General features: G+C 41.4%; 4 protein-coding genes across 7 annotated transcripts in view; 3 read left to right on the top strand and 1 right to left on the bottom strand.

The window, feature by feature from the left end:
• LOC102791866 (serine hydrolase-like protein) overlaps positions 1 to 1,953 on the top strand; it is a 9,442-nt gene extending 7,489 nt beyond the window's left edge. The window contains exon 12 of the mRNA XM_006787367.3: positions 920 to 1,953. Coding sequence (XP_006787430.1) covers positions 920 to 1,063 — 144 coding nt within the window. The 3' untranslated portion in view covers positions 1,064 to 1,953. The remainder of the gene's footprint in view (positions 1 to 919) is intronic.
• Positions 1,954 to 21,940: 19,987 nt separating this feature from the next.
• LOC102791584 (serine hydrolase-like protein) lies at positions 21,941 to 30,403 on the top strand. Its single transcript, XM_006787366.3, has 12 exons — positions 21,941 to 22,056; positions 22,228 to 22,371; positions 24,108 to 24,221; positions 24,334 to 24,375; positions 25,374 to 25,393; positions 25,500 to 25,574; positions 25,720 to 25,826; positions 26,171 to 26,250; positions 26,345 to 26,379; positions 26,484 to 26,560; positions 26,713 to 26,797; positions 30,076 to 30,403. Exons 1-12 carry the CDS (start codon positions 22,035 to 22,037, stop codon positions 30,193 to 30,195), a joined length of 921 nt encoding a protein of 306 aa, XP_006787429.2. The 5' UTR covers positions 21,941 to 22,034; the 3' UTR covers positions 30,196 to 30,403.
• Positions 30,404 to 34,653: 4,250 nt separating this feature from the next.
• On the top strand, positions 34,654 to 54,604 carry septin3 (septin 3). Of its 4 annotated transcripts, XM_087841814.1 has the most exons (12): positions 34,654 to 34,683; positions 35,608 to 35,814; positions 35,900 to 37,767; positions 44,300 to 44,701; positions 44,787 to 44,915; positions 49,308 to 49,389; positions 49,574 to 49,711; positions 50,398 to 50,515; positions 51,477 to 51,572; positions 51,805 to 51,901; positions 52,000 to 52,051; positions 53,384 to 54,604. In XM_087841814.1, the coding sequence occupies exons 2-12, from the start codon at positions 35,609 to 35,611 to the stop codon at positions 53,511 to 53,513; spliced, it is 3,318 nt and encodes a 1,105-aa protein (XP_087697940.1). In that variant the 5' UTR covers positions 34,654 to 34,683; position 35,608; the 3' UTR covers positions 53,514 to 54,604. The 4 variants fall into 4 exon arrangements, with proteins under 4 accessions (XP_087697940.1, XP_035762181.1, XP_006787427.2 ...); XM_035906288.2 differs by lacking the exons at positions 34,654 to 34,683; positions 35,608 to 35,814; positions 35,900 to 37,767 and adding an exon at positions 37,956 to 38,118; XM_006787364.3 differs by lacking the exons at positions 34,654 to 34,683; positions 35,608 to 35,814; positions 35,900 to 37,767 and adding an exon at positions 40,064 to 40,163.
• Positions 54,605 to 56,386: 1,782 nt separating this feature from the next.
• LOC148102535 (uncharacterized) lies at positions 56,387 to 58,508 on the bottom strand. The gene is made up of 4 exons (XM_087842417.1): positions 58,467 to 58,508; positions 57,232 to 57,810; positions 56,826 to 57,002; positions 56,387 to 56,485 (listed from the first exon to the last, which is right to left on the bottom strand). Exons 1-4 carry the CDS (start codon positions 58,506 to 58,508, stop codon positions 56,387 to 56,389), a joined length of 897 nt encoding a protein of 298 aa, XP_087698543.1.
• Between the last annotated feature and the right edge of the window lie 3,732 nt (positions 58,509 to 62,240).

The following is a 62,240-nucleotide window of genomic DNA, read 5'->3' as shown; positions in this document are numbered from 1 at the left end:
GCATCTCGGACTTAGTTAGCATGTTAAATGTTAAACTTTGTGATGGCACAATAAGAAAAAAAGACTGAACAAGTATGGATACCTCTTCTCAGTAAAATGGCAGCACATTTAGGTTTGCGGAGGTGCTGAACAAATCACATGACTTCCGGAACTAAAGTGGAGATGTTTGACCACAACTCTAAACACAACACACCAGCACAAATGTTTCATACCAACAGTGAAGCACGGATGAGGAAGACTAATGATTTGGGCTTGTTTTGCAGTCACTGGTCCCAAGCACCTCGCAGTCATTGAGTCAACCGCAAACTTCTCTGTATACTAGAGAATTCTGGAGTCGGATATGAGGCGATCTGTCAAACAGTTAAAGCTCGGCTAAAATAATACCATGAAATGGGACAATCATCCCAAGCACAGCAGAAAACAGAATGACTGAAAAAAAAGAAAAGAATCAAGTTGTTGCAATCGGCCAGTCAAAGTCCAGACGTCAGTCCGACTGTAATGTGATCTAAGGAGAGCTGTGCATAAATAAATATCTACAAACTGCACTGAACTAAACTAACGTTGAAAGACTTTTCAGATTTAGTCTAAGTTCATGACCTAAACTGCATAAAAAGATGGATGTAGCCATTATGTCATTGGTTTCCATTTTGAATTTTTTACTTGTGTGATTGAGACCTTAAACTCACCATGAAAATGTTTAGTGATTTCAGAAATAAAAAGAGAACTAGGGTCAGTTTTTGCGATCGGAGAACTCGCCCCCTGCTGGGCAGTAACAGGAATGACAGTTTAGTCCATTTTACTTCCTTATTCGATCTTTCTGTGCTTCGCAGTCTGCGGCTCAAGTGGCCGGAAAGTCCTTTATTCCATGTCGAAAGCCTGCTTTATTCACCATGGTGACTGGTCTCATCTGTGTTTTCAGCATGCCGTGGTGACTGTTCCAGGTGATCATCACATCCACCTGAATAAGCCTGACATCGTCGCTCCAGTTGTGTCGGACTTCCTGCAGACCAAAGTCCTCTCACGTTCTGCTACACCAACTAATGGCCAGACCTCTAAGTTATAACAGACCAGCTACTCCTCGAGTCACGTCACACTGACTCTACTGCTAATCCTGTCTTTATACTGTACTATTTACACAGGTTTAACTTTGGTGCTTAAAACTCACTCGGCTGGTCGTCTTAGCGGACTCATGAATTATTTAAAGCCTTTTAAAAGGTAGTGATGCTGTTGATTTAAATGAGAAAACATAATTGTGCCATCGCTGCCATCTCTATCTGTTAACTCAGGCTTTCTGCCGCAGGCTCTGCACTCACTAACATGAGGGCATCAGAGGTTTGAGTTCTTCTATTGCGCTGCCTGGAGCATGCACCACATACTCCAAGCAGAGGCAGTTTCGAACACATTATACCACATTGGAGCTCTCAAACTTAAACTATTATTAAACTATTCCATAGCTTGATAATTGTCCCAAACACAGCAATAGTCTGTGGCCATATTAAAGTCACACAGGTGAAACTGGATGAAGGGGTTTGTCATTATCTGTGAATTCCTCCCACACAATCACTTGAGCCACCAAACTTGGCACAAAGGTACATCTTGAAGGCTTCTGAAGGTTCTCATCTATGTCAGGTATTATTAGGTCCTGGTATTGCCTAGCAACCACCTAGCAACAGGCTCAAATGACTGTTTTTTTAGCCTTTACATTCCTATAACACCTTATGTCTGTGAAGGTTCTCAGTCATCCAGGTCATCGTAGTCAAAGGAGCTTGCAAAGAAAAGCGTCTGGACTTCTTTAAGTTACTTGAAGATGTTTCACCTCTCATCCGAGAGGCTTCTTCAGTTCTAAGGTCAAATGGTGGAGAGTCCCAGATATAAACCTGGTGGGAGTGTCCCCCCACAGAGGGACAAAAGGACCCCCTGATGATCCTCTAATCGCCTGAGCCAAGGTGTGGAACTGGGTGTGGGTCCCAATCAGCCAGAGTTTCAGGTGAGCTCATTGTGAAACCTGGCCCCACCTTATCATGCGAATTCCTGAGGTCAGATGGCACCCTGGGCCTCAGGAATTCCTGAGGCCCAGGGTGCCATCTGACCTCAGGAATTCCTGAGGCCCAGGGTGCCATCTGACCTCAGGAATTCCTGAGGCCCAGGGTGCCATCTGACCTCAGGAATTCCTGAGGCCCAGGGTGCCATCTGACCTCAGGAATTCGCATGATAAGGTGGGGCCAGGTTTCACAATGAGCTCACCTGAAACTCTGGCTGATTGGGACCCACACCCAGTTCCACACCTTGGCTCAGGCGATTAGAGGATCATCAGGGGGTCCTTTTGTCCCTCTGTGGGGGGATACTCCCACCAGGTTTATATCTGGGACTCTCCACCATTTGACCTTAGAACTGAAGAAGCCTCTCGGATGAGAGGTGAAACGTCTTCAAGTAACTTAAAGAAGTCCAGACGCTTTTCTTTGCAAGCTCCTTTGACTATAACACCTTATAAAATTAGCTTTAATTTCATAACTTCTTATTTATATCCACAAAAGCTGAATTATGCATGTTGAGCAACCACCTAGCAACAGGCTAAAATCCATTTTTAGCATATGAACAACATCGCTTATTGTTTTACTGTTCTCCCTGTGATTAAGTATATCAGTTTGTCCACAGCACCAACATGCCAAGCAATACTGTAGCATGGGCACGTATGTGTTTCTCTGATGCATTACTCCTCGTCTCCTCTGTCCTCCCCGGAAATCCTGTCTCAAGTGTGCCGTGTTTAAAGATGTCTCATTCCTAAAATGCATCTGGAGGAGAGAGGAGGCTGCACAGGTATGGCTTTGTGGTAGTTCTTTAAGCTCTAGCTTAGGCCATAAGAGCTAGGATATACAAACTGTGCTGGACTCTTTAAACAACTGCTCGTTTCATCCTCTAAGTGTTTCAGTTTTTTTTAAGATGATCAGACTTTCTACTCTTCAGTGAAAAGTAATATCTATTCACATTGTGGAATGTTGTGAATGTAAGTGTTTCGTTTTGGGGGTTTTTAAATGCTGTGATATCCTAAAATACAGTAGTAGCCTTTAACAGAACCATGGGCAAATGATGTGGCTGTGCTACATGTCATGTTTCAGCTCATCCTGCAGACCCAGTGACACCATCAGCTGAATCGCCCCGTGCCGGCTGCCTTTGAGGAATGATTGGGATTCTTTGTGGCGGCTCAGAAGTCTCACCAGTGTGCTGTGTGTCATTAATATTTTAGCAAGTGTACAGTTTCTCAGATGTGCGACCACATGTTTAATCTCAAAGGTTAAGTAAGCAGTGGAGAGGAAAGTGTGTACCAACACAGAGAGCAGAGGACGACTCGTGACTTGAATAACAACTATGATTTTCCATACAGGGTGTCTTTTTAGTAAATCTCAAGTACTGAAAAGCTTTTATTTTGAAGAAACATCAATTGACCCATTAAAACAATTTCTGTGCCTGATGCACCTTTTTTTTCTTATATTAAACTGATGGCATTAATTGTAACTGCCTTACAGTGTCTTTGTTCTTCATGAAATTATAAAATCTTGAAAATTCAATTAAAGTTTTTTGACTTTCTGACGGCTGTTGAAGCACTTGTGAGCTTGGCAACATCAATTTTAAAACAAGGTCAAGAAAAGGGGAAAAACGGTCTTATTATAGATGTCTCATAACTTTCTATAATGTGTCCTGATTGTTGGTAAACCTTTGTTTTGTCTTATTGTTTTATTCTACTGCAGTATTTCAGGGACACCAATGCTTAAGATATAGTATTTATAATAATTAAAATTTAATGGTGCATACATTTTTTGCTTTTGTTTTTTATTAGATTGATGCCATATAGGTTGAACCGTGGGCGGCCACTGTGGCTGTTGCAAATTATCCGGGCGTCTTGTTTTGGCCTCTAAATTGAAAAACAACAATAATATTAACAGTAAAGTTTATTTATAAAGCACTTCTCAAAAGGATCTTTACAAAGTCTCTCCCAGAATAAAAGTAGAATAAAATAAAAGAGACTAAGAGGAATAAATTACAAATCAATTAAAATAAAGATTCAAGAGGAATGTCAAAATAAGAACGAGATGTTATTCCAATTTTAATGCAAAACATAGCTTAGAAATCTAGACATTGCTCCTTTAAATGTATCATATTTGATAAATGTGATTCTGAGACTACTAACATAAAGTGCACAACTGTTTTTAAGCAACAAATTGTACAAAAATGTCATATGTAGCAAAAATTCTACATAATAAAACTCATATGCAAACTTATATTAAACTTCTTTCTGTTTATGTTCAAAATACACTCCAGTATTAATGTTTCAGGCTTTATGAATAAGCATGGTAAAACATATAAACTCTAGAATAAAAGGTATGAAAAGCCTTACAATACAAATGAGTTTCCAGCAGTGATTTAAAAGATGACACTGATGACGTGAGCCAGTTTTCCTCAGGCAGGTCATTCCGAAATCAAGGAGCCCTTAACAGCAAATGCTCGATTGCCTTTTGTCTCTCAGCGTGAGTTAACAGGTTTCTGCCTGAAGATCTGAGGCTGCACACTGGTTCAGGAGTAGCAGTTTGAACGTGTAATGTAGTGCCAGGTCAAGAAGGGCTTTAAAATCAATTCTAAAAGTAATGGGCAGCCAGTGCAGAGTCATTAGGAGTGGTGTAATATGTCCAGTTTCTTGTAAGAAGTCTGGCTGCTGCATTTTGCACCATCTGAAGTCAGTTGAATGCTCTCTGATTAATACTTGTTAAAAGACCACTGCAACAATCTAGGCGAGAGGAAATGAAAGCATGAACGGAGGCATATGCTTACATGTTTGTTTGGTGTTCTGCGGTTATCCATCCTGCTGCACTAAGGAGCCAGGTGAGAGGAATGTCTGTCTCTCTTCTGTTTGTCAAATTCAAAGTTAAAGGAAGGATTTTTCAGAAGTTTTTACTACAGAAAAGCGAGCCTGAGAGTTCAGTTGAAGTAGGGCTCAGGTTGCTTCCTCCTCAACCTGACTCTGACCTTCAAACAAAAACCTGTCATTTTATGTAAAGAGGAGCAAAAGTCCATCGCATTGCAGTGAAGGTTTGACATACTGATCTGCTACTTTTTGAATGAGTTCTTTGAATTAATTCAGCAGTTTCTTTGACTCTCTGCTTGTTAGCAAACAAATCTTTGAGGCTTTTATTGGGCGTTTTAAGTTTCTGTGCTTAAGGAAGTATCCAGAATCCTTTCTTAAATAAAAGTACCACAAATACCTCAGTGTGGAAATAAATGAATGTTTGAACAAAGCGTGATCTACTCAAAACATCACCTCCAAGATGTTTTAGTGGACACCAACTCATATTCGACAGGGCACCACTCTGTAGACCTCCTTCCTAAATCAAGACAAATCTGTGTGCAGCCACCGCCCCTCTCATAAATAAACTTGACAGTAATCTGATTCTGCAAAAATAATAAAAATAAACTCACTTGTGTATCTGTGTTATATTAAAATTAACTTCTGTTGTTGATCTTTCACAGTTTCAGCCTTAACGTTGTGTAAGAACTTTGTGTCTGAGCTGCTTACTGAGGTTGTCTGGTGTCCATGCTCAGAGCTCACTGTAGGGTCCCAGGGGGAGGGATCATAGACTGTATATGAAAGAGGGAGAGATCAAAGGTAAAATCTGGAGTCTAGGGTCGTCCTTTGCTTTGGTTAGCTTTCCAGCTGGCCTGACAGCTACATTCAGCACTCTCCTCTTGTACCCAAAGGTAAACTGTACTTAAAGGTCAGGAGGCTTTCAACAAATAGAACAGGGTTATAGTTGCTCGATCCATAATTTAATAATACACATCCTGGAAATTTCCTTGAAAACAAATTGAAATATTTATATTTTAACTTTGCCTTTCTTTATATTTGATAGGAAATGGTAAATGGGTGCAAAAGCTAATTAAAATATGCAAAGATAAATAAAACCATTGTATAAAAGGTCAAATCTTTGCTTGTACAATTAAAATGTTCATCTTTACTATTTAACACAGTCTGAAATTTATTAGGCAGCTTTATTGTCATTTCTTTAAGTAGTCTTCAGGGAAAGTTCTCCAGGCTTCTTGAAGGACAGTCAAAGCTCTTCTTTGGGTGTTGACTGCCTTTTGTTTTACTCTCTGTCATGATGATCCCACACTCCTTCAATAATGTTGACATTCGGGCTCTGGGGAGGCCGACTCATGACTTGTTGTGCTCCATTGTTTGAATTTTTTTAACGCTTTTATTGTATTGGAAATGTATTTGGGATTATGTGTTGATGCTCAATCATCCAGGTAAGTAAATCCCCAAAAGTTGATTCTGTTCATCTGGATGTAGCATTTTCAGTGGGACATTTTGTCACTTATCCAAGTGACTTCTTCAGTCTCAGCTGACTGCAGTTTAGCAGTCATTATGCAAATGCACTGTTTATACGATTGGGGAAACCTGCAGTCAGCTGAGACTGAAGAAGTCACTTGGGTGAGTGATAAAACATTTCTCCCACTGAAAACGCTACGTCCAGATGAACAGAATCAACTTTTGGATATTTGAGATTCATCTGCTACTTCTTTTGTTCTCCACTTGTATCGACTGAAAATATGTGAAAAAGAAGCTGGAGCTTTAGGAGCCCTGGGGAACTGTTACTGAAGATCACTTGGAAGATTACAAGAAACTCTGGCTGCTTGGAAGTAAAATAGAAATGAAATGAGGGGTGGCTCAAGACTTTTGCACAGTATTTTATTGTATTAGTACATAGAAACCGCTATCCTGATTATCTTTAATTTATCTAATAATAAACGCAAAGTCATCAAATAATAAGACAAATATTTGTTGAAATCTGTTTATACCTGTGATTTTAATGAGTACATGAGTTAGGTTTGGGATTAGAGTTATTCCATTGTGTATGTAGAAAGACTCACGGAGGCTGTGCGAGTTTATGGAGCTGAAGAATAGTTTGCTGGTTTATTTGTTTGTTGCCGCTGAAGGACTTTGGGGAACTAAAATTGATCTCAGTGTTCTTTGAAATCTGCCTTTTGAAGATGTGTGAAAATTCACTCCTGCAGCACTGCAGATGAATTCTCACACACTGGCCTCTGCTCACCACCAAAGACTCGTGTTAAGTAGAGGAGAATTTATTTTAAGCTGTGATTTGTGTTTTTCTCTGTTGTAAATGTAAGCAAAGCATCAATTAGGAAATGGCCTGAAGTCAAGCCAAGCTGCGATGCCTGCAGATCACGTGATCTCAATACCAGCCCACATCATCTACACCTACACATTCAGTTGGGGACGCATGATTTGTGCCATTTGAGCTTACACTTTGTGCACACCTGCAAGCTGCTTTGCAACCCATTTTCACCCTGCTTGCAAATATGAATCCTCCTACTGTCTGTGGTGTTCCTGACCGAGACTGTTTAAAACTGTTTCAAATGCAAGTCTCGTGATTCTATCTATTTACAGGCATCTCTTTAGGTTGATTTGGTTTTATTTCCTCTTTTTTCAAATATTATAGAGGCAAATTTGGTGTGATTTCATTTGTAGTGTCATTATATGAACTGTTGCGTAGTTTTAACAGTTTTACTGCACTTTATGAGGAAGTTCAAGCATTCTGGACTGCAGATTTGGTATTTTAATGACTTTTACATTAAAAGTCACCATGGAGGCCAGGAATTACTACATAAAAAGCAAAGACACTGGGGTTTAGAATTGTTTATATTTTCATCTCTTATGTATTATTTTAATCCAATCTTTCGAGTATCCTCTTGTATCTTGTCAACTCTTTGTCTCTGTTAAATGAGTCCCAGTCTAGTTACTTCCTCGTTTATTTTGTTAGTTATTTGTCTCTTGTGCCTTGCCACTGGTTGGACTTCCCTTGTTATTTTCTTGATTCCTTTCAGCTGTGTCTTGTTACCCTGGAGTTTCTACTTCCTTTGATTACTTAATTTATAACCTTTGTTTCCTCTTTTCCTTTGTCTGATTTGTTTGGCTGTCATACTTGTGTGTTTCTTGTTGTTGAAGTGGCATCACTGTTGGTTTTCTTCATGGGCTTTGTATTCTACTACTTTTCTATCACCATATAAAGTTGTGGTTTGGAGTCAGATTACATGTATTTGTAATATCAAATTCAATCGTTACATTAGTCACAGGTATGTTATTTATTTATGGATATTACTTCTATTTTTATCGTCAAAAGGATACAGTGCTGTGCAGTACCCAGCCCCAAACAAACAAAAAAAATAGTTTCGATGTCATGCTGTCTGAGCTGGTTTTCAGTTTTATGTTAAAATTTGAAGACAAAAAAAGAGAGAGAGAGCTGGTGTTTTTTTTTTGTTTGTTTTTTTTTGGAGGGGTGTTTCCCCGCTAGGACAGGAATCTGTGTCAGTGTGTGGAAATGTAGCCTGAGGTTTATTTATAGTCTTACCTTGTAATCCTGTGACAATGCTTATTGAGCCATTTTACTGCAAAGTTATGTAAGAAGTATTGTAGTAAAAAAGAAGCCACATAAAACAAGAAGCTACATGATAGTAACAAACAACTGAGGGAGCGTTCTCAGTTCATTTTCTTCGTGGTATCCCACAGGTTTTCTCTTGGATTTGGTGCAGGTAAGACCAATGCAGGCTTTTTTTCCCTTTCCTTCCAGAGGCATTGCTTTGGATTATTATCCCACTGAAATGTCTGCTTCTTTATTGATCCCAAAAAGCCCCAGACTTTGACATTTGCTTTATGGGCTTGTTATCCTGTCTTCCTCTGCAAATTTAATCCTGCCTGTCTTTGGCGTCAAGCATATGAATGGTTTCCTCTGTTATCAGTCATCATCCGTACCCATACCTGCTGATCCGATTTCAAATTGCCTGTGAGCTCACTCGCATCTGGTCATTCTCGCCGATCTCTGAAACAGTCCTGCTTCCTGCTTCTCGCCTGTTTTTTTTATTTTACTCACAGTGATGCAGTCCAGTCTGCTGCTGGTCTTTCAGGGTTGGTCTGTGAGCATTTGGTTCATGGTCACAAGCTGCCATCTTTGAGCAAACAGCTCTATTTGATAACTTGAACCTTTTTAAAAAAAAAAAAATAAGCTCATTTTACTTAAGTAACCAACACCAAACTGATGAACAGTGGCTCTACCTGAAGTAAGTAACCAGTCCTTGTAGCTCCACCAATCAGGATTCATCAGAACATGCCACACTTGTTTAAAGTTGTAGTGAATGTAATCAAATATGAGCACATCTAACATTTTATATACGAACCATAATTTAACCCCCAGAAAACTTAGTCCCTGTCGACCTTTGCAGTCAAAAAAAGTTTAGCAGCATATGCACACATTGTTATCATACATTGCCCCTGATTTGTTCAAGGCTTAAGAGGTCAAATACAGAAGACCTCTTTTATTTTAACTTGACAACCTGACTCTTTGGGTGACCTCGAGGCTTCTACTTTAGAGTCTTTAATTTGGGATCTATTCAAATGTGTTGAAGTCTGAAGGAAACAAACTGCTGAATAGTGTAAATACTCCCTGTGAGACGACAGCCTTCAGAACAGAAGCAATAACAAGACTTGTACACACACACAGTCTCTCATATTCTCCTTGTTATCATGAGGGAAAACCTCTCCCCACCACATTTCCAACAACATCTAAGAACAAGAACACACAATAAGTCAAAGAAAAACACATAAAAATTGTGTATAACAACCAGAAGGACGTTAGACTCCACAGATGCGATGCATCTTCATTGAGCTTATAGGCAGTAAAGCTAGAATTCTCTGTGCCAGTTAATGATAGAGAAAAGACAAAGGCTGGAAGATAAAAACCTCTCGAGTGGATCTCTCAGATCACACAGAAGGTCCCAGTTTGGTGCTGGGACTGCTGATGGGTCTGCAGAGATTTGCACACCCACAGCTACATGCTGTAGTTAGTGGGGTTGAAATATGTGGAACAGCCAGTAATTTGGCCTATTGTTTGTTGTGCTGATGGTCCTTTAGCCTAGTCCCTGCTGGAAATGAAACAAAAGTCCAAACAGACAAAGAACGTCTTTGTAGTGGAAAAAAAAAAAGAAAAATTAAACTGTCCACTGGAACTGTCGTCTGTGCTTCCCATAAATGCTTTTTTTTTTAACCTCCCCTTCCTTTTTGTGGTGAAACCAACTTTAAAGCACACTCATCGCTGTTTGGATACTAACACTGGGCTGAATAGAAAAGGAGAGGCAGTGGGTCACACGATAACAGCTCTTAACGAGATATCTGAAGAGCATCATCTGCGGAGCATCTTTAGTCTGATGTGGTGATGTTAGAGCCGTGAATGAAAGGCATTTTCACAGCGTGGGATAGCAGACTTTTCAGAGGAGACTGGAGCAGGGAAAAAAAGTGCAGGAAAATACTTTGACCAAAGATTAATTTGCGTCTGTATGTATGCGTGTGTGTCCTTCATTTTTACTGTGCTCACACAACGGGAGCCTGTTTCTTGTGCACAGTTCAGCACATGAGAGGAGTCAAATAAAATCCTAATGACCCTCTAAATAGTACTTTGTGTCTTTGAGACGTGATCTCGGTTATGTAGGACAAGATGTGTGGTGCGGAGGCTCGTGATAAAAAAGGGCATAATCATGCAAAATGCTAAAATTAGCCTCAAAAACAGACTTTGGAGCTTTGAGGGTTTGTGGTGTTCAGTGGAGGGCAGTAGGATGCTCGTTCCTCCTAGTGCATCACACCAAGGCTGCTAAAACAAAAACAAAAAAATCTCAGTATTTCTATTAAATGATTCACAACTCTCAAAATGACGGGGCTGAATGGCTAAATGATGATTTACTGGAATGACAGGGGTTGTGATCACGGCATGGAACTAATGTGAGGTCTTTTAGTTTGGCTGCAGCTCTGGTTAAATGTTAATGCTTATAAAATAACTATTTTTAATGTGTCTGCATCTTAATGACTAATCTGTCACTTCATCCAGTAATAAAGATGAGTCTTATAGTGTTTGTGCTCCAATAGTGTGAATTTTTATCGATTAAAATATGGCATATTATTTAAAAAAAATCAGCTTTACTTTCCAATACTATCAGATGTTTTCGTTTCATCATTTCATTTTCTTTTCTGGCATAAAAAAATAAATAAATGCATTTTACATACAGGAGAATCATAAAGAGGTCTGCATGGTTGGCCTTTGACCCAAATGCTTTATTTCTCTTCAGGCTGTTGTTTTAAAGTGAGGTCTAATTCAGGTTATATGAGGTTTGTCTTTAGCTCCTCTTCTCCTGTCACTGAGAAATAATCTCTCTGCCGAATGTGTTTCTCCTGAGCAGGATTTATGTTCGCCAGAGCTGCATAAATTAATTTTCTAAGTTGCTTCTAACTTTTTCAAACAATTCAACATATCCACCACCTCCTCTCTCTTAATCTACTTATTTCCTTTATTGAGATGCTGGAGCAACACAAACATGTGCAGCTGAGGCTACAAGTTACTGTTTCGTTGTTTTGCATGATCTCTGTACTGTAACTAATGGCACACCTATTCGGCTGCTCGTTAATACAAATATCTAACCAGCTAATCACCTGGCAGGACCTCAGGCATGTCGACATAATCAAGACGACCTACTGAAGTTCAAACAGGGCATCAGAATGCATGAGAAAGCTGATTTCAGTGACCTTGAACATGGCATGGTTGTTGGTGAAGAAGGGCTGGAATTGCAGAAACTGCTGATCTGCTGCAATTCTGCTGGGATTCTCGGATTTATGGAGAATGGTCTAAAAAAGAGAAACCATCCAGTGAGCAGCAGCTTTCTGGGTAAAAATGCCTTGTGGTGCCACTTCTGTCAGCTAATAACATAAAAGTGAGGCTGCAGTTCAACAAGGCTCACCATACCTGGACATCAGAAGATCAGAAAAACGTGTTTCAACATTTGGATTGTAAGATCAGAATTTGGCGCAAACAACGTGAAAACATCAATCCATTCGGCCTTGTATCAGCAGTTCAGGCTGCCAGTGGTGTAATGGTGTGGGTGACATGTTTTTGGCATTCTTTGGGCCCCACCTACTAAACCACAGACTGAGTATTGTATCTGATCACTGCATCCCTAATATGGTATATCAACATGAACTAAAATATCTGAGGAATATGGGTTTTTACATGGCCAATTTGAAAGTCATCAGAGGGCAAAGTAAAAATACAAAATAAAACGTTTTGTTTCTTCTTTACAGAAAACATATCGGTGAAAAATAACCCCGAAGCAAACAAGCAATTTTAATAAACACTCTAAAATGTCCGCTTTCTAACAGAGTCTGGAAACAGAAGTTAATTACAGCTCTGTCTCTCTAAGCAAAGCCATGGTTATCAGCTGATTTGGATGTGGCACCACCAGGATAAAAGCACCTGAGCTTAGAGCTCAGCCTCGCTTTCTCCCCTGTTCTCATTTCCAAGATTACAAATGAATTCTCAGTCCATCCCACCAGGAATGCAAGTGGGGGAGGTGAGGAAGGGATACGAGTAAAGAATGACAAAGCTGCATCGTGAATCGTTTTGAGCGTCTGAGCTCATGACCTCAGACGCTCGTGATGTTTTTGCAGAGTCACGAGACGAGACCTCCAGTGTTTTGAAAAACACCTGAGAGCAGAAAAGTTTGTTAAAAAAGTAATGTACAAGATGTGAATTCCAGCTTTCATGTGTCTCCCAAAAAAAGCCTCCTCTCTCCCCACGATGCCTTTTGAGTCACCCTCCAAGATGGTGCATTGAAATTGATTTCCGTGTCTCAGCCAGGAGGACGGAGGAGACAAGGAGGCACAAATTAGAGCAAGAAAAGAGCCTCCTCTTTGTGCACTCTTTGTGAGTTTGGTGAAGCTCTGGCAATGCGCCTCACTTTTCACACACACCTGCATCCAGCACCACTGATGAGCGCACTTCATGGTTCAGTTGGCTCTCTTTCTTTCTGTTAATTAGCCACAATAAAAGTCGGTAATAACCGTCAGCTGTCGTGCTCTTTCTATTTTTGCCTGGGCTCGGGAGCCGAGCTGTGACAACACTTCCACATCTTGTATTGCGCTGTGTGAGCTTGCATCAGCAGCAGAATTAAGCAGCCTTTGTCTGTTTGTGCTTCTGCCAGCGACACATTTGGAGCTGATAAAAGATGTGTTCCTGTTACAAATTACCGCGAAACTCCGCCTCCGTATTCGAGCCATTTAACCGTCAAGTCAGATGCTTTCGCTGCTGTTGTCGCCGCCTGTTTCTGGCCACAGTGTTGATGCAGGACAAAGCAATAAAAGTCCAACATAAAGCTCTTTTTCTGTGAACATGACAAATGTTTGGTGTTTTTTCCAGCTCTTGCAGGTCAAAATCTTTTCTTGTAACTGGTTGAAAATAAAAAAAAAAAACAACACTTTTTTATCCACAAGGGGTAATTAAAATTTTGCCACGTGATCCAAAATGACCGCTCACAGTTCAGGTACAGAAGTACTGACTGTGGGGGAACAAAGGAAGGTCAGAGGTCAGATTGTTTCTGTGTCACCACAGATGGTTAGTGTTAACCTTCATTTTCTCAAAAAAGTATTCCAAGGGTTGAAAGTCAGGGTGTTTTTAGAAGTTTTTCTAGCATCATATTTTTGAAGGGCCATTTAATATTTTCCTTTAACTGGAAAGCTTGAGCCTCAGAAGATCGTTCAGGTTTTTTAGGGTAAATATCTGCTCAGGCTCAAAGCACGATCCTTCATCCTGGATGATGACGGTGCATAAATTGAATTTAAACATCTTGCTCTGCTTCTCAAACAATCTTTGGCTCCCGTACATGAATGACTGTTTCAGAAATTCACATTGAGAAAATCTGAGAGAACTCCATCATGAATTTTGGATGTAATATTAACAAGAGCTTGCTCTTTCTGAAAAAGTTCATTTGGATTAGGTGCATTGTGTCATATCGTTGGAAAATCACACTGAAGTTGGCTGAAAATGTGTTTTCTTTTTCTTAATATTCAAGCTTTAATATCTGTGAAATCATTCCCCTGACCTGCCTTGTGTGTGAGAAACTGTAAATAAAATATCAGCCCCGTACCTGTGAAGCTGGGATTTCTATAGGCCTCCAAACCTGCTGAGCTCGGACATCCAAGTATTCTAGAGATTTCAAGACTTTAACCTGAGGCCACAGTCAATATTCATCTAGTTATAGTACCGGATATTCATCCTCAAACATCAGAAATCTAGCTCAAGTAGATTTGTAGATAATGGAATTTTTAAATGATCAAACACAAAGGTAAATGAAACCAATGACAGTGGGGATCTGAACTGTTGTACAGCTCATATTAAGGAGTGCATTTTTCTCCTGATGCTAGTTTCTCTCCCTCTTTCAGGTAAATCTGTGACAGCCAGATTTTTTTTAATCTGATTAATTGACATGGAACGAGCCTTTGTTGACCCAAAGGTTTCTGTTTCCAGAAAGCTCGAAATAAGTTTGGCATTCTTCACCCCTTTTTGCATAAAACAGTATCCAAAAATCCAAAATCATTTAGTCTTTTAGTCTCGTCTCCTCCTGCTTTCATCTCGTCTTCTAAGTGGATCTCTTGTTAATATACAAATAAAAAAGTCTGTATGAGCAATGCTGTACAGATTATCTTGTAACGAAGTTATTAAGATCCTTTCATCACTATCTAACACCCCAATCTCTCTCATATATTACTTTTAGTGATGTTTCACATCTTAGAGACAACTTTTATGACAACTTTAGCCAATTCACACCAAGTTTTACAGATAAACGACACATTAATTTATATGATTCAATACATTAAACATGAAGCTTTTATGAATTCGGTTATCGTGTAAGCCTCCTGCTTCTCCTCACAGTTCAGGTGCCTTTTGATTCGACTGCGGCGTGTATTCAAATGATCTCCTTTAGCTCACAAATAATATAAAAGATACTGAACAGGTAAAACAACTTCACCTTAAAGAGCTCCAGCATTAAATATGCAGAAAAAACACTCTAATTGGAGTACAGACTAATGAGCTGGCACTTCACGAAGAAATGCAGCGTTTGTACTGCAGTGTTTTTGCATAATTTTATAGTAATGGGCCTCGGTGGTGAAAAGCATAATTTTTCTGCAGTGAGTGAATGAGGAGCTGCTTCTTTAGCCTAAAGGTTAATGTTTTACATCATTAACGACACGTCACTTTGGAGAATGTTAATGCAGGGGATTTGTGTTTGGGGCAACAGTAACGCTGAACTTTATGGGTTCTTTCACAAACTGGATGTGAAAAGAAAAACTTGTCTTAGACTCAACCTCTCTGGGTACATCTCAGGCCCTCCAAAGTACGGAGGCCTATCTCCCCTCACCACACTCCCTGCCGGTGGCTGATGCCCTCAGACGTTGGTGTGTTGGTGGTTCTTGTCGACTGGGGCTGGGCGCTCATGTATGTACTGGCTCACTCCTGGTGGCCGATTGGCGGGGCCTGGCGCCTGTGGCCCGGCTGGGCCCCTTCCGGGGGGTGGGGTGCCCTCAGGCCCCTGACCTCTGGGCCTGAAGCTCGGTCCTCTCTGGCACAGCTGGCTGCCGGCAGAGCCCGCGGGCACCTCACTGCAACCCCCTCTGGCCTCTGCTCCGTAGCTGCTGGGTGACCTCTTGTTTGGGGCTCTACTCAGCTCTTCCCAGGAGGGTGGCACGGTTCCCCCCCTTTTGGTGGTCCTCCTCGGCTCCTCGTACTCTGGGGCCTCTGGATGTCTGGGGCCTGGATCTCCTACATAGCTGCTTCATGCCCTGGGGGACGGGGCTATGGCTCCCCACACTCCCTAGCAGATCGTTACATGGAGAAACCTTTGGAATACAAGCATGCTGATCCACACAGGTTTACACACGGGTGTTCACAGACGCAGACTACACCTTTCTTGGCTGCTGCCTCAAAGCACATTGTGCGCTGTCTATCTTGCGTGCTGCACAATAGCGTTTAATATTTAGTATCTACTGTTATCTACTGCTAGCTAGTTTATTGTGATGGTGCTGTTTTTATTATGTTGCTCTTTTTTTGTTTGCTTTCTCTTCTGTTTTTTTTTCTCCACACAGGTGATCCAGGTGTTTTGTTTGTTTTTCTTTCTTTCTTCCCCCCTTTCTCACCGTCTCTTCTCCCCTCTGTTTTTCTTTCTCTCCCTCTCTTTCTTTCATTCTTTCTCCCTGTCCTATCCCCCAGTCATGTCTGTCCCGTTTGTAGCAACCGAAAATAAAATAAATACATAATTATAATAAAGGTCAATCAAATGGACCAATATGGCAAGGCCATGATGATCCACTTGGTAAAATAAATCCGCTTGGCATCTTTCTTGGCCTTAAGACAACAATTCTGATGGCTAAAGATCCAAACGGGACAACAAAAAAAAGAAAAAAGAAAAAAAAAACTTGTACCTTTGTGGTGACATTTAGTTTACTTGTTTCCAAACTGGCTTGCCCACATTAACAACACTGGGAATAAACAAGAGTTAAAGCCTCATTTCTCCAGGAGCTTAGTCAAAAACGATGGGAGCACCTCACCTTTTTCAAAAGTTAAAGGGGACCTTTGCTTTTCCCAAGTTTCTGTCATATATTTATAATGGCATAAAGGTCAAGGCTTTAAATAATGACGTCACTGTACATAGAAGTAATCCTGTGAGTCGTCAGCGCTGACTTCAGACTGCTTTAGAGGCTGTTCCTTTTACCCATGGCTCTGTATGATGTGAGTGAGAGCAGACGTCTTTAATGTACTCATCTCAGGCATACAGCAAGTAGCAGCCAATCAGAAGAAGACTTGCTAAAGGGGGATGTTGCCATGAGTGTATTTTTTTTTTCATTCTTAATCCTCTTTTTTGTTTTTGTTTGTTTAGTAAAAAATGATATAGATTAAAACTCATGCTTGCAAATTGATATTTAATTTCTTCATATTTTAGGTTTCATTGGGTAAAAGGCAGAAGAGCTAAATCTGCTCTTGTCACCAAGGCTCAGTATAAGATAAATAAGGATTATTTTGAACTGTGAATCATTTGAGGATATTAATAAGGCTTATTCAAATATATCGATGATTACTGTCTCAGACTAACAAAAATCACTATCAATAGTGTCAAAAATCACTTCCTGCTACAAAAGCAGGCAGTGTGTTCAGCCAGTGGTGGCTACATTTCATGTCAGAAAATTATTAAATCAGCTTAAAACAAAGACTACCTTTTAAGGAAGATGGAAGCTGCAGAGATGCATCTAACATGCAACATCTACATGCGTACATCTGTAGGCTGCATCTGTCTACAACCTCCTCTGAAGCTACCTTACTAATCTGCACCTAATGTTATATTTCCTGTGTTTCTTTTTTCCAAAGCATGATCCAGAGAAGGCACAGGATATATGTTTTTTTTTACCCCCCAATTTTCTTTTTCTATGTCAAATATGAATAATTACTTTCAATTTCCCCACACCTTCTAAAATAAATTGAATTTAAAGAACACCAAATTCCTTTTATGCACTCAGACACATCCATCTTCCTTTTTCCATCTTCCCAGGTGTGAAAATCCGCCCGTACTCTGTCACTCCAAAGTGCAGACTTGGTAATGAATGACTGCAGCGTCGTCTCTGAAGCCTGTCGTTTGCTGGAAACATCTCGCATCACCAACTAACGTTCAACTTACAGGATCCATTTCCAGTTTTTTGTGTGAGGCTCTTTTCACTCGGGCTTAGGAGGCTTATCACATCACTGCCTGTAAATTACTCGCTGTCTGCTTTGGACGTTGCACCACATCCTGATGTGATGGTTTCTCATCAGTCTGTCAGAAGCCTTTGATGCAGCTGATACCTCCTTATTTCTATCCAGATTATCTTGTGTTATCAGAGCAGATGCTGCACTGCAATATGTTCACGTGTAAAAGAAGCAAATGTTGGTCTGAAGAATTGCCGCTGTGTTTTTAATTTGAAGCGATTATCCAGCGTGAACTCTGCTGTTTGAAGTGGATGCAGTCTTCATTTACAGCACCAGAGTCGTGCAGAAGCATTGAATCGAGGATGGAAACAGGACGAAGTTGCCGTAGAAACATGATGTGACTGATAATGCAATTCTGTAGTGTTACAGAGGAGGAATAATCCAGAATAATGTCAAACAATAGTGATGATAAATTATCAAATTTGTGCCACATTTTTCAGAACAAGGCTCCAAAGCGCAATCGAGTAAGGGAAACAACATGCCAAAAACAGGAAACTAGATTTCAAATAAGAAGACTCCCATCAATAATTAGATGAAGGAAGGAGAAGCTTCTGTTGTGAAGCAATGAAAGAATAGCTTAAAACTGCTTTTATAAAAGAGGAAACTATTCTAGCTGTTTTAATGTTCACAGAGACATCTGACAGCATGATCAGCTTTAATACAACAAAACTAACCTGCAAAAAATCTGTAGCCTGTTAGAAGCTGAGATTAATCTCTAAATTTTTGTCTTCACTAAGCCTTTATTCTGCTTCATCCCATTGAAATAATAATTATGTAATATATATATGGAATATCATCTTTGTTGAGCTTGAAAATTCAAACTTATTTATGAATTTAAAGTTAGAATTTAAAAAGAAACGGAAGAAGAGAAGTTGCAGAAACACGTGTATGCATGTTTGTGTGAATATGTCTGCAAAAAAGCAACTGCATGTCAGGTTTAGTGATGGAGGACCCCAAATGCAGACTCATAGGCTGATGTCACATGTTATAGATGGAAACCTGGCCCATGAGAAATCACAGGAACTCTAGACAGACACACAGAGAGCTATGAAACGAGACGAGGGGAGCAGTAACAGTACAGGAACAGGATGATACGACAAAAAACTAAGGGGAAATAAGGGCTATAAACACATATAAGGTAATTAGGATGATGGGAAACACCAGGAAACATAGCTGGAACTAATCGGGAAGACTTGGAATGGGAATCAAAACCAAATACAATGTACATGTGATAGCAGAGTACCAAAAATCAACAGGATGTCAGGTCTGCTCTTGCTCTTGACGAAGGCGGTCGCACTTTTCTCCTCTCTTCCTCTCCCTTATCTTCCCTGCTTAGCCTCTTATATCCTTGTCTAGTCTCGTGTTTTTTGTATTACTTTTCTCTGGAACATTCTCTCACAGTCTGTTCTCTAAAACCTAAGAGAGGAATTATGGATTTGATCAACTGGTCCCTAAATGCAATTGACACCCCTTTCTCAACGAGAAGTTTGGGCTTGGGTGAGCCTGAGTGCTGAAGATATCTACCTATTTGGAACCATGGTAACAGGGTTCTGGCTGATCGGAGCTGGCTTGGCCCTGACTTATCGAAGAATTAAGGAAGCGGAACCGGCTGTTCAAACCCCCACAAGGCTGCCCGCTGGGATTGAAACGATGGGAAGAGGCGTGAGTTTCTCAAAATGGGCTCATTGAGTGCAGCATGGATAAGATCTTGGAGAGGCTACGGCTGCCGTGATTACTCAGAATAAGATCTCTGAGTGCAGACTGGATACATCTCCGAAGGGCTAGCCCGGAATAACATCTCTGAGCGCAAATTGGATTACATCTTGGGAGGCTCACTGTGGTCGTGAGTTCTCAGAATCGGCTCTTTGAGCACAAGAATGACAACATCACAGAGGCAAGTTTGATAACATCATGGAGAAGCTCACGGCTCTCCAACGGGAGATTGAGAGACCAGTGTTGGACTGTTAAAACAGCTTTAAAATTCATATGAGTTGTTTGCACTAAAGTAAAAAGCACCATCACTTCATGCAGATACCCTTTCGGTGCCAGCTGCGGTCTCAAGGCTGGAGCCGAACAACAACACCCTGATAACGACTGTGTTTAGTCTGTTCCTTCCCATTCCATGCAAGGCCACCTGGGTTGGCTGGAAGACCGTTTACTTAGCCTGGCAGGGCGAAGGACACTGTCTCAGCTGAACTCTGGACACGCACACACATACATATACACTGATATGCACACACTCATCCCCCCTCCCTTTCCAAACGCCTTCGATGCTTGTTCCCTCCTGGGAACACGGCGGGTCTGAATGGCGCTGGAATGGTAGCGCTGGGCAGGATGGCTGCTGTGTTTGCTTCGGATTACTCCTCACCCCCCACCCGACCCTGTGGCTTGTCACGTGTTCCATAATGTTGTGCTGTGGACATTTATTGTTTGTTTTTTTTGCAGAGGAGTTTTTTTGTTTCCTGTTCTCATGCTGTCCTCCCAGGAGCCCAGCATGAGTAGAGGTCTCTTTTTTTCCTCTTGTACTTTCCCATTGTAGTGTACATTTCAGTGTTTTTTTTTCTGTAACGCTACCGATCTCCAACCTGTATCCCCATGTGATGTCTGTGTTGTGTGTGTAAGGTCGGGGGGAAGGGGGGGGGGGGGGGTCCTATTTCACTGCAGGGCAACCTGCACGTGGCTAATAAAGCCTTCATTGATTGATTGATTGATTGATTAATTGCTGTGTGGCAGTAAGAGTAGGACCCATCTGTAGGACTTGGAGACAAGAGATTACCTAAAAGAGGCAGTTTTGTTGTAGAAACACAGCAAGAAGCAAGAAACTACTTCTGAGATTTCTTTGATCTCTTTGATTTTTTTACAGTTTCTCTGAATATTGCTTAGACATCCACTCCTAGGAAAATTGTGGTGTTGTGTTAATAAACACTCGCTTGGTCGCACTTGCTGATGATCAGTTAATCAGCTACATTTGATTATTAATGCCTGGCTGCTGCTTCCCCTTTAAAATCCCATAGAAGCATTGACCACATTATTTTTATTATCGCACGATACAGGAAAACTTGAAATTCATAGAGGCTGTATTTTCATTTTCCAAGGACTGCAAATGGGATGGAGTGAAAGTGATGCCGGGTCATTAAATCCAGACGTATTCATGTCTGATTGTGCTCGAATGGTTCATTTGAGTAAATGATGCTGAGTAAATGATTTGTTGCTATGATAAGTATGCTTCATTTTAAAACAGTTGTTAATATTTAAAAGTTACTACACTGATGTTTAAATATTTAATCTCTCTTTTTTGAAGTAATGCTCATCTAAGAAAACAAAGTAATTAACTGTGACTGAACACACAAAACAACCTAGAATATGAAATTTCTACTCTTGTCATCAGGCCAGAGTGAGAGCTAAAAAAAACAAATATAGAGAAAAATATGTTTATGCTTAGAGGCTCAGAATAACAACTCGGCGGTGTCGTTTTATTGCACTCGTTCTGCAAATTCAGCTGCAGCTCCACTAAATTTGATGCTATTAAGAGACAAAACCATTTTAGGTAGCAGACACCCTTTTTGCTGAACGTTTCACACTGAGCAGACTGTGAGAAATGGTGATAGGGAGCGGTGTCACAACAGCTGGAAATGGTTAAGAGATGTGTTAAGTTCATTTTTCATGTCCACAATATGATGGCAGTGACTTTGTACTGATTTTGGACAATTCAGTGGCCTCTAATATATTGTTTATTTATTTTGTTTGGTAAAGATGCTTTTTAATGATCCTATATGTTAAAAATTTAGCATTTTTAACATATGGAAGTCTGTCACTAGGACTGAGTCACATTTTTAGAGCCACTAAAGGACCTGCAATTTTTGGCCCTGCAGCCCGTGATGCACGTGTGATCTTTCACTTGACGCTCCAGACACCAAACAGGCTGTTTACTTTAAATGAGTCTGTAAGACAAAACAGGCCACTGGCCAAATTTATTCCTGTGTTTATGACTTAATTGTTTCTAGCTTCCTAAACTTCTGATGGCTTCACCTTATCTGACCTCACAGTGGAACAAACAGAAAGTGCTCTCAGCTGATAGGTCACGCTGTCCTTGTAGAGGGCACTCCGACAGGCCTTACTGACATGAACAAAAGTAGCATGCTTTTACCCAGTGTGTGTAAAGGTGAAACACACCCCTGCGGTGTATGATTGGCCATAGCTGCTGCATGTCATTCTGAACATCCAATAAAATCGCTGGCCAAAGGTCAGGAACGTCCTGCTTTAAAAAAAATTTGAAAGAGTTTGTGTGATTTCTTTACTTGACTGAACTTTGCACATTTGTTTCCCTGAGACAAAAACTGAACATCGTCCAACACTGAAATGTCATCAGTGAAACAAGAAGGTAGTATATCTGCACAAAAAACGAGACCAGATGGTGGTTTGTTTGTTTGGTTTTTTTTACCACTTTCAGCCCTCATTGCTGTTGTGAAATCCTTTGACTGATCATCAAATGTCTGACAGATTGTTGTGTTTGTACTGCCGACTGACTGAAGCTGTGCTGTGTTGTCTCTAGTTTCAGAGCTCTCTATACCGGTCCCATGGGGAGAGATCAGAGGCAAAGCCTGGGGTCCTGAACACGGCCACCCGGTGCTGTGCCTGCATGGCTGGGCAGATAACTGCGGTTCATTCAACACGCTCATTCCCTTCTTACCTCAAGGTAATTCACCACAGACAGGACAAGGGTGAGAAAAACTGTCACCTGTGGGCTGTTGTAGCCGTGGGTAAGTGGCTGTCAGGCCTGTGTGAATCATTATCTTTTGTGCCTTATTGCCCCCTACTCTGTATTCCCAGTACACCAAGGCTAGAGTGCAACCATCCAGTGTGAGCTCAAGAGTAACATCACAACAGTAATCCTGACCACGGACATTATATAAACAATCAAGTGGCAATCATTAGTTTATTAATTAAATACCTCTAGCGGAGGGGGGTCTAAACTATCCACCAGTGGTTTATATCTGCTGCTAAATCATAATAACTTTGGTTTTGTACGCTTGTGGTCATAAACCACAAACATTATTAAATGATAACGGTCACAATGCCGGGAAAAGGTCAGGGGATGTTAAGCCACGTTATTTAAAACCACAAGTGAAAATCCAAAAGAAGAACATCAGTCAAAATACTGCCAGGAAGGACCGTCAAACTCACTTTACATCAGGAGCTACATACAGCTCGCCTTATCTTGACTGTCCCAAACCACTGAAACTCCCCTTTTTGTCAATTGTGAAGATGTTTAACTACACATTTAATGCCATTAGATATAAGAAAAAAGAAGTGCAGTTACAGTAATACGCGTCGGTTTTTCTATATGATTTTAAAAAATGCAGTAATGTGTAAAAATGTGTACAGAAATTACAGAAAATGTTCTGGTAGCTCACTCTAAACACTCTCCTGTAGCTACAATTGCGTTAATTTGTATTTCATGACTTGCATGGCTTTTTTTTATTTGACTGGCATGTTTCATATTCAGCTAAAACAAAACCCAATCCAAACGCTTGTCAAATTTAGGGTTAAGAAGTTAATAGCCATTATCGAGCTGCTTCAGTCTGAACCAAACAGGCAGATGAACACTGCTGTGACCGTCTCCACTCCAGATATGTTTTTTTTTTTAAGATTATGTTTATTTGATTGCTTTTTATTTATGTGTTATTTTATTTTATAAAAAATTTTTCAATTTGTTAAATATTTACAAATTTCATTTTGATATTTTTATGTTCAGCATTTTTTATTTTCAATTTCATTTATTTCATTTTATTTTTTCATTTTTTTAATATTGATGTAATATTTATTAATTTATTTAAATTATTAATATTAATATTATTTAAATTAACTATTTAATTGGTGAATTAATATTATTAATATTTAAACATTTTAAATATTATTGATGCTGCTGGTCTGTTGTGGTGAAGAGAGAGCTGAGTGTAAAAGCGAAATTCTCATTTTACCGGTCGATCTACGTCCCCTCTCTCGTCTATGGTCACGAGCTGCAGGTAGTGACCAAAAGAATGAGATCACGGATACAAGCAGTAGAAATGAGCTTTCTCCAAAGGGTGGCTGGCCTTTTCCATAGAGACAGGTCAAGCAATTCGGCCATCCAGGAGGAGGGGCTCAGAGTAGAGCTGCTGCTCCTCCGAATCAAAAGGAGCCAGTTGAAGGTGTTTGGGCAGATGACAAGGATGCCTCCTGGGCACCCTGCTGGTTGAGGTGTTCCAGGCATGTCCCACTGGGAGGAGGGCCCGGTGCAGACCCACTACACGTTGATCTCTCAGGCGGCCTGGGAACACCTTGGCCTTCCCCCGGACAAGCTGGGAGGTCTGAGCTTCTCTGCTTAGGCTGCTGCCCCCGTGATCCAGCCCAGGATAAGCATTCTGTCTCTCTCTCTCTTCTTCTGCTTAGAGTGCAGATATGTGGCAGTGGACATACCAGGTCACGGTCTGTCATCTCACCGGCCTCCTGGAGTCTTCTATTCATTTCCTGCATATGCAGTAGACGTACGCAGAGTTGCTGAAAGTGAGTGGGACCTGTTCATCTCTCAGTAGTCGGGCTGCACTTCCAATCTCTTGGTTAAAAAAGCCGAGCTAGATTTGATCAGATGAGTTGTCTGTGTCATACCCCCCTGCAGGTCTCAGCTGGACAAAGTTCTCCATCATGGGTCACAGCATGGGTGAGTCACAGGCATGAACACTGACACTGCGCTGTTTTTTGCATTTACTCTTCTGGAAAGTCTGAATTTAAAAGAAGACCTTTTATAGGAACACAGTGGCTATCTAAACTAAGGTCTAACTGATTAAATGTGCTGCTGTGCTGTGTGCGGATCCACCAATCAAAGCGAGGCTGCAACAATTAGTGATTTAATCAACACATCAAGGGAACAGAGAACTCCAAATCTTCTGGCAATTGCCTAAATGGTAAAACGTGTTCTGGTTGGTGCTTCAAAGTAAACCTAAACAAGTTGTTCATGCCGAGCATTTTTTTTTTTTTTTTTTATATGCATAATAGTGACAGTGCTCACATAAACTAGTGTATCCTTTCCTACGGTCCATCACTGCATATCCTAATCTCCCAGACATGCACATAGACATTGAAACAATAGAAAGAAGTATAATGAAATGATACTTTAAACATTTATAAATTACTTTATCAATACTGTCTCCAATAAACAAAACATTTGGAAATTAAATAATTTGAACATTTTGCATATTTCTGCCAATATCTAATCAGCCAATCACATGGCAGCGATTCAGAACATTTAGGCACATAGACATGGTCAAGCCAGTCTGCTAAAGTTCAAACTGACCATCAGAATGGATAAGAAAGTTGATTTAAGTAAACACTAAAAGCCAAATGGGCTGGTCTATTTCAGAAACTGCTGTTCTGTTTGCAATTTCCCACACAGCCATCCCGGTACTAGAAAGGTGTACCAAATAAAGTGGCTGGTGAGGGTTGCAATCCAGTAAAATTGATGCTGTAAAGTTTTTACTGGAATTCCTGAGGGAAAAAAAACCTAGCTGCTGCAGTGCTCAGCTAATGGGAATCCTAATGAACTGAATCACTGTTGCTTTTTTCTGTCATTTTAAAGAAAGTAAACAAAGAGTTTGTTTTGAATTCAAGGTGTCACAAAAATGATCGCGTTAATTTGACGATGTGCTCATTCCCTTACAGGTGGCAACATCGCCGTCATGGTAAATTAAACACATCACGTTCATCTAATTGCTGCTTTTATGAAATACGTGTCATAACTGCATTTTCAAAGTTATCACAGCAGGGACTTCACTGTGTTTCCTACAGTTCAGCACATTGTATCCTGAGATGGTGGATGGCATCATAGTGCTGGACGTTTTTGGATTTGTACCTACAGATCCGGTACTTCAGCACTACTTCTCGTCACTGCTGGAAAAAAACAACAACAATTTAATAGTTGGAAAGATGCAGAACTACTTTATTAAATTATCTTTATGAGCCATTCCTGTCTGTGTTTCTGATTTTCTCACCTCTCATTTTATCGCAGAAAGAAATACCCCGAATCATGAGGCAGGGGATGGAGGAGATGCTCAAGTTTGAAAAAAAGGCAGAAGAGAAGAAGAGGGTTTACACGTACGAGAAGGCGGTGGAGAGGTATCGCTTTATTTTATAGCCAATTCAAGTGGAGTAAGCCTTTTGTTTATGTGTTTGTGCAGAAGTGAAGTGAAGCTCTGCTGCTTTCTTCATGCAACTGAACTGCTGGCAATCACTGTGGGTAATGTTGGCATCAGGTTTTGACAGAGTGAACTGCATTTTGTTGTTAGTTTGTTTTCTTAAAAAAGGGGGGGAGCACCTCTTGTTCTGCCACATCAATTTAGTTTTATTTCAAACAGCAGAAGTCCTCACTGTGTGGAATAAAAATAAACTGCAGAGAGGGATGAAACAGAAGAAAGTAAAACTGAGTTGCAGTTTTGACTAAATTGTTTTGTTTCCTTCAGGCTGTTGGCTGCAAACCCGACTCTGTCTGAACGGTCTATTCAAACGCTTTTAGAGCGAGGTCTGACTCAAGTTGAAGGAGGTATGTCTTTATCGCTTCTCCTCCTGTCAGCGAGGAATAATCTCACTTTGCTTTCTCTCATTTGCTGGCAGCTGAATGTGTTTCTCCTCATCAGGATTTGTGTTCTCCAGAGACCTCCGAGTTAATTTTGTGAGTCACTTTTAACCTCCCCAAACTTCACCACATCCCACTTTGCGTCTCCTCCAACAGAGGTTTGGCATTCAGTTCACATACATTTGCTGTGTTTTATGCAGAAAAACATAGAGCGGATCACTTTGGAGCAGAGCCTGGAGATGCAGTCGCTGATTCAAGCTCCTGTTTTACTTATCCTGTAAGATTTTTACCACTGATGAAATATCTGATATTACAGTATACTTTATTTTACAGCGTGGACATGTCTCTGTTTTGCGGTTTAAATGATTTCGGCCCTTTAAAATAAAGCATGTCAAAAAAAACATGTAACACCAATCTGTGTTTTTCTAGAGCTGACAAAGGTATCGGTCCGGCATCTCGGGAACCGAGCCAGAAACTCACTTCAAAACTCCTCCAAGTCTATCAGGAAAGAAATGTGAGTTGAATTTTATGTAAGAGTAAATCACTCTCTACTAACATCTGTATGATTTTAAAAAAAATGTAAGTTTCACTTTAAAAACCCTACAATAACACAGAGAAACGATCAAACCTCAACAATCAGGTGAGTCTCTAAGACTCAGCAACAGTGGGAAGGAGAAACTCCCTCTTAACAGGAAGAAACCTTCAGCCAGAACCAGGCTCAGGGAAGGGCGGCCATCTGTCACAACTGTTCGTGGGTGAGGGGAGGAGACACTGTCTGACACACTTACTGCCTGATGCATCATCAGTTATTGAATTTTCTGTGCAGCCTAATTAGCCGGAGCCAAATTAGATCAAATATTTAAAATGTTTTTATGTAGCACTTTTTTCACAATCCACTTTATGAAGTGTTTCATGTGAATAGTGCCAAAAAATAAAAATAAATACTGACTACCAGTAAACTGTAGTAAAGTCAGGAAAGGCTTTCCCATGAAAGTTTGTTTTAACCTCCTCAGATCTGAGCTATTGCTGAGGATCCACTTTTAATTTCAGACTGACGAGTGTAAAAGCAGCACATGTTGAACAAAAAGTCATCCTCATTGTCCTCATACGGAAGCAATTATTTAGTTATGCTGTAAAATAAACTAAAGCCACCATTATTTGATCAAGTATAAATCATTTTACTCAGGAAAACGAAGCATAAAGTGCAGAAAAGCCAAACTTTAATGTCCCTGTATGAGGATTCAGGGTCTCGGGAAGTTAAAGGAAGTGATGGATGCCAACCTGTTTTCTCAGGCACACTGTTGAAGAGGCTAACTGCAAAAGACCTTTGCATGAGGATCTATACTGATGTATACATTAGTAAGACAGTGTTCCTGTGTGGAGTTTTCTTCTTCTCCTTGTGTCCCTGTGGGTTCGGTCCAGCTACTTCAGCTTCCTCTCCCAGTCCAAGGACGTGCAGTTAGTGGGATTAGGTTAACTGGTGATTCTAAATTGCCCATAGGTCTAAAGGTTGTCTGTGTGTTAGACCTATTGCAGATCGATGATCTGTGCAAGATCTACTATGCCTCTTGCCCTGTGGCAGCTGGGATAGACTCCAGCTCCTCCACGACCTCAATTGGTAAAGCAGAAGAAACTGGATGGATGGTTAAGACCCGATTTTTATGTTGCATTTGTGAAATTAGAGAACTAAGAAAATGAAAACTATGTATTTTTCTCACTAAGGAAACAGAACAACTGTGAAGTGGAAGTAAAATAAATAAATAAATCTGTTTAGGTTTGAGCAAATAAATCAAAGTAAAAGAAGCCTAGTTTGGTGATAAATAAAACATTTATAAGCCTAATGGCTTTACAAGTGGTTAAAAAAAGGTACGCGCACACAGTCAAATATGCCCACGCACTGTAAAATGTGACTTTGATTTCTCTTATTAGGATAAGAGATTCATGTTTATGCCTCCATACTAATCACCACTACTGAGATTCAGCAAAATTAAGAGGACACTATTCACATGAATCTAGTTTTTTTTTTTTTTTTTTTTTTTTTTTTTTTTATATATCAGAGCCACAGGAAGCCACCGGGGATGGGCAGACGAACCGCATGTGGCTCCTGAGCTGCTGGACCAAGACGTCTGAGCTCAAAGCGAGACCGCAAAGGACCTTAAAATAAAATAACATCCTGAAACATCAAAATACTTAAAAACATGGAGGCAGTATTTATTTCAGATGCAAACAACAAAGTGTCAGGGTGCAACTAATGATCCTTGTGTCATATTTACAAATGTTTTTGTTGGTTTTATTGCTATATTAGAAAAAATAAGAAACTGACTGTAACTGATATGAAGCACTGGGTCCTGCAGACAAATGGTTTGATTAAAAATGACAGCAGGCTGATCTGTATGAGAAACAATCATTTTCTGCTTTCAAAGAGCAGATGCTCTATCGCTGTGTAATTGGAATCCAGCTAATTGGATGGCATATCAGCTAATAGTAAGTAACCCGATTAATATTCATTAAATGATTATTTATGAGGCGTTAACTATCCACATAAAGCCAATTGATTATTTCTTAACAGGATCCGTGACACACCCTGCATATTAGTTCGTGCATTAAGTCGCGTTAGTTAGAAATGTTTTACAACTTTATTAAAAAGTGTACACGTGGATCCGACCTGCTGAAATCCCAAAACAGAGAATCTGCAGCAGTCAGATGCCTCCAATCACAGCTGAATCCGTATTATTATAGTTTTAAAATAAAACATGTGTAGGATTTATAAAGATCTGCTAATAAAAACACAGAAGGGTCCTATTAAACAAATACAAATGACAGCGTGTAAATCTGCACACTTTTTATTGTACTTAACTAAAACTGGATAAAATAAACACTTAGTTCACTATTATAACCTTGGCATCTTCAAATGTAATTGCGGACTTGGAGTCGAGCAAAAAGGAAAGATTTTAATAGCTTGAAGTAATAATCTTGTTCTATGTGACTTTATTATTATCTCACATCATTATTTTTGGTCCACTCTTCTTCACAATGTTCATCAGCATGCATTTGTTTATGCTGAGCTCTCTGAAGTTTGTGGTTTGGACTTTGACAGGAGCATTGCTACACCTAGTCATTCTGCTGTGCTCGGGATCATTGTCCTATTGCATAATTCAATCTGGGCCAAGCCGAGCTACTGGTCTCACATTTGACTCTAGAATACTTTGGCATGCGAGATTTCAAGGCTCACTCAACGGCAGGTGCTGTTGCTGCAAAACAAGCCCAATAATCAACCCTCCATCACTGTGCTTGACAGCTTGCATGAGGTGTATGTGCTGAATGTGACACTTTGCATTGTGGCCACACATCTCCACTTTGGTGGAGACTTCTGTTGCCAAACAATCCATATTTGTTCAGTCTTTCCCTAAATGTATTGTCATGAATGTTCACCGTAACATGCTAACTGAGCCCTGTACCTGTAGCTCTGGGGTTTTCCAGTTTCTCTGAGAATTGCATGGTATGATCTTTGAAAGTGAATTTTCTGGGGCAGCCACTCCTTGGAAGATTGTAGGATTGTGTTAACACACAATGTTCCCGACCAGCAAACTGCCAAATGCTGTGCTTTCAAAGAGGAGATCAAACTTGCCGGTTGATCAACTGCATTTGATTATTGGTTCCTGGCTGCATCATATTCTCTTAATTCCTGTGGAAGCTGTAAGGGTGTGGCATTTTACCGACCTTTCACAGTTCAACACTCTTCTCTTTTACTACTAAATCCTCTTACCCTGTTTGTTTGTCTGTCTCTCTAAGGACTCTGTGGTGAGAGTACCTGGCAGTCATCATGTGCATCTTGATAATCCTGAAGTCGTCGCTCCATTTATTTGTGACTTCCTGCAGACCAAAGTGCTCTCACAGCAGGTGAAAGCCTAGTGGACAAGATGTAACCATCACACACTCACATTCTCCATGTGAAGTTTCACACTTCAAAAGTCTCAGCGCACTGTTTTCGTCTCTCTTAGAGCACACATTACCATAAAATTGTTCCAGTAATTTGTTCTGTTCTGTACAAACCCAACTGGAGAGTCATTTGGAATAATAATACTGAATAATAAAAAAAAACATGATTTATGAAACTAAACTTTTCAATCTTTTGCAATTTTTGTAGAAATGGTGTATCTCATTCATTTTAGCTCATTAGTTATATAAAGGACTAGGACAGAAGTGTTTCTCTTTGTGTCGCTGTAAAGAAGCACTCCTGAAATGTTTCCATGTATTAAACCATCCATTTACAAGACAGATGAAGAACAGCCTGCGATGTCTTCAGAAAAATAACAGCAATTTCAGCAAAATATATCGGTTTTCTCTCATTCAGCAAAGAAAAGATGCGGCTCGGCTCTTTGGCTTAACCACCTCAACTTTGGAGGGGTACTGCAGCCTGTGACTAATGCCATTGTCTGCAAGAAGGCTCTAAATCTGATGGTGATTCAGACCTAACCCTCTCATGATGTGACCCATTATTCCTGCAACATAACTCTTCCTGGTGCAGTGAAAAATCCAAAGAGGATTCCCCCCTCCTCTGTAATTGTCGCACTTTGCAAAGCCATGCAGTGGCTAGGCTGGATTGGATCCTAAAATGAGCCAGTCCAGGTGACACCAACGCTTTGTAAAGTCATTTAACACCTCCTCACGTCAACCTTTTTTTTGATTGTGATTAGTTGTTGTCATATAAAGGCATCTTCTGATTTAATTTTCTGTTTCATGTAAATACTTCGGCAGTAGTTTGTTCTGTTGTCGTATTGCTTCTGTCAGGCACTGAATGCCATCTACATCTCGATGAGCATCAGCCGACTGTGAAAACATGGGGCCGGGAACAAAAAGCCATTTAGACATTTTAACATATTACCATGCATTGTGGTTTTGTGGCAGTCTGCTTGAGTTTTCAGTGCAGTCGCATGTGTGTAAAAAGCCCCGAACTGAATAAAAATCCTCTGCGTGTAACTTATGCAGCGAGGAAGTCACAGTTCATCACTTCTGTTTATGTGAGGCTGATCTGTTTAACGGCTGCTTTTCATGAATCTGGTGGCGGCGCTGAGTGATGCTAAAAATGGCAGTCATTAAAAAAGATGACATCCTCTGACAACTTCTGGATATGTAGGCCACCCTCCTCCCTCTGCTCAGATTTTTTTGACTTTAAAAAAATAAATAAATGAAAACAAAATCTGACTGTCTTCAACACTGCAGCTGCTGTCAGTCAGAGCAGATATGAAAGGAGTCCCTCACACAGAGATGGCTCCCTCTCTCTCAATGTCACATAAACTGTGTGATGGCCTTGGTGTTAAATGGAGTGGAATTGATTTTACGCAGCGCGTAGCAAGGCAGCGAGCATCCACAGACATCTGAAGGGCTTGTCCCCCTCCACCAGCAAAACCCCCACACCTACCCACCCTCCTCAAAAATGATTATAGTTATATAAGTTTCCCTCCCACTCCCGCCGTCGTCATGGCAACCCCCACCCCTCCTTTTTGAACGTCAGAGCCAGGAGCTGGAGGATGAAGCCGCATCCAGCTTCAGCATCTCGTGCCTCTCAGAGAGCACCTGTGATTATTTTGCAGAGGAGGAGCAGCTGCTGCAGCGACGGAGATCGTCTAATGAGAGGTTCGGACTCTGGGCTGCTCTTCGTCGCTTAAAAAATCGCCACCGATCGAGCAGCGTCTGCAGGTAAAAGCGCGGTGCCTCTATTTACTCCCGTGCGCTATTTTTAGAAAGAAAAAAAAAAACACCTGTGCCAGCTAATGATTGTGAAACTGAGAGGAGTAATGATGGAAAGCCCCGCTGCCTGTTTAGTCGCTGTAGTGTCTTTTTTTCTGTCATGAGAAGGGAGCGGGAAAGCTTTCTCGGAGATGCAGTTAGCGGTGCGTATTTGGAAGGTTTAAACAACTCTGCTCATCCACCCTTCCCCACAATCTCGTCTCTTTTGCTTCTCTCCCTGTCCTCTCCTTCTCACCCTCCTTCTCCCTCACCCTTCCCATTCTTTTTTGCCCTGACAGCCGGTATGTCGTGGTTGTTCTTGGACTGGTTCGTCCCACTCTACTTGCTGGTGTCGGTGTTGGTTCTGGCGGGCTTCGGAGCGTGCCTGTACTTCCTAGAGCCCGGGTTGCAGGATGCCCACAAGTGGAGCAACAAAACAGTCCGGCATCACCCGCTGGTGGCCAGTGTGAACTGCAGAGATGACGATAGCAATGCCCTGATATGATCAAGAGGGCGAGGCGAAGCGGGAGGGCGGCTGACCATCTGGACAGGGGTGCTGCCGCCGGGACACCCGTGGGATGGGAGCCAACACCCAAACGACCGTGGAAGAAAAATGGGAGAGAAAGGAGGGGAAGATTATCTGTTGTGTCTGATAATGCAAACCCTGTTCTATATCATTCCAACTTTTCTCTGATCTCTGCTGATTTTCGTTGTAGAGGTGAGAGAAAAGTAAAGCAGAGATGTTTTTAACATTCTTAAAAATAAAAATTAAAAAAGAACAAGAAAAATAAAAATAAAATAAAAAAATCCAGATGCACAATGCGAAGAAGACTGTATCCAGATAGAGATCGTGAGGTGATTGGAGGAAGTGTTGCCCTTTAGAAATGTGTTTGTAAATTTCACGCCATCCTATACTTGTGCCAAGTTTTACACGCATTTTGTAATTTTGACAATCACTTTGCATATCTCATAAAGTTTACTTACATTGTGCATTTAATTAGCTGAAGTGAGCGACATAAGTGCAATGACTTTGCTGCCAGCGGGGAGGGTTTTTAATCCTCTCTCTGATGTCGGCGTGGCAGCTGCTCAGACGCATGTGGATTGTTTAGTGCCGCTGTGCCAAAACGGTGTGTTATTAGTGACTTACTTTAAACTGTTATGTACCCAATAAATGCAACTGATTCATTTAAGGTGCCAAGATTATCCTAGATGGACCAAGACGACTGACAAATAGCCTAGTATTTGGTAAAGTGTTTTTTTTTTTCTTTGCTTTGTTTGTTTTCATTGTTTTTACTTGACAGCATGGTGAGAAACTGTGGGTGTGTAACGACCCTCTTTTAAGAATCATATGCTTCCTTTGTTCATACAAAAATAAAACTGCTCAGTCCTCACTTCTTTGTATTTGCTGTTTCTATGCATGAATATCCACCCTAAATATATAGTCTAAAGATTTATGTGCTTCTAAATAATTCATGTGTATATATATATATATATATATTGTAATATTTTAACTAGCTTGTACTCCAGCAGCTGGGCTTGCTTAATATTTCCCATTAAGGATTTACATTAAGCTTGCATTAAAGTAGTCACTTGATATCCTTTTATCTATAAACTGTCAGCAGTTCCATCAAAATTTCTCAAACTGTTTTAAGTTAGCTGACTTTTTAAGCCCTGACAAGATACAATATTCACAAAAGCAAAGGAGTTTGGATTTTCTGCCCTCCTTATAAATCTCAACCTGGCTCTTTTGTAGGTTGAACCCTTGGTTTGGAAAGCCTTTCAAGTCAAATAATATGACAGCCCAGAGCAGTAAAATACTCTTTGTGCTTTGATTCAGCAATATTAAAACTATGATATCATCTGAGCTTCGGTCAAAGATTGAAATGCATGTTTTCTGTATTTTTGTAAGTAAATTTGAATGCAGGACTTTCATTTATAGCGCAGTCTTTTTATATATACCTTCAGCTTTAAAAAAAAAGCTTACAATACTGCACCTACATTTTTGAAAAGCCCTTTAAACTCTGCTCAGAGTAGATGCTTCGAGTTTGAAGGTCACTTACTCATGGAGTGCGTAGAGTCTGTAAAGAAGAGGCTTTTTCATTTAAGGCAGTTCGAGGATAAAACTAGCTCTGCAACAGTTTGAAATCATGCGTAGATATTCATATTTTCTCTTGTAATGCAGAAAAAAACAAACTCTGAAAGTGTAGTTGTCAGCAGAGTCAGAGGAGGAGCATTCACATTATTATGAAATGCATTTGTAGGTGTGGGGTTGTTTGTCTATAGTACCTTACTATTCTGCCCAGACTCTGCAGCTGAAGACGATGTAGTAGCTTAATCTGGTTTGAAGTACGATGCATCATTTCACCTGTGACATTAATGTTTTCGTGACTAGGCTCTAAAAAAGCATCAAACATAAGTTAATGATCTGAGTGCTTCTGTCACTCATACTTTGCTCTATAATCAGACAAGCTTCACAGTGTCCCACGAACCAAATCAAATGAGACACCAGTGTGGGAGTGCAACAGTGAAGCCTCAGTGTCGAGGTATGGAGAGAATGGCACTCGTGTGCCCACTACTTCCTACTGCTCTGCTCCAAGTCTCACACACTGTGCCTTGTTTACTCTCTCAGTCTGTCAGCAGCAGACACGGGGCATCATCGCCACACGTCAGGTCAGTGTCTTTTTCTCCAGCTCTAATTAAAAAACAAAAAACAGTTGTTTTTTTCATAGTAAACACTGTTTTGTGCTGGTATTTTCAGTGTTGGCGCATACCAGCCATGCTGCCTCAGACTGCAGTGTTTAAAAGTAATTTAATGCACTCATAAAAGTGCTGCACTTTTACATAACTTGAGTGCTACGATTTTATGCAATTATGTGGTACTTAAGCCCTACTACATATTTTCTGTACAGACATAAGTGCTTATTTAATATTTCAATATATATAAAAAAAAAACATAGTCAGTTGATAAAATGGGGTGTATTGGCTTAGACGTCCTAGACGTTTTTATTTTTAAACAGATTAACACTGGATTCGCTTCACCTGTACTTATCGATGACATTAAACCATTAAAGTAAATAAATCTAACACTCCTTTGGAACTACAGTAAGATTTTCAAACTTTTGATAAGTGTAGTTTGCAGATATTCCTGTTCTTTATCTTACCCCTTTAATATTTATTAAAAAGTTTGTCCTGTTTGTCATTTGCAGTCTCTCTATGTTTCTTTTTCCTCCCTTCTCCTTAAGTGGAGAGTTCTTCCTCCCCGCTGTTTCCGTGTTTCTCTCTACATTGATTATCTGATTTTTGGGTCCTACCTCTAACACTGTATGGTCTAAAATTGTGAAGTGCTGCGTGTTAAGTAAAATTCAATAGGAAAAAATCAAATTGAAGCTTGCACTTCAGTTAATTTGAGTATTTTTTTAAGAATGTTATTCCCACATTTTCTATTAATTTGGACAGTGTTTATAGAAATGATGTTTGGCATAAAGTTGAATTCTATTCTATTCTATTCATATAAAACAAGTTATATTTTTTCTTAGTTTCTTCATTCACATCATGTGATTAGTCTTTCTTTGCATCTTTGTCTTGCTAAAACAGAATGAGTGTTTTTAACCGTCTGGCTCCTTTGATCCCACGAGTGCCTGACTCCAGCAGACAAACAAAGGAGCATCCAAAAGTGTGTTTGTCACCTCCTCTGCCTCTTTCTTCTCCCGTCATTAAGAAGAAAGCCATTCACATCCCATCATTTGATGAGAAGGGACTTATCTTTGAAAAACACAACACAAAGCTGTACACGGCGGACAGGTAAATTAATGTGAAGTTTGTTTTTCTGTCTTGGATTTATGTGCAACATAATCTAGTAATTATTGGTACATTTTTTTCTTTCCAGATCATTTGATTCAATTTGGACATCCAAGACACCAAGCCCGCCCTCGAGGAGTAAATCATGTCAGCTTTCACAGAGAAACCATGGAGAAAAAGCTTCAACCCTCCCAAGGACCAAACCTAAAACATGCAGCTCTCAGTCGCTCTCTGCAAAACCCAGCACCTCCATTTCTCCTTCTCTTAAGCCAAATTCCTCTCTCACTCTTCCCGCTGTCAAACCAAAGCCAAGTGATTCTCTTCATCTTCCCACCTCACAGGCAAGTGATCTTTCTCCATTACTGCACCAGCCAGCACCAAAGCCAAGTGTATCTCCAACTCTGACAGTCCCAACACCGAGGCTAAGCCCATCTCCAACGTCCCTTTGCCAAGGGACGAGCTCAGACGGTCCACCAGTAAAACAGCCTTCTCCTATTGCAAAAGAAAGACGTGCTAAATCGATTCCCATCTGTAATGTCAAAGCGGAGACATCAAATGAGATAAAGCATAAAATTCTTGACCAGGATGCTTTACTGGACTTTACTCACCCCGAGATGAGAAAAGGTCGTATGAACAGAGAGTCTCAACATCAGACTTACTCAGAATCCTACAGACGCCCGGTCACATCTTCGAATCCTTGCTTCCTGCAAAGCAAACTTGGACTAAGTAAAAAAGAAAATACTGCCAAAGATGAAGCAAAGGCTCTGCAAAGGAGTACAGACATTACTGCATTACCTAAACCAAAGTGGAACATCAATCAGCACCAGGAATTTCAACCCAGTAGAATGACAGGTACACAAATATCCACTAACTCTAAAGGCATTAAGTCTGCTGACGTTGATCACCGGGAGTCTCCGTCAGTGTTTGATGGACCGGCCACTCTGTCAGGTCCTCAAAGAAAATATAAAAACTACCCTCAGAAGAGCAATTACTCTCAGACTTTACATTTTACCTCAGCTCACCCACCATATGAGCAACTGTATTCTGAGAAAAAAGCAGCTTTACCCGTGACTCCTCAAACATCCTTTTCCACTGAGCCTCTTTTTAATCAGTCAGGCGTTTCGCCAAGCATCGAGGCAAGGAGGAGACGGTTCGACCTGCACAGTGAAACAAGATCAGAAGCAGCGTTTCTATCAGCTTCTCGTCCCAGGAAACAGCAGGAAGAAAACAATAATCAGACAATTACAGGAAACTCTCATAAAATCTTTCATGAAACTGGTGCATCTCAAAACATCAAGTCCCCACAGAGACCCCTCAGGTTCCCGTCGAAGGCACAGAGTCAAACTGTGGATGTAAGGTGTGCAGTGAGTCAGTCTCACTGTTTATCAAAGGATTACAGCTGCCAGTCAAGAGAAGCTGATCAGAAAATGGAGGCTTCCCAGTGCACACACAGGTTAAATCAGCTTAAGACATGTCAGGTGGCACCTCAGACCCAGGAGGCCTCCCACCCTCCCTCTGGTGTGTGCACCACCTCACAAAGGGGATGCCTTTTGAAACCTGACCTTCAGTCACACAGATGTGGCTTAGATCAGGAACAGTCTCCTCCTGACAAACAGATGAAGGTCAGCAGCACAGGACTGAATCACACAGACATGTTAGCACCACCTGACCACCGTGGGGTGCCAGCAAAGCTACCAGAACATCCCTCAGAGAAATATATTGCAAGCTGGCCCCCGTCTGTAGCGCACTGCCCATTCAGCACAGACAGTTTTGGCCTAAGCTCAAAGGGGGTCTTTGACAGAGTATACCAGAGCCTGGAAAAGACAACAACAGCAACAACAGCTTCCAGTCTACTAAATCAGCTGAATGACTCTGAAACAGGCAAAGTATTTTTCTCAGAGGAATCAGAAGACCCCTATTACGTCACGATGTATTACCCAGGCTCAATTTATGTGGGTGAGTACAAATATATCCAAGTCACCTGCAAGATTTTAACAGAACAAACCCAGCGACAGCGCCTCTTTGATGCCCCTGCTTTTATTTGGGAGTTGAATAATTTTCTAACTTCTAGGGGGGGTGGGAACTCTGATGAGGGGGTGGTTAAAGAGGATAGCAGAGGGTCTAAAGGCAGCACTTCTTATCAGTAGAGTAACAGACATGGCGAGGAGAGATGTGACAAAGTTGGTTAGCAGACTGTTTCAAAGTGAATAGCACAGGAAGACGTGCCAAAGCAGTTTTACACTAAAACACGCCGAAAACATGCAGAAAGGAAGGCGGGACGAAAGGAGAGCAGCTCGGAGATAAAGTGTGAGTACGGTGCTGCAGGTATATTTTTCTTCCTCTAACACCTAAAGAGTAATAACAACACAATATCACACAAACACTGGGAAGTACAGACTAACTGATGTGTCAAACTTAAATCATGTCGTAACATAGCAGGGTAGAGAAAAACAGTAAACAAAGCACACATAGTACCTCAGCACAGCCTGGATGTTGTTAGAATGAGAGCTTCTGAGGCCCAACAAGGGAAAAACTACCAGACATATTTGACAGAGCAAAGAAAATTTAAACTAACAGCTTCATCTGGAGTCTTCATTAGTAGATTTCTTGCAGTTAGATCTGTTAATATATTTTCTGTCTTACAAGACCCTCAGATTCAGGGTCTCTCATGGGATCGCAGCCCTCAGAAAGCCCTGTTACACTCGCTGTTAATCATTACACACTGAGCTTCCACCGGTGGCAGGATACATCAGAGCACATTTGCATTAAATTTGAAGTGCTTTAGTTCACGGCATGTCACAGTTGATAGTGTGTCTCTTCACAGAAAAGGAAGCGCGGCACATACAGACAACGTCTACATATTCAGCCATCATTATTTTAATTATTCAGCACTGTAGTATTCCTGCTGTGACAAAATGTATTTGGGGGAAAACTTCTCTATACTGCACATCTTTCTACATTTTAAACAGTGCATTTAGCAGACATGCAGTTGTTACTTTGCAGATAAGACTTGAAACTTTAGGAGCCTGTTTATGTACCAGTGCAAAGCCATTAAAGCTATAAGCTCTTTCTGCTTGAACGATAATGCAGCAGGAATAAATCCCATATAGCACTAATGTTTTTGTTAAGCTTTGCATCTACATTAACCCATACACACTGTTTGGGGTCAAATTTGACTCATTTTGATAGTTGACCGCAACAAAAAAAAAAAATCAAAAAATCCAATATCATTCTTTTAGCTTGAAATTTGATGACTTTTCCTAAAGTGACCAAAAATGAGTATCGTAAAGACTATAAAAAAACAGAGAGCAGAATTCATGGTTGCGTTAATTACTGCAAGTTGTCCAGGTCGTGAAGCAGCAAAGCAGCCCCAGAACATCACACTATCACCACCATGTTTGACTGTTGGCATGTTGTTGGAACTCAGACCTTCCAAAAGTCCACAGTCCACAGAATATTTTGCCAAAAGTCTTGGGGATCATTAAGATGTTTGGGTTTTTGTTTTTTTTAACAAATGTCAAACGAGCCTGTGCGACTTTTTTCTCCTTGGAACTCTCCCATGGATACATATATTTCCCCAGTCCCTTATTGTTGAAGCGCGAACACTGACCTAAACAGAGACAAATGAGCCCTGCAGGTGTTTAGATGTTGTTCTAGGTTCTTTTGTGACCTCGATGAGTCCCCAATGCACTCTTGGAGTAATTTTGGTTGGTCAGTTACTCCTGGGAAGGTTCCAAGTTTTCTCCATTTGTGGATAATGGCTCTCACCATCATTTGCTGGAATCCCAAAGCCCTAGAAATGGCTCTGTAACCATTTCCAGACTGATAGATGTCAATGACTTTGTTTCAAATCTGTTTCTGTAGACTGTCACATTGCGTGTTTCTTTTTGAGATATTTTAGCCTACATCACTTTGTCAGGCAGGTTCTGTTTAAGTGATTTCTCAATTCAGCAGGTCTGGCAGTAATCAGGCCACAGAATTAATAACAGATAATTCACGATTTAAAAGGCAAGTGTGACAAATGTTGCACATATGAAAAAAGAGAGAGAGAGAGAAAATAAATCAGGAATTGGGCAAGTACTTTTTCACAACATTATTAATAAAGAATCTATCTTCTTTATCCACCAACACTGTTAAAGATCGTCTCCCATGTCTGGACTTGACACGGATTATAACACAATTCAAAGTGCTAGCTATAAATACTCTAGCTCTGACAGAAGACACTGTACCCAAAAAAATGTCCCTTTGAGATAAAGTCATATTGCGCATGTGCTCTGCATCTCCCCACTCCCTGTCCTCTTGTCGCCTTGGTAACGGAAAAGGAGGGGGCTCACGGCCAGAGGGAAGGAGAGGTACCCGGACTCCTCTTTACATGAGCGTTCCTGTTATTGTTATCAGTGTGGTGGACAGATATTACTGCTTCTCGAATTCAGAGCGCCTGTAGGTTGCCCGCTGTCTCCACGAGCTCGTTTGGTCAGTTGAACGGGAGCTGGTGAGTGTGACGACCGTTAGCGGGTGCACGCTAGCAGCTAGCCGTTAACGTTATTATCCAGCGTGACTGGTGAGAGAAACAATGAGGGCGACAGGCTTTGGTAGAGCTAACGTTGGGTAGTCACTTAAAACACACAGGAAAGGGCGCTTTTATTCATGTTATATGCTAAAGCACGTTTGCTCTTAACTTTCATGAGCTTGGCCATTTTATTATTTTTTCAAACAGGGATTTAAAAAAAGGGAGTTTTAGCCTAGCCAGAGCATCCTCAGATATCGTACGCTTCAGTTTCCTACATTTGCTGTAGTGTGTAGCTCGAAATAATTGCATTGCAGTGTGGGCTTGTGAGGGCAGGCAGGGAGGGGGCAGAGCTGCATGGCCAGTGAATGAATCAAAGTGACAGCCTCTGCCTCAGTGACCTGTATGTATGATCAGGACTCATGTATCTAGGACTGTGACTTAAAGCATGGCAGCAGGCTGTACACCCTGAAGGACTAAGCTCATCAACATCTTGGCTCGGCCTGCTGCCTGTTACTGTTACCATCTGCCTGCACTGCTTGCTTCACTTAAAGGCTGAGCTCACAAAAACATCTTTTCTTGCTTAGACCCGACTGGTGTCAAAGCCTTGCTCGCAGAGGGGTTTTTTGCATTTCTGGCCAGGCTTTTGAGATTTTTGTGCCCCATGTTTGAAGTTTCTGCTGCCAACCCAAAGACAAGACAGCTGATTGTAATTTCATCTGTGTTTCTCTGCCAGAATTATTATATCTGTTTTTTCCAATTAGTTTCTTGTTTTGCTTTTTTCCAAAGTGCAAATTTTAGTTTTGTTTTCAATCGTTTTTAATGATTAAAACTTGAGGTGGGACTCACCAGACGATATAATTACAATACTCAACCCACGATACAGTATCATTGCGATTTTTAACATCTATGCTGAGCATTGCAATGACAAAAATTGCCAATCATGCCCTCAAAGTTAAACTTTGTCAATATCAGATAGAGTCAGTCTGCTATCAGTTTGGGATCAGTCTGGGATTGAATGGAGTGAAGTTGGCAGTTAATCTGCGATCTGCAATAATACATCATTTAACTGTTGTCTAAATCAGCAGGAATTCACATTTAACTATTACATTTATGCTCAACAACCTTCCAGGTCTATAGGAATAACCAGAACTGGCTGACAGCCAGCTAAGTCGAGTCCCCTTGAGTTGTGCAAATTGACATCGACTCATTCAGACTGATAATAACATGTTGGCAATGTATCTGCATTTATAAATTAGACAGCAAACCTTTGACAATCTCTTTAAGAGTGACTGCAGTCAGTTCAAGTCAGACTGTGACTGTTTGCAGAAAGTTTGCCTCGTATTAGACAACCTGTGCAGTTACCTTGAGAGTAGTTGTGAATGTACAACAGGCTCAAGCTTTGGGAATTTATACAAGGAGGTTGTCTTCCTATTTTTACTTGTGTGACTGAGCCTTTAGCTTCCTCTGAATTAGGGAGTAGCAAGCAAAGCAAAGTGTGTCCATTGTTGGATGGATTTTTGGTTAAATGCAAGTTTGCTAGGCTAGCTAATAAATAAAGCCTTTTTAGACAGGGAAATTTCTATATATGTTTCTGTTTTATGTTAGATTTCTACACTTTTAGGCGTTCTGAATTGCTGTAAATTTGGTAGTTTTATTGAAAAAAAAAAAACGTAATATTAAAAATGCTGGCTATTATCTTTGCCCCTATAGTATCAACTATTTATTAAGTATCACACTGTAAAATATAATAATTTCTTTTATTTTAAAAAAGAAAATAATCTTCAAATCAACATCAGAGTTGCTCTCAGAGGTATTTGTAATTCCACTGTATAAACATTGAAAAAGTGAAAGAAAAGAAGCATTCGTTCAGTTTTGGGGGTTAAAATGAAATGTAAATGATTTTTCATTGTTTTGATTTTTTTTTTTTTTTTTTTTTTTTTTTGGAGTGGAGGACACCTTTATTAAGAAGACCTGAGTTTGTTCAGTCAGGCATTGATTTCTACACTTGGGGGTTGATCAGGGCTGAGACATAGTCTGCTGTGTTGAGCAGATAGAAATAATAGATGGGCAACCTGGGTGTGAAGGCTGGAGGTTAGAGCAGCGCTTTTGTAACTCAGGCCAGGTCAGATGCTGCCCTACCTCTGCAGTCTTTTGGGGTAGTTGTTACTCATTAGTACAAGAACTTCCCAGATTATAAATGCTAGATTTCCAGGAATCAATTAAATTATTCACAGTGCCCTAATTTCAGGTTCTGTCAGGCACTTCTGTACACCGATAGTGGATTTTACTGTTTACACTGTCTGCGTAATATGTGATAACTTAATAAAATAATAACAGCTTAACTCTCCAGTCATTATTCTCAGCTATTCTCATTTGATTTCCTACCTGCTGAGTTAAATGCTTAAGGTCGTGTGGACTCTTGTGGTTAGATGTGAGCATAATGAGTTGATTCAGTTCTGTCTCATATGTTATGTTCAAGCTCAAACTGTGCATGAGTCATCTTTTTATAAATTGATTTATTAACCCCTGGACTTTAACAGCTGATCTGTATTTCATCAAGATTTCTGCTTATGTTCAAAACATTCTGCACACTTAGGAATAAGGTTTATCTCAACCTTTGACGCAAACTCAGAAAGCACAGGCAGTATTAATCTGAAGATGAATCTTATTTTTAAACTAGAACCTATGCTGCTAAACTCAAATACTGTGTCTCTGAGCTATTTTGCTTTCAGACTTGGACCTCCCTCTCAATTTTCCTTCCATCTCCATCATATTCTTCAGCTTTTCTTTTTGTATATGGATGTGTGTGAAATATGAGCGCAGACATAACATCTATCTGTTGGTAAAAAAGAAACAAATGATGTTATAGCAGTTTTTCTCCTCAGTCATCAGCTTTCTTTTGTGCTTTTGCTGTGTGGGGTTTGGGTCGGATGAGGCAGTGGACTGGATCCCTCCTGAAATGTACATCTGTGTCCATGTTGGGACCTTCAGATATCTTGATTTGTTTGATTGAAAACTCAAAGGTATTTACTTTATTACATAACTGACAAAGAAAAAAAAATGTTAGCCACATTTAAGTCTCTTCAACTTCTCTTTACTTTTATTTTAATCAGCTTGTGCATTCATTCATTCATTAATACAGTTCACATGGTTATGAAATTTGAAAGTGACAGTTATGCATTAATTACATTTTTCATACCTAAACTCCATGTGTCTGCTAGCCTTGAGTACCACAGCTCCAGTCAGTACCAGATTTTTTTAGGAAGGAGGAAGGGGAGGAGTTAACTGTTATCACATAAACTGTGATCATAACGTATTCTCCTTTTCAGTCCTTTTTCAATTCCTCTGTATAATGTCAAAAACAGAAGATGTTCCTAATATGCTCATCTCAGACATGAGAACAGAAATCCCTTTTGTTTACAAGGGGCAGCCAATGAGAAGAAGACTTTATGGGAGAGAATAGGGCTAAAATAGTATTTCAGACAGTGGATGAAATAAGAGGTAATTGAGACTCACTTTAAAGTAAAGAAACATTATTCCGAACCATGAATCATGCAAAGCTACTCTAGTAGAGTCTAAGAATAACAGCATGGAGTTGGAAATGAGCACAGTAGGCGCTCTTCAAGGAAAACTTTATTTTAAACATCTGATTTTGCTCACCTCATAATGTTTGTATAGCACCAGCTTTATATTTTTAAAATAAACAGATAAAGTGTTTGTTTTACAAGCACCTTTCATCATAACCTTCAAAATCTGGGAGGAAAATTATACAACTACACAAATTATACAAAGCAGTGTTTGCCTGACTAGATGAATGTGAGGATTTTTCTGTTGTTTGGGTGATCGAAGCCTGCTGCAATAACCCATTTCTTCAATGTAGAACGAGTAACTAGAGGAGAGGCCTCGGCTGATCCACTGACCTACTTCCTCGTCATTTTTTCAGTGTGACTTATTTTCATCTTCCTTCCTTTTCTGTAGACATGTCAGACATCGTTCCTCCAGAGGTTAGACCCAAACCAGCTGTCCCTGCCAAACCCCCAAACGTGGGGGCTCCTTCTCCTTCTAGCCCCTTCCCACCCCAGGGCCTGGGTGTCGGAGGAGGCGGCATCTCTGCTCCCCCACCGAGCGCCATTCCAGTTCCCATTGGAAGTCATGGTCCGAGCCACGGTGGCAGTCATAACGTGGGTCATGGCATAGGACACAGCGTTAGTCACGCTGGAAGTCACGCTGCACCACACAGCGGCGGTCATGGTCACGGTGGCTCCCACAGCTCCAGCGGGGGATCCACTCTGCTGGGATACATTGGTATCGACACCATCATTGAGCAGATGAGGAAGAAGACCATGAAGACGGGTTTTGACTTCAATATCATGGTAGTAGGTACGTCACAGTAGACTTGCTTTATGCCTGGACACTTTCTGCCTCTATGGTGCTCCAACCTTAATTCTTCTGCCTTTCACTTCAGGTCACAGTGGTCTGGGGAAGTCAACCCTGGTGAACACCTTATTCAAGTCCCAAGTGAGCAGGAGGAGTGCAGGATGGGCTCGTGATGAGAAGATCCCCAAAACTGTGGAGATCAAGGCAGTGTCTCACGGTGAGTGCAAGGACAGAGATGCTGCTCTTTCTTTAGAGCCAGGCATTTATATAGCACTTAATTAAAGAGAGAAAATTAACAATCTTTGGCCATGTTCTTAAAAGTCCCACATAGCCTACTTATAGTTCATCAGTGCACCCTGGAAGCTGCCAAGAAATCTAAGCAGCTGAAGGATGGCCAACTTCCACCTCTCCTGCAGGCACTTTTAATCACTTGTTGTTTTCGACTGTCCGTGTGCTGGGAATTTAATTGTCATGAATTAATTTTTCAAGCTGCTCTGTAATAACTCTCTTATGTGTCATATAAATAAATCAATGCTGAGACCTACCTTATTTGCGTTCTGTAGCTGTACAGACAAAGTCGAAAGAAGGTTAGGTTTTCATCGCTGTCTGTTGGTGAAATCTCTAAAAATGAACAGATGCTGAAATTCAGTTCAGAGATGGCTGAAAAACAGCAAACAGATCTCTGCTCAGTTTTCTGCTGTCATGTGCCAGTGCACAGTTGGGCACACTGTGGGTTTCCAGGCAATGTATACAATGTAGAAAAGTTTTTCATTAAAGACAGGCACAAAATCAAGGGCAGGGATTGCTCAGTAGGTAGAGTATTCGCCCCATGATCGGGAAGCTTGGGGGTTCAAATCCACTGAACGGCTACCCTGAGGTACCCTTGAGCAAGGGTCTCTACAAACTGCTCCCTAGGCGCTGGATTGGTAGTTGCGTATTGCTTCACTGAATGAATGGGTTAAGTGCAGAGGACTAAGCAATCCCCTATGGTATTAATAAAGTATACATTATTATTATAAAGGTACAATATCCAAAAATAAATAATAATAAATAATAAATAGATAATAATAACATTTAAAAAACAAGCTGACAGAAACATGTAGCAAGAAATATGATGGAAAACCAAGGCTAAAGATCTGATAGTAGCTGATTGGCAGCAGAGGTGTAGCGGTCAGGTGGTGCTGAATGATCCTGGCATGGTACTTGAGTAGTCGATGTTCAATGCAGAGATTTGCACACATGTCTACATGTTGTTGCTGCATGCTGTCACCAGGAGGCAGTGTTAAAAGCACGTGGAAGAACCTCTAATGTGGTCACTGCTGTTTGTGCTTGTTTGTCCTTTAGCTTAGCCTCTGCAACAAAGACAATAGTAAGAATATACAAAACAAACTGTTTTATCTTTATTGTTATTTTATGCTTCCTCTCCTGTTTGTGGTTGACTTTGATGTTCAAGCCAACTTAAAAAAAGAAAACTAAAACTGTTTGTTTGTTTGGATATTTTGTGTTCTGTTGCAAAAAAGAAAATAGTTTGCCTTGTGGATATCCATTGGATTTGTCAATCTCAAGCTGCTGGAGTTTCATGCACACTTAAGATAATCCTTTGAATATGTTTTTGCTTATACTAAAGACTGCAGATTTCTGCTGCCGCCCTGTTTACTTTGAAAGTACAGTGATAGTGGTGGAATAATTTCAGCAAAACAAAATAGCTATAGTGTTTTAGGATAGACTTGGGAAGTTGTGAGCTTACCTTTTAAGTTTTTACATCTCGTTTATGATGGACTGTTTGGAGTTTGACAGATTAAAAAGGAGCTTCAACTTTGTATTAAAACGTTTTTGTGTTATTTTCTTATCCGACGTTTAGATTGTATGGCAGATTTGTTTGGTCTGCTGTGGGCGATCGTGGCTCAAGAGTTGGGAGTTCGCCTTGTAATCGGAAGGTTGCTGGTTCGAGCCCCAGCTTGGACAGTCTCGGTTGTTGTGTCCTTGGGTAAGACACTTCACCTGTTGCCTACTGGTGGTGGTCAGAGGGCCCGGTGGCGCCAGTGTCCGGCAGCCTCGCCTCTGTCAGTGCGCCCCAGGGTGGCTGTGGTTACATTGTAGCTTACCATCACCAGTGTGTGAATGGGTGGATGACTGGATATGTAAAGCGCTTTGGGGTCCTTAGGGACTAGTAAAGCACTATATAAATACAGGCCATGCCATTTACCAGATATAGTTTATTCTGTCTTTCTGTCTGTAATTGTTTCTCCAATACACAGATTCATTAAGAAGAAATCTTTTGGAAGAATTAAACATGATTTTTTGAGATACAGAATCAGTTATAATATTTGGCAGTTAGAGCCATCATAGCAGGACAGAATGCCAGCATCCAGAGTCCAGACACTGGTGCTGGTGAGGATGAAGACGAAGGCTTGGATGGAGCTCTGAGATGGTGAGGAAGTGGGTTGTCAAGATTTAAAGTATGCAGAATGCAGGCTTATTGGTTCGCTGAAGGCAAGCAAGAAGATGATTGGGCAAGAGCAATGATATCAGTATTGAGTTTGACAGCATGGAAAAGTGTATGTGTTGAAAAGTATAGATCATAGCAGCTGAACACCCAGGATAGCAAGCAGATGAGTGATAACAGTGTTTTTTTAAGCTCCAGTGCATTTGACCTCACAGGGCCAACATATTGCAGGATGTTGCTCACTATCATTTTAAGATCTCCTGGCGTGCTGCGTGTGCTTTCATTTCACTGTTGTTTGACTGACTGGGGGTTTAAAAGGGTCTTACTTAACCTCAGTGAAGTTTCTGAGAGTGCGGGCAGTCGGTCATATTTCACAGGAGTCACAAAGCACCACATCGCTGAGCTCAGTTTGTGGAGCCTGATCAAAGCTAGGACCAACCATGACCCAATTTAAAGCCCAAAGTATTTGTGAGTAAAATGCGAGACAGCCTCAGAGCTCAGAGTTATGTCTCCATGGTAACAACCGTAGATGAGCCTGACAGCTGATGCAAAGATGTAAACATAGCTCAATTTGTGGCTCACTTTCAAAGTTACAGGATGAGGAATCAGAAAGCTGTTCTTGTAGAACATCTGTGTAACTGAGAAGCTTTCCACTCAGGTAACAGGGGCAAGCAGCGACAGTCAGCCAGTCAGCCGTGTGCTTGATTTGAATAAAGTTTTAAATTATCCACAGCGCAGCCCAAACGAATCGCTGTTTACAGCCACTTTGTATAACATTTGAAAATGTCGTATTTTGGTGCCCCTCCCCCACTATTAGTATCAAATCCTCACTGTGGCAGACAGCTCAGTATGTAGCATTCAAGCCTGTGCTCATTATGTCTTCTGGGACCTAGCTGCCATTTGCACATGTCCTTGACGACTTATGAGCTCCCGAGGAAACTGTAGGGACATGTCAAGCCCGTGGGCTGCTACAGTTTACGTGATCATGCTCCCATTGCCTGCGGATGACAGTGGCCTGATATTATTATACCAGGAGACGAAGCATAAAAAATTCTGGCCATACTATTAATATTGTATTTGCTGTTTGTGTGATTATGGCAAACACGAACATTCAGTCATTATGTTGAATATTCAAGTTTTTATTTATTTTTAAATAAAAACATTAAATGTGTTCTTCTTCTGTGGTAAAGGTAAGTACATCCTTGGTTTAGACACTACCTTTGCCCCCTTCAGCATAAATAACTTCTTGTAGGTGTGTAATTGCCCAAGAGACTCTGGGATCAGCTTTCTGCGACTTTCTATGTGAAATTCCTTCAGTTATTGGATGTTAGAGGATGTTGGCTGTGCAGGAATTGGTAGTTGCACAGACTGCGTCACATCCTGAAGAACACTATGAAATGATTCAGATGCTGCCCAGACCCCCTACATCTCCTAAACTGCTTTTGCCACTGTCTTGTTTATCTAAAAGAGCTGGCCTTTGCCTTTATTGCCGCTGGTAAACAGTCAGTTTTCTCTGATGCTCTCTTTGAAAAGCAGAAGCTATTTCCTGGCAGGCATTTCATGGAGGTGCATGCACTATCTTACCTGCAAATCCTGTGATGAAATTTTGCAGCTCTGTGAGATTTTAAATTATGGGCAGCATAGTGGTTAGTGAAATCATCTCACTGATTGGCTTGGGCCTCTGTATGTGGAGTTTTTGGGTCGGTTTTGACTCTGGCTTCAGGCGATAGATTGATTGATCCTGGACAAACTAATTTCTTGTAGCCACTTGTAGATTTTTTTATTTTTATAGTAGAACATCCTAAATCTCTGAGGTTTAGTTCCACTACTTGGTACATAATCTGGAAAATTTCAAGGTGAAAATCATGTACCTTATTTTTCCAAATAATTTGTTTATTATATAATTAAGTTTTAAAATGACTTCTAAATATGATGTTTATCTCTCACTGTATCACTTGTATCTATGGCCATTGTTCAAAAAAGAAGAGAAAGATTTGCATGTCAAGTGCACTGCCTCACAAATGTGTTTCTGGAAGAATGGTTACATATTCCCATAAACACAGGCCTATACCTTCTGCAAAACCTTCCCAGAAGACTTGAAGCTGTTATTATTTATTTTGCTGATTTCTTTGTGTGAACATGTTTTTTTGTTGTTTTTTTTAGTTATTGAAGAGGGTGGTGTGAAGATGAAGCTGACAGTTGTCGACACTCCGGGCTTCGGAGACCAAATCAATAATGACAACTGGTGAGATTTCCAGCTCCGGCACTGTTAAAGCATCAAAAATGTCATAATAACTGCCTTATATCACCGAGGACAAATCTCCACCTTTCATCTTTAAAAACTGTATTCAAAGTTTAGGAGTGAATCAGTGCTCCCTCACACATGTTTTTTCTTGCCTCCGTGATGTTTTGCTTCATTGTATCCACAGCTGGGAGCCCATCTCCAAATACATCAATGAGCAGTATGAGAAGTTCCTGAAGGAGGAGGTCAACATCACCAGAAAGAAGCGAATCCCGGACACCAGGGTGCACTGCTGTCTCTATTTTATCTCCCCAACCGGACACTCGTAAGTTAAGCTTTGGCTGTATGGAAGTAAATCGCTCAGACCATCTTTAAGGGATGTTGGTTTTTTTTAAGTAATCTGTAAATGGTAAATGGCCTGTATTTGTATAGCGCTTTATTTGGTCCCTAAGGACCCCAAAGCACTTTACACATTCAGTTATTCACCCATTCACACACTGTATGCTGGTGAGACACACACACACACAAAGCTCACAGTGTTAATGTCTCTTTATTCAAAAAACATTTAATTTCACATTATCAAAGCCTTAAATTGAGTGTGCTACTTTATATTGCAGACAGCACACACCTCTCTCTCCTTTTCACAATTAGCTCCTGCTGACAAGTGTGAAATTGCTTTCTAATGAATAAGTGGATACAGTCTTTTGTGTATTACTGCCAGCGTATCTCATCTTTCTTAGCCAGGGTAATTGAGACCGACAGGATGTCTTATGTGCAGGCAAACAAGAGCTGGGACACAACCTTTGTTCAATGATAAGCCCACTTGAAAAAAAAAAGATTCTCACTGTAAGTCTTTTGTAATCGCTGCAAGGCCAAGGAAAGGTAATGAGACGTATGAGAAATGACAAATGAATTCCAGACGCCTCCTTCTTTTATTCAATGTTTATGAGCTTCCACATCTCCTATATCTGCCCTCATGACTCACTGTAATTATTTGTCCTTCTGCTTCAGTCTTCGACAGCTAGATACTGAGTTCATGAAGCGCCTGAGTCACTCGGTCAACATTATTCCCGTCATCGCCAAAGCAGATACACTGACCATTGAGGAGAGACAGGAGTTCAAGCAGAGGGTGAGTTTCACCAATAATCTGACTTCAAAATGTCTTTCTTCATAGATATTTACTGATGAGTGTGCAAAGCTATTGTAATAAACATTTTATACCAGCAGTGGATCCCAGTTACTAAACTCTACAGCTAAAAAGTGTATTACACCTGCATACTGGGTAATTGCCAGCAGAGAGCGACTCTTTTGGTTGCAAAAAGAAGTCAATTTTCTCAGTGATTTGACTTCTCATCCAGAACCTCAGTGAACTTCAGTAAACTTTTTTCTGATCACTTCATGGTCTCAGGCACTAATTTTTAAGTCTTATTCAATGATCCCAAGGCCAGTAAACACAGTATGTTGGGCAAACTGTTTGCCAGCCACTAGCAATTTGGCCCAGAGACAGTGATTTACCTGTCAAGTCATACACCTGAAAATACCAACAAACGTCAATCATCAAACCGACTGTTCAGATAGTTTTAAATGTGAAGAAATGCAGTATTTTTACCTGTTCCTGTCCATCCAACGCAACAGAATTAAGAAGGAGCTAAAAGAACATCTGTGTGCAGATAAACTATTAGTTTAATTTGAAATTCAATTCAATTTCCCAGATTTCTTGTATGCTATGCTGATAGTAGTCATCCACCCCAGGATTCTGTGTTTACTCCACTACATTTATTTTAAAGTTTCAGTTACTAATTACATTTCTGACATAGATTTATAATATTAAATATAAATCTACTAATAGATTATTAATCTATCGTAGGTTTATAAATTAAGCTAGCAATGTATGAAATCATTTTCCTGGTTGTAGGCCAGTACAAATACACAAGGGGCTGGTAAAAGTCTGTCCTGGCTGTTTCCCAGTAGAGAAAAACTGGATGAATTAATTAAAAAAGACTTTTGGTCTTTTGTGCAGTGTTGGGTACCTGTGTGATTAATGTTTTTTTTTTTAAATTCGTTTTTCCTTGCTTTTGTCTGCACTCCAGGTAAGGAAGGAGCTGGAGATGAGCGGGATTGAATTTTACCCACAAAAAGAGTTTGATGATGACATGGAAGACAAGAGTGACAATGATAAAATCAGAGTAAGTCGCTGTGTTCTTCGTCCTACGCGATATTTGTCGAGCGATTTTCTTCCTTGGCATTAGAATGAATCTTTGATACTCAGCTTTAACCCAGCCTCTTTCACAAACATGCAGCGAGTCCTCTAAGCAGAATGCCAGGGCACTTGGGCATGTGGTGCATTTGTTTCATCTCATAAACCTCGCGTAGCTTTCTTCAGTACACTGAACCATGTTCAAATGTCTCTGTTCACAGGAGGCGATGCCCTTTGCTGTGGTGGGGAGCGACAAAGAATATCAAGTGAACGGCAAACGAGTTCTGGGGAGGAAGACAGCGTGGGGAATTGTGGAGGGTGAGTCAAACGCTTTCCATGAACGAGTTTCTCTGTTTGGCTTTTTACACAGGACTGATGTTGATGGATTTCTGTCTCTGTTTTTCTGCTTTGTGCAGTTGAAAATCCAAACCATTGTGAGTTTGCTCAGCTGAGAGATTTTCTGATCAGGTAAAACTTTCTTTTAAAGCATGTTTTTAAATAATAATGCAAAAAAGTGGAATAAAGAAATGAAATAAAACAAAGAAAAAAATCACTTTTCTCTATTAGTAAACTTTCTCAGCATTTTAACAGTAACACAAATGTATTGATCTCCAGTAACTGGTCACTTTATTAGGTACACAGTGCTAGTATTGGGTTGCCCAATACCGCCAGACTGAACTGATGATACAAGGCAGAGTATCCATGCTTTCACGATGTTAAGGACAAAATTCTGACTCTAGCATCTGAATGTCACAGCAAAAATCAGCCATCTTCAGACCAGGTGACATTTTTTAATTTTCCATTGTTTTGTAAGCCCCTGCAAACTGCAGCATCAGTTTCCTGTTTCTAGCATTGCTGAAGTGACACCTAGAGTGCTCTTCTGCTGCTGTACCCCATCTGCTTCAAGATTCAGTGTGCTGTGCATTAAGAGATGCTCTTCTGCATACCTGGGTTGTAACAATTATTTAATTGAGTTAATGTTGCATTCCTACCAGCTTGAAGCAGTCTGGCCACTCTCCTCTGTTCTCTGACATCAACAAACCTTTTTCTCTAAGAGAATTTCCACTCACTGGATATTTTCTTGCTTTCAGACTACTCTCTGTAAACTCTAGTTATGACTGTGTGGTAGAATCCCAGCAGCTCAGCAGTTTGTGAAATACAGAGTCACTTAAATCACCTTTCTTCCCTTTTCTGATCCTCAATTTGAACTTCTACGTGCCTGGATGCATTGAGTTGCTGCCATGTGATTAGCTAATTAGATATTTGTGTTAACAAGCAGTTGAGCAGGTGTACCTAACAACGTGGCCAGTGAGTATAAATTTTATTTAAGTGACCATTTGGTCTCTGAAACGTCAAAAAAAAACAGTTAAAATTTGTAGGGTGGATTTTTGTTCTGATAAACTGGGATAGTTTAACATCACAGAAAGAGCAAATATTCACATTTAAAATAAATGACATTAATTAATTATAGTTTTATGAAGATGGGTCCTGATCAGCTATTTGATAAAGCGATTAAAGTTATTTCCTCTCTAAAAAGAAATTAAAGCACTTTTATTATAATAAATGTGAAATGTTTTCAAAGAGGTTTTTGAATATAAGACTATGCAATTTTCTTTGATTGTGAGAAAACGTTTGTTTCTTGTGTTTGCTGTTGTGGAGGATTTTACCATTTTATTACCACAACACAAGAACAACAATACTGTATTTCAAAACACAGTAACTCTTATCCCTTCCTCTGTCAAATGAACGTACTTAACTAATAACTCACCCACTCTCTGTATTTACATTCATCTTTTGCAGGTCTCACCTGCAGGATCTGAAGGAAGTCACTCATAACATTCACTATGAAACGTACCGTGCCAAGAGACTGAATGAGAACGGAGGTCTGCACCCCATATCGTCCGCTGATACCCAGGAGAGCAACCTGTAGTCAGAGAGAGAGTGAAAACAATGAGTCCAATAGATGAATCTACAAAATACTATAATCCTTATCACCACAGCATTGCTGCATGCGTGGAAAAGAAAATTAATGTGTTAAGAATTGGTGTCATTTAATCCCCAAACTCCACCCATCCTTTTCTTCATATTCTTCCCCACCAAGCATATCAAACCCCTCTGTTACCATTTTCCCAGTGAGTGTTTGGAGGAAAGGACGGCCGGAGACTTACTGCCGGTAACGTTTTTTCCACTGACAGCGCCTTTTCTCATTGTTCAGAGTGTACATGGAAAGTGCTCGTGTCTCTCGTGTACGGGAGGCTGATTTTTAAGCCTGTGTGTTGTGTAGCAACTGACAGCCGAGTTTAGACAAACAAAGTGATTTGCTCTAAATATTAAAATCATAATTCCTGTGTAGCAACGGTGCATTAGCCGGCTCTGCTGCTGGCTCTGTTGAAATTGCCGATTTTAAATTCTGAGCAGCAGCTGTTCATTTAAAGGAACAATCCCAGCGGCTTTACTGTCAAGCGGGTTTAACGAACATTACAAGCTGTGCTGCCGTCTTTAATAACCGAGTCTACGAAGGAAAATAATGAACTTTCTCTTGAGAGTTGCAGCATTAGTCACATGTAAAATGTAGTTTATAAGTAGTCCACATGGTGAGTGACTGCTCGCTGCCGATTCAGTGATTCACGGTAACAAACACAAATTTAGCTGTTCATGCAGATGCAGCTCAACCATGTTTTGTTTCAGCACGGTGCTCATACAGGAAACTGCATCTGTGTTCACTTGCAGCAGTGAGCTGTGCTCTTGCAGTTCCACCATGCATATTTTATCAAGGTTCAGACTGATTTTTGTTAGATGTTTCCTGTTTAAATAGATGACAGGCAATAGATGCAGGATTTATAACAAATTGCATATACAAGCTTTCTCAGCTGGAATGACTTGTTTTTGGTCTTTGAGAGCCACTACTGTCAGTGCAAACGTTGTTTTGTTTAAATATTTTTGGTTGTTGTTTTTTTCTTTATCATTACCATTCACGGCAAGTAGCCATTCAATAAAATATTATATTAAACCCGAAAGAAATCCCATCACTGGTTTGGTCATCACATCGTTTTTTTGCACACAGGAGAGCAGGAGAATTGAAATATTTTTGATATATTTGTATTAATATTCAATTCCTGCTGTGCACCACTTGGTGGCAGCACGCTGCCACATTAAAGAAGTTTAACGGAGCAGCTCCATCTGCCCCAGATGTTCTGACTGCTGAGATTTTTTTTCTCAAATATGTCACATCCAGTTCTGATGAAGTTTACTCTTCTGCTGTCAGCAGCAAAGACATTGGGTTTACAAAAAACTTTGATAATATCACCCTTTTCATAATATTATAACATTGCCAAGGTGTTTACCAGGTTTTCTTCAGGAACTAAATATGATATTCTGCAACGGGCTGTCTGCATTAGAACACAAACTACAAATCTTTTAACATATCTCAATCTTTTTTTTTAAATCCATTCAGCCTTTTTATTCAATCATATGTATTTGTATGATTTTGAAATCAAGTGTGTGCAACAGTATGGTAGTAGTTGTCCGTGATTTTAGTGCAGTCAGAGGTTTTCGAGCAGAAATCTGAAACAGTGTTAATGAACCATGCTTCCTACTGTGTTTGTGTGCATGCTTGTGTTAATATTGCCTGTTTGATTACAGCCAGTCGGTTCACTCATTCCTGCAACTTCACATCCACTAACAGTTACTGTGTTTCTGAATGTGTGATGTGTAAATTTAATTGATATATCATAAGGTAAAGCGCTGCTGTCTTACCCCCAAACTAAGCTGATGGCCCCCACGCACACACGTATCACCCAGCCCTGTCACTCAGTGAAAACTCGCAATGTACATTTATTTAACAACTTCTCACAAAGTTGCTGTGACACACTGATGTATGATTTCCTGTCTTGTATGGAGTTATTTTTACATTATGTCTTATTATTGTAACTTATTCTTTATTTAATAAAAACACATGATCAAGTTCTTAGAATTTTGTCATGATTTCTCTTCTGAATGTTCACATAACCACCTGTGTGTTGTTGTCTTTGTTGTTTATAATGATGTTACATACAGTGTCAGTGAGGTCCATAATTTATTGGAAAAAGATGCTCTTTTTATAGTTTTAGTGTACACCACCACTGTGGATTGTAAATCAATCAATATGCGATTGACGTTCAGACTTTCATTTTTAATTTGAGAGGTTTTACAATTTCAGAGGTTAAAAATTAAATGGACAATTGACTCACAAGCAGTTCATGGCCAGGTGCTCCCTTGTTGTTTCATCAGAAATGAAGCAGACATGATATTTGGGCTACGTAGTAGATCGCGACACTGACAAACTGAAACACAGGGCTTAAATACATAGAGGGAGCAATCAGGGAATGGGCAACAGGAGGGAGACACAGCTCGGGCAAATCAGGCCTAACGAGACAAGGGGAAGCAAAACAAACGAAACACAAGGAGCCAGAAACCAAAACACAGGGAACAAAGTCCAAAACAGAACAAAACAACAGCACTGAGGCCCAGGAACAGTCCAAAAGAAAACAAACAAAAAGGGCCCATGAAAGGCGCAGAGGCCCAGGCAACAGTCCCGAAAAGGTTCAGGGGGCCGGCCCGGAGGCTGACGGCACAATAGTCCAAACCCGGGAAGTTCAGGGGAGTGGCCCGGAGGCTGACGGCCCAAGAGCCCAGAAAACAGTTCAGGGGGCCGGGCAGGCGGGAGGCACCAGCGGCGACCGAGCAGGTCAGGAGGCCGGCCGGGCGGGAGGCACCGGCGGCGACGTAGTTCAGGGGGCCGTCCATGACGGCAATGACGTCCAGTCATCGGCCTGGAAAGCGGCCGAACAGGACGTGCAGGACGAGCAGGCCGGACAGGACGTGCAGGACCAGACGGCATGGGGACCTCAGGCGCAGATGAAGCTAGACGGAGCGAGGCAGGACCAGGTGACGCCGAAGGCGAAGACACGGAGGCTGGACCAGGCGAAGCTGAAGACTCGGAGGCTGGACCAGGCGAAGCTGAAGACTCGGAGGCTGGACCAGGCGGAGCTGAAGACTCGGAGGCTGGACCAGGCGGAGCTGAAGACTCGGAGGCTGGACCAGGCGAGGGTGGCGCTGCAGGCGACGGCGTGGGAGCCGCAGGTGGTGGCGCTGCAGGCGACTGCGTGGGAGCCGCAGGTGGTGGCGCTGCAGGCGACTGCGTGGGAGCCGCAGGTGGTGGCGCAGCAGGCGACGGCGTGGGAGCCGCAGGTGGTGGCTGAACGGGCCCCTCGGACCCCCCAGCGGAGGCAGCCTCGGACCCTCCAGCGGAGGCAGACGAAGGCTGGACGGGCCCCTCGGACCCTCCAGCAGGAACAGGCGGCTGAAGCGGTCCCTCGGACCCCCCAGCGGAGGCAGGAGGCTGGACGGGCCCCTCGGACCCTCCAGCGGAGGCAGGAGGCTGGACGGGCCCCTCGGACCCTCCAGCGGAGGCAGGAGGCTGGACGGGCCCCTCGGACCCTCCAGTGGGAACAGGCGGCTGAAGCGGTCCCTCGGACCCCCCCAGCGGGAACAGGCGGCTGGACGGGCCCCTCGGACCCCCCAGCGGGAACAGGCCGCTGGACGGGCCCCTCGGACCCCCCAGCGGAGGCAGGAGGCTAGACGGGCCACTCAGACCCTCCAGTGGAGACTGAAGACGGCTGGAGCGGTTCTCCAGAACCCCCAGCGGGAACAGAAGCCTGGACGGGCCCCTCGGACCCTCCAGCAGAGGCAGAAGACTGGGGAGAGGAGTGGCGGTGGCGAGGGCGACGTTTCCTTCTGGAAGAGGGAACCGGTGGAGAAATGGAGACCTCCTCCTCATCCTCCGACCACATAGCCGCCAGGAAAAAGGCAGGCGAATGGACAGGCGAACAAGGTCCCGGCTGGCGTGAGGAAGGAGAGGAAGTCCGTGGCAGCGTTGAGGCAGGTGGAGAGTGTGTGTTGTCCTGGGGCAGCGGTAAAGAAGTAGAGGTGGAAATAGAGAGAGCAAGCTCGCCAGCCCTGACTTGCTCCCTCCAGGCAGCTATGGAGCTGCCCAGCACAGTGTCCGTAGAAAACTGAGTTAGCCGAGGGTTGCTCTGAATGACAGCAATGTGGTCAAGAAGCTTAATCATCCGCTCCATCTCAGCGTTAAACTCGAAGGGTGAAGAGTCTGCAGGGTCAATGTTCTGGTCGCGATCTTCTGTTATGGAAAGGCTGTGTGCAGGCAGGAGAAGGACCCAAAGTGCAGACTCCGGAGACAGAAAGTAACTCAAAACAGCTTTAATGCTGAACTCAAAGTAACAAACTTCCAAAGTACAAACATTAACACAGGCAGGAAAAACAAAACACACAGCATAAGTGAGGGTAGATAAGAGTAGATCGCAACACTGACAAACTGAAACACAGGGCTTAAATACATAGAGGGAGCAATCAGGGAATGGGCAACAGGAGGGAGACACAGCTGGGGCAAATCAGGCCTAACGAGACAAGGGGAAGCAAAACTAGACGCATTAACATGAGACATGGACTTTCAAAGTAAAACAGGAAACATAACACAGACTCACAGGCAAGCACTATAGCAAAGGGAACAGAGACGTGGGACCAGGGCAGACACAGACACTGACTGGACGTGGGGATACTGCAGACAGGGGAGACAGCAACTATGGAACACAGACAGAAAACCAGAACACTAAAACTCTAACCAAACCCCACCCAGAGAACCTAAACTAAGAATAATCCTAAAACCCATAAAGCAAAGCTAGAATATAATGAAATAACAAAATCAAAGAACCAAAAATACAAAACACTGGGTCGACGACCGAGGGACCCTAACAGGGTGGGGGTAGGTTTCACAATGGTTTCACCTGAAACCTTGGCTGATTGTGACCTACACCCGTTTTCACACCTTGGCTCGTGTGATTATGTAGAGGATCAAAAGGGGGTCCATGACCCCCTTGGGGGGACACTCCCATAGGGGTTAAAAATCATAGGGTTTAAAAATCTGGGACTCTCCACCATTTGCTGTTAGAACTAGAGTTGGATGTCTCGAGACCACTTTTGCGTGGTCTTGGTCTCGTCTTGGTCTCGACGGACTTTTGTCTCGGTCTTGTCTTGGTCTCGACTGACCTTGGTCTCGGTCTCGCTGTTTCGGTCTTGCGTTCTCAAATCGACAGAGTGTTCGGGCGATTTGAGTGAGTGTTCTTTTGCAGTGTAATTTGTTAGTTAGATGCCTGACTGACAACTGTATAAAACAAAAAAAACACACGAAGCACAGAGCGCACCGTCGTAAATTCCCCCTAATTTTGGTATGATCCAAGCTCAGGCACTAGGCGACTGAGCACAGCACCCACGTGAGCGAGGGAGGAGAAGCTGCTGCCTGCAATTTTGCTGGAGACAGAGGAGAGCTTAAGTTTGACCAGGTACCAAAGCAAATCATTCATACTGTACAAATAATGTAAATATGACGGTGTATCACAAAAGATTGATATCAAACTGATCACTTGGTTGCGTTACTTGCTCTTCGAGTGAATCAACAAATGGATAAATAAAAAGCCGAACGACAATGCTGATTTTTTAGAGAGTCTTAGCTCACATTTCATATTTTCAGTTGTTACCCTCCAAGGCTCTAAATCGGTTTCAACTGTGTACTAATGAATACAACAATGGACATAAGGAGCTTCTTTCAACCCCCACCCTCCCCTCCCCAGGGACATTGCTTCAGACATTGACCCCCAACACACCTTCCACCTCTCCCCCCTTCACCCCCCCCCCCCCCAATCCAGACCCAATGACCACCACCACCCTCCCCAATCAAGACTCAACGACCACCCCCACCCTCCCCAATCCAGACCCAACGACCTCCACCACACCTCTCACCCCCCTTTCCTCCTCCCTGAAACTCAGAATACACACTCAGGATGTGAGCCGACTATTCCAGAAACAGAAGCCCAGGAAAGCCCCCGGACCAGACGGTGTCTCACCCTCCTGTCTCAAAACCTGTGCTGAACAGCTGGCTCCCATCTTTACTCGCATCTTCAACAGATCCCTGGAGCTGTGTGAAGTTCCCTCCTACTTCAAACGCTCCACCATCATCCCTGTTCCCAAGAAACCCACCATCACAGGACTGAATGACTACAGACCTGTCGCCTTGACATCTGTGGTCATGAAATCCTTCGAACAACTGGTGTTAGCCCATCTGAAAGACATTACAAACCACCAGCTGGACCCTCTGCAGTTTGCCTACTGGGCAAACAGGTCGGTGGATGATGCAGTGAACATGGGGCTGCATTACATCCTGCAACACCTCGACCGCCCGGGAACTTATGCCAGGGTCCTGTTTGTGGACTTTAGTTCGGCTTTTAACACCATTGTGCCTGAACTTCTCTCCTCCAAACTCTCCCAGCTCAGCGTGTCACCAGCTATCTGTCAGTGGATCAGCAGCTTCCTGACAGATAGAAAGCAACAAGTGAGGCTCTGAAACTCCGTCCCTCAGTATTGGTGCCCCTCAAGGATGTGTCCTCTCACCACTACTGTTCTCCCTCTACACTAACGACTGCACCTCCAAGAACTCGGCTGTTAAACTCCTAAAGTTTGCAGATGACACCACTGTCATTGGCCTCATTCAGGATGGTGATGAGTCTGCATACCGGCAGGAAGTTGAGCGGCTGGTACTCTGGTGCAGTCAGCACAATCTGGAGCTGAACACTCTTAAAACTGTAGAGATGACAGTGGACTTCAGGAGACATCTCTCAACTCTGCTCCCCCTCACCATATCAGACAGCCCTGTGTCAACTGTGAAGATCTTCAAGTTCCTGGGTACAACCATCTCCCAGGACCTGAAGTGGGAGACCAACATCAACTCCATCCTCAAAAAGACCCAGCAGAGGATATACTTCCTGAGACAACTGGGGAAGTGCAGTCTTCCACAGGAGCTGCTGATCCAGTTCTACACTGCAGTCATTGAGTCTGTCCTGTGCTCCTCCATCACAGTCTGGTATGGTGCAGCCACTAAACAGGACAGGAGCAGACTGCAGCGGACTGTACGGGCAGCAGAAAGGATCATCGCCCCCCTGCCCTCCATCCAGGATCTGTACCTCTCAAGAACCAGGAAACGGGCAGGGAAAATCATCACAGACCCCTCACACCCTGGACATTTTGACCTGCTGCCCTCTGGTGGATGGTATAGAAGCCTGCAGACCTGGACCACCCGACATAGGAACAGTTTCTTTCCCCTCGCCATCTCCTCGCCATCTCCCTTCTAAACAGTTGACCTGTCACACTGCTCCCACTGCCAGACTGCAACTGCACCTTATGTACATTCTGTGGTATTCATTCCACCTCACTTCATTTCTGTATTTTATGTATATAAGTTTAGATTAGGTATTTATAGTTGGTTTACACAGCTTTGTGTATGTATGTGTATGCATGTGTATGTATGTGTATACATGTGTAATGTATATATAGACACGTGTGTGCGTGTGTGTGTGTGTGTGTGTGTGTGTGTGTTTTACATTGCTGTGCTTGAGAGCCTCCATCTACCGGAACCAAATTCCTTGTATGTGTCTGCACATATACTTGGCCAATAAACACGATTCTGATTCTGAAAAAACTCAGGTAGATGTTATTTTATATATTATGCTTTGTATGTTGTTCAGTATATTTCTATGCAAAACAAGATGAATTTCAATACACAGCAGTATATTCACAGTTGAAACCAGATATTTACATACACTTTAGGGAGAAAATATAAAAGCTTTTTTTTTACTGTTAAACATCAATTTAGAGTAAACTTGTTTTGTTTTAGATAAATAAATGTTGAAATATATTTTGAACTAGTTAAATGTCAGAATAAAAAGAGGGAGCTGTCTATTTAAGAGTACATATACACTAAGTTTATTGTTAATTAATAAGAAAACTCCAGACGATTCCATTCTGAGCTTAAGAAGCTTCTGATAGGTTAGTAGAGTCCATGTGAGTAAATTGGTGGCACACCTGTGGATGCATATAAGGCAAAACACAGAGCCTGTTTCATGGGAAAAATCAAGAGATATCAACCAAAACACCAGGAAAAGAATTGTGGAGCTCCATAAGTGTGGCTCAATTTTGAATACAATTTGGTGCCATTTACAATTAAGAAATACATAAAATTCCTCTCTTTACTCTTAAAGTTAACAAATATGTTTTTTATATTTATCAATCTAAAAAATAAACATTTAGTCTGATTTGATGTTACAATTAAAAAAGTTTGTGTGTGTGTTTGTGTTTTTATCTGAAGAGTATGTAAATATCTGGTTTCCACTGTATATTTGATGATGTTGGTTTGGCTTGATTGTCAGCACAATAAGGGAGAGAGAGGAACAGAGAGGAACAGAGAGGGAGAGAGAGGGAGAAAGAGAGGAACAGAGAGGGAGAGGAGAATGAGGACAGAACAGAGATGGAACAAGAGCCAGGTGAGACACACATGTTAGTCAAATGGTTGTTTGCCAAAACTCATCAGAACATGTATCTAGTACCTACTGTAACTTTTTAGATACCATTTGTTACTTTTCAAATTCTACATTTATTAAGTTATGCAGGCTTGTTTGCACAACAAGGCTAAATAATTATATAAACTTTACTGAATCTAAAAATGTACTTTGGTAGAATTAAAAAATAAGTGTAGTGCAGGTCTACGATGATT

This window comes from Neolamprologus brichardi, chromosome 6, assembly GCF_056152115.1.
Source record: "Neolamprologus brichardi isolate AB-2024 chromosome 6, ASM5615211v1, whole genome shotgun sequence".
NCBI classification, from domain to species: Eukaryota; Metazoa; Chordata; class Actinopteri; order Cichliformes; family Cichlidae; genus Neolamprologus; species Neolamprologus brichardi.
This window is presented reverse-complemented; position numbering and strand designations above follow the sequence as displayed.

Bases quoted from the DNA above. Each gene is read 5' to 3' on its own strand.
- LOC102791584 (XM_006787366.3), top strand. From the start codon at position 22,035: ATGTCATCAGTGAAACAAGAAG. The intron at 24,376-25,373 runs GTGAGTCACAGG...ATTCCCTTACAG, and splicing joins CATCATGGGTCACAGCATGG to GTGGCAACATCGCCGTCATG. The intron at 26,561-26,712 runs GTAAGATTTTTA...GTGTTTTTCTAG, and splicing joins GCTCCTGTTTTACTTATCCT to AGCTGACAAAGGTATCGGTC.
- septin3 (XM_087841814.1), top strand. From the start codon at position 35,609: ATGAGTGTTTTTAACCGTCTGGCTCCTTTGATCCCACGAGTGCCTGAC. The intron at 49,390-49,573 runs GTGAGATTTCCA...TTGTATCCACAG, and splicing joins CAAATCAATAATGACAACTG to CTGGGAGCCCATCTCCAAAT. The intron at 51,902-51,999 runs GTGAGTCAAACG...TGCTTTGTGCAG, and splicing joins AGCGTGGGGAATTGTGGAGG to TTGAAAATCCAAACCATTGT.
- LOC148102535 (XM_087842417.1), bottom strand. From the start codon at position 58,508: ATGGACCCCCTTTTGATCCTCTACATAATCACACGAGCCAAG. The intron at 57,811-58,466 runs GTGTGAAAACGG...CTGTCTCCGGAG, and splicing joins ACATAATCACACGAGCCAAG to TCTGCACTTTGGGTCCTTCT. The intron at 57,003-57,231 runs GTCTCCACTGGA...GGGCCCGTCCAG, and splicing joins AACCGCTCCAGCCGTCTTCA to CCTCCTGCCTCCGCTGGAGG.